This window comes from Ochlerotatus camptorhynchus, unplaced genomic scaffold (assembly GCF_037179485.1).
Source record: "Ochlerotatus camptorhynchus isolate MF236.1 unplaced genomic scaffold, CSIRO-AGI_Acam_v1.1 ptg000267l, whole genome shotgun sequence".
NCBI classification, from domain to species: Eukaryota; Metazoa; Arthropoda; class Insecta; order Diptera; family Culicidae; genus Ochlerotatus; species Ochlerotatus camptorhynchus.
In genome coordinates this window covers 1,167,350-1,239,438 of record NW_027040757.1, presented here as the reverse complement: position 1 = coordinate 1,239,438, position 72,089 = coordinate 1,167,350, and the positions used below count along the sequence as shown (strand labels likewise).

Below are 72,089 nucleotides of genomic sequence, written 5' to 3'. Positions count from 1 at the left end.
TTGTGCAGATAGCATGGGGTCAGCTTTGAGCATCTCTGCTGATATGCGATCGACCCCGGGAGCCTTGTTGGATTTCATGGTTCGGATAGCAGCTTCGATCTCCGGTAGGGATGGCGCCTCAGAATTGACGCGAGTGATGCGTCGCACTCTTGGCGGTTCATGCCGAGATGTTGATGGCTGGTTGACCGACGAAACTTGTAGAAGCTGTTCGAAGTGTTCAAACCAGCGTTTCAGCTGATCAGTGGGGTCGGTGAGCAACTGACCAGTCGCGTCCTTCACTGGCATCCTAGGATTCATCCTTGCTCCACTCAGGCGTCGTGAGATATCGTAGAGGAGACGGATATCGCCTGTTGCTGCGGCTTTCTCACCTTCATCGGCTAGGGAGTCCACCCACGCTCGCTTATCCCGCCTACACGAGCGCTTCACTTCCTTCTCGAGAGCCGAATACAGTTGGCGGGCCTGGTTCTTCGCTCCTCTGGTTCTCGCCCGCTCTATCGCGGCTTTTGCATTTCTCCGCTCCTCTATCTTCCTCCAGGTGTCATCCGTGATCCACTCCTTTCTCTGAGCGCGCAGCTCGCCCAGGTTGTTTTCACTCGTTTCAGTAAAGGCATCCTTGATCGCCGTCCATTGCTCTTCTACGCTGCCACCATCAGGAATATCCGCAGCTCTGGTCTCCAGTTCCTCGACGAATGACCTTTTTACTGCTGGATCTTCCAATCGGCGTGTGTTGAATCGCCGTCCGAGCCGCTCCTCCCGCCGCTGGACCCGCGCCATGCGTAGGCGGATCTCTCCAACGAGGAGATGGTGGTCAGACGCGATGTCGGCACTGCGTTTGTTCCGAACGTCAAGAAGGCTCCTTCTCCATTTTCGGCTGATGCAGATGTGGTCGATTTGATTTTCGGTATGTCCATCACGGGAAACCCACGTGACTTTGTGCACTGGTCGATGGGGGAAGAGCGAACCCCCGATCACCATGTCGTTATTGCCACAAAACTCTGCCAACAGCTCACCGTTTTCGCTCATTTCGCCAAGACCATGGCGCCCCATGACACGCTCATAATCCGTGTTGTCGGAGCCGATCTTCGCATTGAAGTCGCCGATGTAGATCTTGATGTCACCTCTCGGAATTTTATCCACGACTGCATTCAGTTGACTGTAAAAGTTCTCTTTGTCCTGTAACTCGGCAGCATCGGTTGGCGCATAACATTGGATTATGGTTAGGTTACGAACCCGCGTTCTGAATCTGGCAACGATTATCCTCTCATTGATAGGTTCCCACTTGATGAGCGCCGCATTTGCTTGGGCGCTAAGCAGGAAACCAACTCCACGGTGGCGGGGAGCGTTTTCACCTCGAATACCAGAATAGAGTAGTACCTGTCCCGACGGCAGCTTGTGTTCTCCAAAGTTTGGCCAACGGACTTCGCTTAGTCCCAGGATTTCGAGCTTCATGCGTCGAGCCTCGCTGGCGAGTTGTGCCAGCTTCCCCTGTTGGGCTAGCGTTAGTACATTCCATGTTCCAATTCTTGTCCGTTGTTTTGCGCTAAAAGTCGTTGCCGTAATATCAGTCCGTGATCTTTCTCTATTGGTTTCTGTAACAGTTGTAAAGTTTCGGGGACAGTAGGTAGTTAGCCTAAGGTCTCCTATCCGCCGTGATGGGGCTGCCATCTTGGGTATAGCTTTCGGGGATAAGCATTTCTTGTTTCAGCCGCTGGATGCCAGGCAGACGCTGTTTGAGCCGCACCTCCATGGTGGACAGACGCTCAGTTATTGTGTAGATGGGGCTGCCATCTTAGATTTAGCTGACACAATACAGCATTTCTTATTCAGCCGCTGGATGCCAGTCAGACGCTGTTTGAGCCGCACCTCCATGGTGAACAGACGCTCAGGCCGTGTAGGCCGAACCCGCTAGGGGCCCCCTTCCCTGTCAGCATATGACCAAAGCTCCCACCGGGGTTGGTTACCCGATCTTTGCTAAGGTTGCTCATATCCCAGGAGACACCACGAGGAGGTAGGGATAGGAGTTACTGGGTAAGAGGCTAATGGACCACTAATGGGGTCTATTTTATCCTTCAAGTACTCGCGGTACTGGTGGTACGCATTACCCAGTCGTTTGCCCCGCTGGCCAATGGCCAGCGGTGATGAAAAGAATATGATACTTTTACATCATCCCGATCACGTTTATTCCCAGATTTAAAAAAAAAAAAAAAATCACGTTTATTCCCAGATTTTTAAAAAAATGTTCCAGATTTTCCCAGATTTTTAAAATGTGTTGCTTTATAAATATCACTGCAATTAATGGACCCTCTAATAAAAAAATAAAAAAAAGCCAAACTTACTACTTTAATTACTAAAGGCCATCAACGTTGGACATTATTACCGAGATTATTACAACATCATACATGGAATTGTTACAACATGCTCGACAACATGTTTGCAATGGGTTGCAGAATCATGAAAATTGAGACATTTTCTAAACATTGTTGGCTGTCAAAAATCTTAAAATTTTTAAAAACTGCGTTCCAAGAATTTTTTTATTTGGGGTTTTGAATTAGATTTTGATTATACTTATTGTTCTTGGAATCTTGGATTTATAAAAATCAATACTTCAATATGGAGGAATTTTCCTAATTTTTGAATTCAGAGATTTCGAAACTGTTCAGAATTGAAAACAATAAATTGAGCTTTGGAAAATTAGCAAGACTTTTGAATTTAGACAACCACCAGGACTTTGAGGTATGTTCGTGATATTTTTGAGGATAATTAATTAGATTTTTAAATAGAGTTTTGAAGTACCTGTGAATATTGAGTTACCTTAGCAGTCTGAAATACTTTAAAATTCTGAATTGCCCTAGATTTCAGTATTTTAAGGTAATTCTGAAAATAGTTTACAGTGAAGTGTAAGTATGCAGTCTGTGCAACCTTTGATTGAAGTGAAGATGGTATAAATTGTCTTTTACAAACTCTGATAACAATTGCATGGAGATTTGTGAAGAAAGGAAATAGTTAGAATTCGGAATATAAATCATAGAAAATTCTTAACATGAAACTTAAGGAGAATGCTGATATGAATCGTGAGAATAATTTCAGTGGAATTCTGCCCAATGTTCCTATGGAGATTAGGTTTTATCAAGTTTTAAGAAATCTGGTAATTTCTGGGAGACTTTCAAGGCTATTTTGGCAAAGAACTTGAGTACTTAGAGTATACTGAAGCGGATATGTCTGAGAAGAATGTCAATCTGAAGAGCGTACCAATGAAATTATTGAGAATATACTAAGGGGTATTCCTAGAGAAAAATTGAGACAAAATTATGCCAATTCATGGAAATTATTACCAGTTTGAGGGAATTGTGGAATCAGAGAGTGTTTTATAAGAGATTACAAGAGATAATGCTAAGCACTCTTAGAATGTTACTGAAAAAGTTTGGATATTATCAAGATTAGTTTATGGGAATCCAGAATAGAAGTATGATGAAATTCTAGGATGATTCAATAATATGAAGTACATTCAGACTAACAAAAAAATTCATGATCCGGGACCCAGAAAAAATATGAATTCCAGAATTTAGAATCATTTCAAGATCCTGAGACTTCAAAAATGACACGCTTTCAGACTTTCATTTTAGTTATATAATAATATTATTCTTTGGCATAAATGGTCATGTGGAGTTACCCGTAGTTTAGGTAAACTGTGAGTGAGTACCACCATAGAGGTAACTCTAAGACTAGAAGGTCCAGAAATAACGTGCTCAACTTTTTGGCTCAGCTCTGGTACTCTCTTCGGTCCCAAGCTAATCGATTCACCCCTCGAAACATAGGAAAAACCAATAACCTTTCATTTTATCTGTCAAACTTTCATAGCGAATCAAAACAAACATTGCGTAGTACTAGAATTTCGACTAGAATGGGATACGTTAATCGTTTGCTTGGGACCAATAGGCTAGTCAAGTAGGGAGCCAATTTAAAATCGTTAGTTTCGTATTGATTGTTGGTACCACGATGTTATGCTTTGATTCTCACTTCAGCCAGGAGAATTTTAGCTTGAAATAAAATTGCCTACTGGTCTACCGAGTGTTGTGAGTTGAATGATGTCAAGTCTGATCAATAACAGGGTAATATTAGAATTATTTAGAACTAATAAAATCGTTAAGATATATTCTGGTACTGCATCAAATAGTACGGATTAAATCGACTATTAGTAAAAAAAATCATCCTATCAAAGTTGCTTGAATCTTTGCTGCTATATTTTATATGTACCAAAAATTTAAATCAATTTTGAAATGCTGCGTAATGGATATTTGAACTTTTTGGGAACACTGTGTTAATACTTTTCTTACTTTTTGAATGAGATTAGCAATGCTAACATGTTTGCTTTATATATTTTTTTTAAACATGGAATTTATAAGCATTCTGGTATAGTTTGAATAAATTCCAGATGATCAACCTGGCCGATTTTTACGGGAGATTGGCACAACACTTTGATTTCAATAGCATTATGTTAAAAACAGGATTTTTAGGAGCATTCCAGATTATGCCAGATTTTTCTGAAAATGACCTGGCAACCCTGACTGCGGCGGAGCGCCGGCTCAATTTCATCGGCGGGGGCGGCGTATGAAAATCGACGACGACTGCGGCGGCGTGGCTAGCCACAACAAAACAGGATATTTGCTGCATCGTAGATAGAGAAGTCCCCTCGCGAATATTGGCGTTGACGGTGACTCTGTAGCTCTTTACTCCAATGGTAAAATCCATAAGCAAACGTCAGACTGTGCGTGAAACATGGCGGACTTCGTACTATCCTTTCACTCCACTGAAAATTCCCATAAGAAACTGTCAAGCTTTGCTATAAGAGAGAATTTTTCGGCGGTGGCGTCAACGCCAATACTACTCAGTCTAGGAGTATGCTTACCTCTCTCGACCTATGTTTTTTGCGTATTTGAGTGAACGAAACTCAAATTTAAGTTGTTTTAATTCGCAGTGTAGGAATCGTTTGATTTCAACTGTTTTAAAATCTTTCTACAATCATTAATTATTCATATTAAATCATTTTCACAAATATGCCGGTTACTTTTTTTTATCTAGTTCGGAAGGCTCAATTGCGATAGCTTGTTCATTGTTTATAGTGTGTAACAAAATTCACTTTTTCTATGTCTAGTAGGAGTTGGGTCGAATACTCGCGGCCTACTCGAAGTTAGAGGGGTACATTCCCCCTTATCCTGCGAGTCACGTGGCTCTCTGTAAGATTTAAGATATTTTCTTCCCACAGACGTTTTGAAGACATCTCATGATTTGTGGACATGTTTGAAGACATGTTCCGAAGGATTTTTTGAATTTTTGGCAGATATGTGAAGAATGTGTTGTAGAAAATAAATATTTTGACTTCATGGCTCCTTCTTGAAATTGTTGATTATGAATAATGTTATCAAAATCCTTTTTTTCTTCATAATAATACTTGATCGTCCTAACAATGCACTGGAGTGATATTTTCAAATAGCTGGATATCTTTTGAATACTACCAAATCATTTGGGAGAATATCTGAGCACCGTAATTTGAATTGTTGGAAAGCTGGAGATACACGATTTTTTTTTTTTTTTTTTTATATCTTTATTAAGGAGACTTTCAGCCCTGGGCTGGTTCGTCTCCGGCTAGGAGATACACGATCAATCCGAAGTGCTTAAAAAAAAAATATCCAGAAGAGTTTACTGAAACCTTCGGTCAATTGAACAGCTTTTCAGTACTCCTTCCTTGGTCAACTTGCCGACTACGGAGAATATTTAAGATACCACATTTCAATATTTGAGCTAGAGATCTAGCCTGATAACCTGAAGTCTTGAAAAAATATACTGAAATCTTCGATCAAAATTGAATCATAACGCATAAGAAGAAAAATAGGAAAACAGACACTGCTTCATTCTTAGTTAAGACCATTTGTACTTTTTTCTTATTTTATATATATTTTTCTTGCCAAGTTAATAGTGAAATCGAATACTTATTTGTTAAGTTAACATAGGCTAACTTAGTGTGTGGAATTGTTTACAAACCACCCGATGTAAACCTGAACAAAATGAAAACGGTTTTTGAATTCATCTCAGAAACACTGGCTACTGAGCCTAATGTTGTGTTAATGGGTGATTTTAACGTAAATATTTTAGATGTAAATTCTTCCGTCACCCACACGCCATCTACCCGGAAGCACCCCGTCTCTTATTGATTTTATTGCAGGAAATTGTACATCCAATGTGAATAATACCTACCAGTCTTCTGTTGGCGGTATTAGCATAGAGGTAACTCTAAGACCAGAAGGTCCCTAAGAAACGAGCTCAACTTTTTGGCTCAGCTCTGGTACTATCTTCGGTCCAAAGCTTATCGATTCAACCCTCGAAACATAGGAACATCCAATAACCCATCATTTTATCTGTCAAACTTTCATAGCGAATCAAAACAAACATAGTGTAGTACTAGAATTTCGACTAGAATGGGATACGTTAATCGTATTAGTGACCACGATTTAATATGTATTGACTATAAATTCAAAAACTCAAAAACTACACCTGAAACCAATTTCCATCGCGATTACAATAACATTAACCACGATTCCTTTATACGGGATTAACAAGAATTAAATATGGATACTATTTATTCTTATTGTGATGTAAATGACAAATTGAATTAGCTGAATAATACACTATTGTCACGCATAAACCGTTATGCGCCTTTAACCAGAAAACTGGTAAGAGACCCTTCAACTCCATGGCTTTACCAACATGTCTACAGGATGTTCAAAAATCGTTTAGAAGCATATGACTGTTAGAAACGTGAAAAAAAATAATGCTAAAAAATGGCACAATTTTGTTAAGCTACGCAACATAACCAACCGTACGGTTAAAAACACTAAACGTGAATACTTCACTTCCCAACTTAGTGTATTTCTTCCTGCTAAAAAAACTTTGGAATAATATTAAGCGACTCGGGTTAAAAGGTTCAAATTTGGTGGTGATATCACTGCTGATTCATTGAATTATTATTTTGTTTCACATTTTGCCCCATCATCGTTTATTGAAACTGGGGGAGTTGATGAACTTTCTGCTAATTTTTTATTCAGAGGTTTTACTAGAAACGATATTTTGGAAGAGTTTGCGTCTGCTTCATGTGATTCTGTGAGTACTGATCTCATTCCTCTAAATATTTTGAAAGTGTCTTTACGTGTCACTTTACCTTACATCACAGACTTATTTAATTTTTGTATAACCACTTCAGAATTTCCATGTTCATGGAAAGTGGCTAAGATTGTTCCTATTGGTAAGATTGACAATCCAGCTACAGACAAGGATTATCGACCTATTAGCATACTTTGTGCTCTGTAGAAATTTTTTGAATCAATTCTATCCAAACAACCCAACAAATATCTTAATAAACATAATCTGCTATGTTCTTTACAATCTGGTTATCGTAAGAACTGCAGCACGATTACAGCTCTTATAAGCTTAGCCGATTTGATTTACAAAAGCTCACTGGAAGCACAAAAAAGAAAAGTTCCAAGTGCACCCTTGAAAGGAGACCAGCCACACCTGGTTGGGATGAAGAATGCACAAAATTGTATGTAGAAAAATCTGATGCTTTCAAAGCTTTTCGTAGACACAAAACCTCCACTTACTTCGAGGAATATTCAAAGCTTGAGAAAAAGCTGAAACAATTAATCAAAGCAAAAAAACGCGGTTATTGGCGTAATTTCGTCGAGGGACTCTCACGAGAAACCTCAATGAACACCTTGTGGAGGGTGGCTCGCAACATGCGTAACCGCTCATCTTTCAATGAGAGTGAAGAATACTCCAACCGATGGATATTCGATTTCGCTAAAAAGGTCTATCCGGACTCAGTTCCAGCACAAAATATTCTTCGAGAAGCGTCTCCTAGCGGCGGCTCTCTGGATAGACCATTCTCAATGCTGGATTTCTCTATGGCTCTTCTTTCATCGAACAATTCCTCATCGGGAAGCGATATGATTAAATTCAATCTTCTGAAAAATCTCCCAGATATCGCTAAAAGACGCTTGCTAGATTTATTCAATTCCTTGCTAGAAAACAACATTATACCGCCTGAATGGAGACAGGTCAAAGTAATAGCCATTAAAAAACCTGGCAAATCAGCGTCTGACCATAACTCATACCGTCCGATTGCTATGCTTTCGTGCATTAGGAAATTGTTGGAGAAAATGATCCTTCGGAGACTCGATCACTGGGTCGAATCAAATAACTTGCTATCAAATACACAGTTTGGGTTCCGCAAGAGCAAAGGAACAAACGATTGTCTAGCGCTGCTTTCCACAGATATTCAACTGGCCTTTGCACACAAGGACCAATTGGCTTCAGTATTCTTGGACATTAAGGGGGCTTTTGATTCAGTTTCCATTGAAATTCTGTCACACAATCTGCACAGATGTGGACTTTCTGGAATTTTAAATAATTTCTTGTACAATTTGTTGTCAGAAAAGCAAATGAACTTTTCTCTTGGAAAACTGACAACTTCCAGAATTAGTTACATGGGCCTGCCCCAAGGCTCATGTCTCAGCCCTCTTCTTTATAACTTTTATGTCAAAGATATCGACAACTGTTTGGCAGAACAATGCACGCTAAGACAACTTGCAGATGACGGTGTGGTTTCCGTAAGAGGTCCACATGCCGTGGACTTGCAAGGACCATTGCAAAATTCCTTAGATAACTTGTCTTCTTGGGCTATGAATCTAGAGATCGAATTCTCGCCGCAGAAAACTGAACTGGTAGTGTTTACTCGAAAGCGGTACCCAGCCCAAATGCATCTTAATCTTTTGGGCAGAAACATTACTCAATCATTGTCTTTCAAGTACCTTGGGGTCTGGTTTGATTCAAAGTGCACTTGGAATGCCCATATTACGTATTTGAAGCAAAAATGTCAGCAGAGGATCAACTTTCTCCGTTCAATTTGCGGCACATGGTGGGGTGCTCATCCGGGAGACCTCATAACGCTTTATAAAACAACTATTCTCTCTGTTCTAGAATACGGCTCTTTCTGCTTTCTCTCGGCAAGAAAAAGTCACCTAATAAAATTGGAACGAATTCAATATCGTTGTCTGCGTATTGCTCTAGGCTGTATGCACTCAACGCATAACATGAGTCTCGAGGTTCTGGCAGGAGTAACACGCCTCCAGAACCGTTTCTGGGAGCTCTCTCTCAGAATACTAATCAAATGCGGAGTGACGAACACACTTATAATTGCTAATTTTGAACAAATTCTTGGGCTAAACACACAATCTCGATTTATGAGAATCTACCACCACTACATATCACCAGATATGTGTCTTCCTTGTTATACTCCAGACCGTGTTCACTTCACCAATCGCAGTTCCTCAATTGAATATGATCTGACCATGAAACAAGCAACTCATGGGATTCCCGATCAACTTCGACCTATTATTATTCCGCGTATTTTTACTGAAAAGTACCAACAAGTCAATTGCATGAAAAGATATTTTACAGACGGGTCCCGTCTCAATGGATCCACTGGCTTCGGTGTCTTCAATGAAAACTCTAGCGCCTTCCGCAAACTTCAGGAACCTTGTTCCGTTTTTGTTGCTGAGCTGGCAGCAATCAACTTCGCATTGGGGATGATTTCCAACATGCCCGCAGACCATTACTTCATCTTCACGGATAGTCTCAGTTCGATTGAGGCCATTCGGTCGATGAAACAAGGTAGGCACTCATCTTATTTCCTTTCAAAGGTAAGGGAGCAGATGTGTGTGCTGGTCGAAAGATCATATATGATTACCTTTGTATGGGTCCCCTCACATTGCTCAATCCCAGGCAATGAGAAGGCGGACTCTCTCGCAAAGGTGGGCGCGCAGGAAGGCGAATTTTATGACAGGCAAATTTCACACGATGAATTTTACTATTTAGTGCGTCAGAGTACCCTTTCGAGTTGGCAAACCGATTGGGACAATGGAAATCTTGGACGGTGGTTACATTCAATTATTCCTAATGTTTCTTCGAGAGCGTGGTTTAAAGGCTTGGACTTAAGTCGTGACTTCATTCGCGTGATGAGTAGACTTATGTCCAACCACTACTCGCTAGATGCTCATCTCAATAGAATAAACCTCGTGGACAGCAACATCTGTCGGTGTGGAAACGGTTACGATGACATCGAACACGCAGTTTGGCAATGTACGGATAATGACGCCGCCAGAGAGCGACTTTTGAATACCCTCGAGGCCCAAGGAAGACAACCCTATGTTCCTATCAGAGACGTGTTGGCAACCCGTGATCTCTGCTATATGCAGTCCGTTTATGTTTTTCTTCAAATGTCTAGTATAAGAATTTAATTCCTTTTGTCTTTTGTCTCTCTTTATTAGTTTTTGTTTGTCTTGTCCCCCCGTCTCGATGAGTCTCATCGTCGCCCACTGGTCACCCACCATAGCCGGTCGAACTCCGGACGAAGCTAGAACAGCACTACCGTTCATACTGGCGACAACGCTCTGATGAGACAACGAAACCCTATCCCAAGCTCCTCCCCTGATCCTATCCTTCGAAAATGTACCCTTCTAACCTCGAGTAAGCCGCGAGTAATCGGCCCAACTCCTACTAGACATAGAATTAAGTGAATTTTGTTACACACAGTGAACAATGAATTATCGGCTCCGTAAAGCTAACGCGATCGAGCCTTCCAAATAAACGAACTAGATAAAAAAAAACAGCTCTTATAAAAATTGAAGACAATTTAAGAAATGCTCTTGATAAGAAAATGTTAACCGTAATGGCGCTCTAGGATTTCAGCCAAACTTTTGATGCAATTGATCATCGGAAACACTGCAATAAACTTGCTAGTTGTTTTAAAATTGGTCATTCCTCAGTGAATTTAATCGAATAATATTTTACTGGTCGATCACAGTATGTTGAATTTAATAACATGCAATCCAATTACGTGCATATTCTGAGTGGGGTTCCTCAAGGATCCTGGGACTCCTACTTTTTTTCTATGTTCATCAATGATATGCCCAACGTTTTATTAAATTGTAAATTTCACTTATATGCAGATGACTGTCAACTATACATCTTTGGCAATATGAATAATATTTCTGATACTACATCATTATTAAATAGTGATATAGAAAATATCTTAAAATAGTAAGAAACAAATGGTCTTATTTTGAACAGGTTAAAAACACAAACTATTATTTTTAGATCAAAACGAACTGGTATTCAGGATATCCCATTAGTTAAAGTGCGTGCTGATATCTTTATGTATTCTGACACAAATAAAAATCTTGGTATTGTAATTGATTGCAACCTCAACTGGAATGCTCAAGTCAATGCTGTGTGCAGCAAAGTTTATTGTACGCTTCACTCCCTAGTTTTGTTACGTCACTCCACGCCTCAACATATCAGACTTCAGCTGGCTAGATCCTTGATTGTTCCGTTATTTTTGTACGGGGATATTATCTTTAGCTTAACTTCTAAGACAAATACAAAGAAATTAAACTTGGTATTTAATGCCGTATAAGACCTGCGGAAATACGATCACATTTCTAACTTTTCTAATTTATTACTCGGGTACAATTTCGTAAACTACATGAAACTTAGGATGTGTATTCAAACTTTTAAAATTTTTAACGAAAGTCCGATATATCTTCGAAACTTCTTTATTAACTCACAATCTTCTAGGTCAAGCGTTTTAATTATTCCAAAATGCTCTACACATTTTTAAGTGAATCGTTGCGCTATCGTTCGATTTGATTATGGAATGAACTACCGAGGGAATGCAAGACAGCCAGAAGTTTAACAACATTCAACCAATTATGCAGCAACTACTTCAGTTGGGTTAATAGGTACATCGGTAGTGCAATAGAAGCATATACTCTGAAAATCATTAGTAGATTACTTGTTCTATTATTCTTGTATTGTATAAATAAATAAATAAATAAAAACTGCCCATGTATTTTTACTAGACTGCATGGGTTGACGAAATAAATAAAATCAAATTATTAAATTATATGCACCCGTTTTAAAATCGTACCTACTTCCAATTCTTGGGAAGTGATCAAAAATACAAACAGCATACGAAACTCAGATCATTAGTGTAGAAAACTTGTTTGACCATGAGCTTTTCATTAAATTATCTCTCTTTCTCAGTTTCCATAAAAAGCAGTTTACTAAGAACAAGCAAGACAATTATCGTGAGCCCCATTAAACCACAAGGGAAATCTCGTTACGTGATTTGACATTCGACTTCTTCCGCTGGGTGAGTATCATTTCCCCTTGCCTCAATGAGCACTTGGAGAGTCACTCTTTCCCATTTTAACAAGCTCCATTCGCACGTGAGCCTAAGTTTTCCGGTTTGCTCAACTTATTCGCATCACTTTATACCGCGATCCGCCGAGACGTACTCTTCAAGATACCTATCAATACTTTCGCTGAATCCGGATCTACCAGTCTCAGTAACCGCGACCTATAGAGATGATGCCGTTTTGCAAATCTTGTTTGCTCAACTTCGCCGAGTGCTTCTTCTTTCTGTGAGCGATCGTGCATTCGCTACATTACGACAACCTATCGAAAAAAAAACTCTCAAAATTATGCAGTTTTGCCTTTCTTTTGCTGCTTTAAAAAAAAAATCTTCCTTCTCTTGGCATCTGAATATAGTTTTCGATACAGCTGCTGGGGGTGGGAAGCATCATCGTCGTACTTAGAAGCTGTGGAAAAATTCAACTTTTCACTTTCTTGTTACCCAATTCCCAGCTCTCTGGGTAGGGCACGATCAAAATTGGTGGAGGTGGATCGTGGTGGCAGTTGTTCTCACGCCGCAGCGTAACTCTGATGCGCTTTTTCATTTACCAGAGAGACCATGATGACCGGGAACGATCGTGCGGTGGCGAATTGCTAGTTGAATAGAAGGTGGAAAAGGTGGATGGGCTTCGTTGCTTCGGTATTTATCATTTCATTATTTCACATTTTCTGCATAGTGCAATTCCACTGCCAACAGCTGACTGCAATTTGTCTCCGTGTGTACGCTTGCTGCGTCTAGGGGATTCAACCGGTAATTTCACTACTATTCGTAGTTTTATTTTAAAATAAAATTTAAAAAGCCTTCAATATCCAATGTGTGGTTTGGAGTGAGTGGGAGTGGTAGATAAAGTTAGCTGTGTAGAGCATCAGTTTTTCAACTAATTCAGGAGTTCACGAACTCCATCACCAACACCAATCAGCCCTTCTGCCAATCTCGATTAGACGACCATCGACAACAACAATAGAATTACAGGAATAAGGGCTAGTGATTCACTTTGTGAACAGTAACTGGAGAACTTGGGGAAGTCGAAAAAGAATCGAGCTCACCATCACCATCATGGTATGCTGCACCCCAGTAAATTTTCATTCCAATAACTGATGACTCTCTTAAAATTTGAACTGATTTGGTTATTTTACACAAACCATTCGAATGGCAATTACTACGAAAAAAAAAACAAACAATCTTTTTGTTCTTGTCCTACTAGCCTTTTTCCCTTCTGGTCTACTGGGTTGAATACGGTTTCAATTACCTTTTATGATTCGCAGGTAAAATGCGTACCCAACGCCCCCTGTCAACAACCTGCGAACGGTACCGAGCTCCCACCCACTTCAACCGCATTCAAAAAGGAGGTGGACTTTCTTCTCACGTGACTATTGCTATTAGCGGTTCGTGTAGTCTATAAATTTCAGTCACCGTTAATGCCGGTCGCGTTTCTTGAGTGGTTCATTTTCGTTTCGTGCGACTTTGTCGCTGGATGGCAACATTCAGCTTGTGGATGGCAAGCTTGACGCGGCTAGACGAAAGGGGCTTTGCGTTCAAGTACCCGGTTAAGCCCATCCAATTGGATGCATAGTCTCATCCGCTATATTATTAGGCTTGGAAACTCTAGCCCCTTGCGGTGAGATATGGAGATCGCCAACAAAAGATACAGCAAAAGACAACGTTGATTATAAGTACACCGTTTGTTGCAGTTACATAAACTCTGCCCGTACCATTCGCAAGTGACTTAATGTTTCATGTAAGCGGGCGCAAAGTGGTGACAACTATTTTCCTCTTTGTCATCATCGCTGTTTAACGGGCGAAGCATGTTACCTTCGGTGTAAAGTGATGTCATTTCTATTTTTCACTCTTATCGATAGTAGATGTTAATCATTTTTAAAAATGAATGCCTGTATATTTTTTGCAATCTAATTATGGATTGTGCCATTAAATAGCTATTGAACTTGGCTTGAAGCAACTTATGCCCGTGATTTTACTTAGAAGTTTGAAAATTTCCAAGATTCGAAATAGGGGGGACAAAATTTCAAATGAAATGGTTATAAGAAGGAGAAAACTGCTTTTAAAAATCATTGACAAATTCCATATTCTATGAAAAGTTCTTCTTGTTAGGGATTTAGGATTTTCACTTAGGTGAATTTGCCTTAAGGGGATATAAAATTTGTCTTTTTATGCAAAATGTGAGTCAACTTTTTTAATTTTACAGTAGTTCATTTTAATAGAAATGTTCGGAATGCACAGGGTCAACCGTGATTACTGTTCGTCATGTTACTTTGAATTTCTGTGCAAATTTTTAGCAAAATCGGTGGTTATTTAAAGGAGCTTCAAGTCAATTTAATGTTTTTAAGGTAATTTACGGCTTATAATATTTGTATCTCGAGACTGAATCAACGAAAACTGTTGTAGCAACTTTCATAACAAAGCTTAATGTGTTATCTACCAACTTTGTGTCCAAAGATATCTTAAAAAGTGAAGAATTTTAAAGTATTTGTTTTACGATTTTTCCACCCATGATATAAAAATGTGTAGTCTACGGTCTAATGTTTCTAAACCTGTTCTAGAAATTTCGTTCAAAGATAGTTTTCGTGTAGATTCCATAGATTGAGAGATAAAAATCAGAAAAGAGGCCGTTATAGCTTAAATTCACAAAACAACAGAGCCAATAAAAGTTTCAATTAGATTGACAGAACATAGTTGCATTGCTTTTCAATGACGACCGATGACTGTTTCATTGATAGATGATTTTTTAGAAATATTAATCCTCAGTAGACGTGTTTTTTTTATCAAAGGCAAGTGTCATTCGAGCCATCCAAAATGCTCGTTATTTTATAAATTACTGTTTTGGCTCGTATCTTTGAAAGATTTTTTAAAAGTCCCCGGAAGTATCTTCCAACTTTTCCTGGAAGTTTGTTATGATTCCTTCTGGAAGATCCTTCCAACGTTCCTAAGATATGCTGCTGACTTTCCCCGGAAGTTTCAGCCAACTTCCTCTGGAATCCCTTTGATTTGCTCTGAATGCTCGTTAACACTCCAAACACGAAGCCTCAGGCAAAATGTGTAACGACAATCTTGCAATGTTTGGAAAATCATAACTAAGCCATTTATTGGCGAATTTAAAATCTATCTGGGCCATTTGAAACTACATACTATTGAAATTTATTCGGTATCAATAGATTTAAAATGATTAGATAAGTTGCTGAGCAATGAATTTTCAAACATTGCCAATTTGCCGTTACACATTTTTAATGGAAGCATCGTGTTCAAAATGTTAAGACTATTACCGAATTTTCCTGGATGCTTGTCTTTCAATTATGTTAGCTTCTTACAGAAGATTCTAACAACTTTCTCCGGAAGTTATATCCAACCTTTCTACAAAGTTTCCATAAGTCTCCAATTGAAATTTCCTTTTTTCTAGCCGACATTTCTATTTTTAGTAAACTGCGCCTGATTTTCAAGAATCCTGAAATTTAAGGAACATTTTTTAGATTCTTTAGGATTCTTAAAAATGTGTCCCAAAAACAATATCTTAAGGGCCACCCACAATAGTCCGTCACCGTCACCGTCAGCGTCATCTGACAGCTTGGTTTGAGCCAACGCTATTCAAAGATGCGTTGCGCTCACTGCGCGCCAGTACTAAAACGCTGACGCTGTGCTAAACTTTGAAAATTTTGGAAATTGACGCAGCGTCATGTTGCTGTTTTGTCACATCAGCGTAATCAGAAGCGTATTTTGTGCCGTATTGCTTTGAAAACATTGTTAGTAGGAATTTGCATTTGTAAGAAGGGCCAACCCCAATTTTCAAACAAAATTTTTCAATAAAATACAACTAGTGAAATAGCTTTGTAGACAATTTAAACTGTTGCAATGTTTTTTTTTTATATTCTTTAACAATATTGTGTGAATACATGTTTGGCCAACACATTTCGGTTAACGTATGCAGATCGTGTCGAATTGTTGCCTCTCTGAAGGGCCGCAGAGTTAATACATCTCAGAGGATCAACTAATGTACGCCATTCACCAAGTTCACTGACGTTCCCATCACCATCCCTCCTGACTCTGGACAGCCGTTGATATAATTTGTCTTGAATTGGAGGTAGGTCAACATCTGGATATGGCCGGAGCAAGTTATTCTTAAAAGGAAATGCAGTCCCCCCAACAATGAAATACGGCATCACTTCATTTGAGCCTGGCAACTTGCCCGGTGCTTGCAAATCCAACTCGCCATCCACCAATCGCCTTTCAAATTCAGAATGTTCGGACTTATTTTTTAAATATGAAATCTTCTACCAAAACAAATGATTAAAACGAGATTATGCTACTGTCAAAACGCAATGCGTGACGCATGATTGTGCGCAAGCGCTGCGTCAATGCGTCCGTCAGCCTTTTTAGTACATGACGGATGCGTTGACGGTGACGGTGACGGTGACGGTGACGGTGACGGACTATTGTGGGTGGCCCTTTAGTCTCTATCGTTTCAAAATTCGGTCTAATTACTTATTCAACTCAGTAGCGTTCCTGGCCTTCGAACAAAGTTTGTGAATCAGAATTATTTAATATATGTGAGACTTCAAAAACCTTTGGAGTTTTTTTATTTCCCTAATTTGTTTTCCGTCTATCTTGTTTTCCTAGCTGAGCACCAATGCTCACATCTGGACCCTACCTATCGACCCATCAACTCATGAACCGGGGACCAACGGTTTTACTTCCCTTCCGAAGGAAGGCGTGATCAGAGATGTTATGCCTCAGAACATCCCGGCGGCGCCAACTGGAATTGAACCCAGGCCTGCTGGGGCGAGGGACGCTTACCACTAAACCACCGGTGCCGCTGACTTTGGAGTTCTCGGACATCATAAAATATCTAATAATCAATTTTGGCTTGGCAGTCTGGCCAATCACTTATCAGAACAAATTAATTTTTATCATTTGTCCCTACGTTTTGGCTCTGATTAGAACCTTCTTCAGGGAAAACTGGGGGGAATTTTATTTTAAGGATTAATTGTTTCGGATTTTATAAATTTATGTACTCACAATTGTTGGATTTGTTCTCTGAAGAAGGCTTTAATCAGAGCCGAAACGTAGCGATAAATTATAACAAATTAATGTATGTTGATTAGTGATTTCCAAACTACCAAGCCGAAACTTATTATTGTAGAAACTCACAGTCGAACACTCCAACACAATAAAATATCAAAATTCAAAATTGAAACTTACAAAAAAAATTCAAAATCCTTTCCCTTGCAAAATTTTTCAAAATTCTGAAAATTTTATTAAGTAACTGACTTAGGGGGGATGTTTCCGTCCGTTGACCCAATCTTGTTACGCCCATGTGCTTCAATCCTGTTTTGAGTTACAGAGTCATATTCCCTCTACTTAAGTCATCAAGAATCCTACAAAAATCAAACATTTGATCGTAGTTTGAAGCATTTTTCAAAAATCTTCAAACACAGTTAAATGATTAATGATTAATGATTAATAATTCTATTCTAATGATATCTCATTCAAGTACAGTTCACAACTATGGATCACTTCCATTTGATTAACACGCTAGACTGACTGATCCATAATTGTTTTAGCTGATCCATAATTGTGGGGTCAGTGTAATTGTTTTACATGGTTACAATATCACGTCAACAAGATGCAATTTCTAATTTCTCCCAAAACAATCTCATAGATCTATGACATCATACCGTCGAGTGGATGCAGTTTTACGAGAATGCCTACGGTTCATTGGTCGCGCACGTTGCAGAGAGGTACCTATATTAAAGCCAGTTGCCTGACATGATGGGTATACGACGCAGCCGATTATCTTTATGGTCCACTCAAACTGTGATGATATAACATCTCCTCTCACCAATAATGCAATCTAAAGTTGAACAACACGTTGCTAGTTTAGCAGCACTTGTGCCAAGTTTGCAAGTCAGCCGCAGAGAGAAAGAGAATAAACATAAATTTGACCTTTTGACCAGCTGAAAGAAACGAGTGGAGTCAAATGTGTGAACTTGTCATCGACGTTTGCGATCTCATGTAATTCGTTTGATGTTTATAGACTTTTAAAGCATTAATTTCTGACGGGTATTGCTACCAGATGTATTAAGATTGATCGTTTTGCAAAGGTAGTTGGCAACTTGTTCAAAAGTCACGCCTGAAGTCAAGGCTCCTGAACCTTCTCGCGTGGCACTGAGTGGCTCTAATGTGCAGTTGCAAAGACATAATTTACTGGCAAAAATGCTACCTTTCAGTATTTGAAGATCGAACCTAAGACAAGACGGGACATCTGGCTTCTTTTTCTGGCTCATGCAGTCCGTGTTGAAGATTATCCGTGTAAAATCAATACAAACAGTTCTGACAGTAGTTTTGAAAATCAACCAATTAGTGACTGGTTCAAAAGCTGGATTCAAATCTATACCCCAGTTGTCTCCCCCTAGGATCGAACCTTCTATTAGGTGCACATTCCGCCACTTGTTTAATGAATCATTGTGTGCAGTCAATTTTGATCTCACAACTACAACATGGCACCACTTTCCAAGAGGCGAAAAGTTAACCGGAAAAATGTGATGTTGAGGGAGATGCTTAATTAATGTCATTATCAGACTTAAGGAGAACATTTGTATGGTAGATAAAGTGATGAAAGTATATAATTGATAGTTTCGTCAGAGCAGCCGGTGGAAACTAACGATTTTAAATTGGCTCACTACTTGACTAGCCTATTGGTCCCAAGCAAATCGATTAACGTACCCCATTCTAGTCGAAATTCTAGTACTACACTATGTTTGTTTTGATTTTCTATGAAAGTTCGACAAATAAAATGAGTGGTTCGTGAGTTTTCCTATCTTTCGAGAGGTGCATCGATTAGCTTGGGACCGAAGCTGTACCAAAAAGTTGAGCACCTTTCTTCGGGACCTACTAGCATAGAGGTAACATTTAGACAGATAAATTTCATAGTGAATCAAAACAAACATAGTGTAGTACTAGAATTTTGACTAGAATGGGGTACGTTGATTGTTTGCTTGGAACCAATACGCTAGTCAAGTAGTGAGCCAATTTAAAATCGTTAGTTTCCACCGGTTGCTACTAGTCTTAGCGTTACCTCTATGGTACGGCAGCACATAACATAATATATTGATCCCAAGCAAACGATTAACGTATCCCATTCTAGTCGAAATTCTAGTACTACACTATGTTTGTTTTGATTCGCCATGAAAGTTTGACAGATAAAATGAGGGGTTCGTGGATTTTCCTATGTTTCGAGGCGTGCATCGATTAGCTTTGGACCGAAGAGAGTACCAGCAACAATCAATACGAAACTAACGATTTTAAATTGGCTCACTACTTGACTAGCCTATTGGTTCCAAGCAAACGATTAACATACCCCATTCTAGTCGAAATTCTAGTACTATGCAATTTTTGTTTTGATTCACTATGAAAGTTTGACAGATAAAATGAGGGGTTATTGGTTTTTCCTATGTTATTTCGGGACCGTCTAGTCTTAGAGTTACCTCTATGGTACCAGAGCTGAGCCAAAAATTTGAGCACGTTTCTTCGGGACCTTCTGGTCTTAGAGTTACCTCTATGAAGGTACCAATGAGGCAGCGTCTCTTCTCACAAAGCATGTCAGTATGACAGTATCTTACGGGATTTTCATGGGAGTGAAAGAAAACGTCCCCAATGTTTCACGCACAAACTGACGTTTGTTGATGGGAATTTACCATACACTAAACCAAAACATCCGCAATACTTCGAATGATTATTGCATTGCTCGAGCCCTTTAACATATTTTTGTTTTAGAATTTCGGATGACTCTCTTAAGGCCGGCGCACAATAGATACGTTTTCGGGTTTTTTGACAGATAATGCATGGGCTAACTGTCAAAAAACCTGAAAACGTATCTATTGTGCGCCGGCCTTTATGGTTGAATTCGTCGTCAGATGATGAACATCCATTTGACTGTCATCCAAATACCTGATGATTTTCGTTTGAAAACTATACGGCACTCAGAGGACAAACATTTAAGAATAGTGTGACATGCATGTGTTTTTAATTAGATTTATAATTTGATTATCTACATTTCCATACTGAATAGCCATAATAAGCCATTCCATTAAGGATACATTTTTTTTTTCGAAACCAAATATTGGTTTTCACCCTTTACCTACACTGAACCAAAAAACCTACCGCCTACTGAATGATTTTTGCCTCACCCAAGCCTCAAGCTTTTAATCAGATGATTTTAAGAAGATCGTCATTCAATTCATATTTTGACAGAATCAAGTTAAATGTATGAATATAATTTAAAATCAGCGTTATAATCATACATCAATCAAATCAAAAAAATATAACTAGATGTGAATGATTTGCATGCATAAACTTTTCAACTCATCAGTCTTGCAATGGAAGAAAATCAGATCGTATTTAAATCTATGTAGTTGGCTTAATAGAGGTATTTGCTTTTCAGAAATATTATTGAAATAAATAATTATACAACCATTTCAATCAGTTATAAGCATTACTAAATAAAAATGATGTTAATTTGATAATAAGTACGAAAAGAGTAGGCCACTAATCAATAGATACGAGAAAAAATGCTTCTTTTCTACTGTTGAGATTGCATGAGTCATCTCTAATGAAATGGTTGTATAATTAAATGTTTCTATCTTCTTCTTCTATATATATAAAAATGAATTTCTGTCTGTCTGTCTGTCTGTCTGTCTGTCTGACCCTTATAGACTCGGAAACTACTGAACCGATTGGCGTGAAAATTTGTATACAGGGGTTTTTGGGGCCGTGGAAGGTTCTTATGATGGTTCGAGACCCCTCCCCCTTCTGTAAGGGGGGGATCCCATACAAATGAAACAGAAATTTCTGCATAACTCGAGAACTAATCAAGCAAATGGAACCAAATTAGGCATGTGGGGGCGAGTGTGGGGGTATAAGGAGATAATCATAGGGGGTAGCCCCTTAGATAATAGGGGGGGGGGGGCTACGTACAATATAGCATACTTTTTTTTTAAATCGGCGCATAAACTCAAGCTAATATTGAATCCCGAGCAAGACCGGGCACACTCAGCTAGTATTTAAATAAAAATAAGATAATTATTACTATTGACATGTACTTTATTAGATAAGTATCTGCATCTGTATCATTCTGCGGGGTAATGTTTATCTATAAAACATAAAGAAACTACTTTGACTATATGTTTTTAGTATTACTTCTACGTGAAGTCAACGATTTACATAGTTGAAGATGCTAATTTCAAATAGTTGCAATTTCCAAACCTACGACTGGATGCCTTCCTTCAAATAACAACTGAAGTGCGGTAAAAATCGGTAGAACTGTTTCAAACACACAGTTGGTACTTGAGCGGGTCGGTTTTCATCTCTTTTTGCCAGTGGTGGCGGGGGGGGGGGACACCCCTCACCATCCCTCTCCAAAGGGGGAGTTTGGTAAAGAGAGATGAAAAAACCGATTTGTACCTTCCTTAAAAGTTGTCCTAGCTCGCTTGTCTAATATCTATATACAATCTTCACACTGCCGTACTCTAACGGAACTATCAACTCTATGCTTTCATCTACTCCATCTATCGTATAAAAATTACCACTACAGTCTGTTATTTGAAATTAGCATCTTCAACTATAAAGAAACTAGTTAATAACAAATATGAGAAATATTGAAAGAAAGGACCAATCGAACAATGCAAGAACTATGGCTGCGGGTATACCAATTTGCGAGCAAAGGTGTAAATTTGGTAGAATTTCTCGTCTACCACTCAAGTTTTCTCGTCAACGGATGTCATATTATCGCCATAGTTACCACTGCTAGTCTATTTTTTCACAAATCACTACGAATGAAACTAAATTTCACTTTTTTTTTACAGAATAAACAAACTTGCCCAGTCACAATGCTGTTTGTTCGCCACCATTTGCTAACTGATATGATAAATAACAGAAAGGTGATGATAAACCTGAAGTAGAATGATTTTCATTAAGGGGCTATAAAGAAACATATTCATTTTGGTTCATGATGAAAAACATACGCTTAATGTGCCTGTTAATATGTGACTGATTATTGGATGACATAGAAAAAAAAAACATTATTTTGAAATGTAAACAAAAATAGCTTATTGCTGATAATAAAATCATTCGACTTGATTGTCATTCAATCTCAGGAATCATTAGTTTTGCTTGACGCCGAATGAGATTTCATTCAACGGGTGGCGGGTGTTTTGGTTCAGTGTATGTTGGTAACAGCTCTGATAGCGATGGCTATGGTTCCACCTCGTTTGTCAGCTCACATCAGCAAATAACGTTCGATAGAATTATTTACATCATCGTTATGGAGCTGAACCAATACCATATGTATTCCCATTTAGTATGACAGTCATTCTGCAGAGAGCATTACACATTTCAACTGAAGGTATCCCTTCTCATGACAATTTTCATCCTGTATTCGAGAGGAAAATCATCTGATTTCAAAACAACCGTCATTCGGTTGCAGCTATCATTCGAAAAAGCTGTTTCGGTGTTTCGTTTTGAATGGTCTGAGGTTTCTTCGATCAGAGGATAATAGGGTAGACGTACCAGTTATGGCTATACGTTCCCATTATGGTGTGTTCCAATTATGGCCTATGGAATTCCATAGGCCATAATTGGAACATACCATAATGGGAACGTATAGCCATAACTGGTACGTCTACCCTATTTGTGCACAGTGTAGGAGTAAAGAGCTACAGAGTGGCCGAAAAGGCGATTTTTGAATTGTCATGTTAATGCGGCCATTCATTTTTCGACTAGATTTATCAAAGGATTTTTTAACTAGTATTTTCAAGTCAGTCGGAAGCCAATCAAGACCAATTAACATTATGCACTTCCAAATTTAGAATGAAAAGTGTCCACTTTCCGGAATTCACCCATTTCCTGAAACATTCAGTTCACCATGTCCATGGCTATATGATAAGATGCCAATGAAAAATTGTTTGAAATGGACCACGTACAAAATATTCATTGCCTCAAGAAAAAAAAGCCCCAATGCAAAATTTGGGCTCTATCAGACATTATTTAGGGGTACCGCAAAGTGGTCAAAGTTTGAACTTCTTTCATCTGAAAAATATCCCAATGTAGGTACATAAAATTTCGGAAATCAAAAATTTTCTTGTTCCGTTTAAGTTGCTGAGCTGGAGCATTACTTCTTCTCGGGTAGTCTCAGTTCTATTGAGGCCCTCCGGTTGACGAAACCAGTGAGGCACTCATCTCACCTCCTTACAAAAACAAGGGAGCAGATGTGTGCGTTGGTCGATATATCATCACATAGTATTAGCTTTATATGGGTCCCCTCGCATTGCTCAATTCCAGACAATGAGAAAGCAGACTCTCATGCAAAGGTGGGCACTCAAGAAGGCGTAATTTGTAATAGAAGAATTTCACACGATGATTTTCCCATTAGTACGTCAGAGTTCGCTTCTAAGTTGGCAAAACGATTGGACAACTAATTCCATTATTCCAAATGTTTTTTCGAGAGCGTGATTCAAAGGTCTGGATGTAAGTCGGGGCTTCATTCGCGTGATGTAAATACTTATGCCTAACCACTAGTCGTTAGACGCACAGCTCTACAGAATAAACCTCGTGAACAAGATGTAAGTGCAGTGCCAGTTATGATGACATCGATTACGCAGTTTGGCATTGCCCGGGTAATGAAGCAGAGTACGACTGTTGGATACCCTAGTGGCCTGAAGTAGACAACCCTTCCATGAAAGAAGATGTATTTTGATCCCAAGATCTTCCCTACATGCAGGCGATGTACGAATTCCTTTGTTTGTCTGATGTGATCATCCGCTCCTTTCTAAACAATTTCCCGCCATTGTGGCCCAGTCTTACATTATTATTATTATGTTTCTGTGCTACTTGCCCCTGCCCAGCCAGCATTTGGTCAACCATCCGAGAGTAGTATCTGAAGGAGGCTTTGGAAATCAGTTCTCTACCTAGATCCTGCAAATCAAAATTGTTATCCATTATCCTCGAGCCCGCCACGAGGAATTGATACCCAATACTAACCTAGATTTACTACTATTTAAAATGTAAATTCAAACATTACTGATTTTCGGCTCCGTAAAGTGTCGCACATGACTGAGCCTAGTAAATAAACGAACTTGATAATAACATCTTTTTACACCAAATGTCTTAAAAATGCATGAAACGTCGAGTTTATTGTTGAAACAATTTTTTTGTTAAGAGACGAACCAGCTAAAGGCTGAAAGTCTCTATAATAAAGCAAAACAAAAAAAATTGTCGAAAATAAACTTTCTGAAACTAAGAAAAAAATCAGAAATTGAAATATTTGTTTGATGCCAAATGATATAAAAATGCATGAAACGTCAAAATAGAGCAGATCCACGTCAAATGACGAATCGAAAATACTAGACCGTCTTCGATTTGCATCAAACTTTGCACAATTGTTTTTTTTTTTATGAGCAATGATTCACATTGTTAACTGAAATTTGGCCATTTTTGATCTTGTAAACTTTTCAATATGGTGTCTTTGAAATTTTTCAAAAAAATGTAGCGCACTTCTGATCGAAACAAGGGGTGGTCACTCTACTCACTTGTTTTGCGCCAACTTTTTTCTCAGTGTACCTCAAAGTGCCGCAGTTGGAACGGCACACTCAAAAAATTCCACACGGCATCATCATGTGTCTCACACTTAATTTTGCGCTTATTGTGAAACACATCCATTTCATGTGTGAATCTTATGCTATGAACCATGCCTGAACACTATGGATTTGAATTGTGACACACTTGGATTCTATGTGCCTCATATGGTGATATCAATAGCTTTGCACATCATAGTTCAATATTCTACTTTATCGACTTCTACTTTATTGACTCTAAAAATGAATCGACAAATACATAAACAAAACTGCCAGAGGCCAGAGCTTTCACATATCTTTTTAATGGGTCTGATTTGGGATTCGATCATGGACTGTTGGGGTGTGCTGCTGTCGGAGTCTTCATTCGATCTCACTGTGCCACGGTTGTTCTCATATATGAGACGGGTTGATAGGATAAAGTCACAAGTCTTGTTTTCGATGTTTACCTTTCTGAGCAAGCAATTCACATCGTATTGAAATGCAAAACACTTTAAATCCATCTGTTTTGAACAGTAGTGTGATTTAATGTGCAATACACTTGAATAGATAGTGAAAGATTTTCAACATTTCAAAGTTTGAAACACTAGAAATTGAACCAAGGTGAAATACACTTAAAGTAAATGTGATTGTGCATTTAAAAAAATCAAGTGTTTAAACACTTCGATCAAACGTGTGGGATTTTTGAGTGCAGTGCAAATAAGTAATTGAACTGACTTTTATTTGCTTGTGAATAATGAATTGTTTGGCAACCCGGTATTTTGACAACTCGATTTTGTTTTGTTTTTCGAAACCTGAGAATTCAATTGGCAAATCAAAGTTGGCACTCGTGGAGAATAGAAGAACTATGAAAGTGATGATGGTTTCAAAATTTTCCACGGGGAAGTATACGAGTTCAATCTTAAAATGCTTTTATTTTGAAAATGGAGCATTTTATTTAAATCTGGTTACTGCTACAGTGGTAGAAAAGCGGAAGTCTATGTTTACACCTAAAAATCTGAAAAGAAAATATGTTTTCTGTATTATATGTCTATTGAGTAGTCCTGAAGTTTTCTACTAACGTAGCACTAACCAGATTTAAATAAAATGCTCCATTCACAAAATAAAAGCTTTTTAAGATTGCACTCGTATACTTCCCCGTGGAAAATTTTGAAACCATCATCACTTTCATAGTTCTTCTATTCTCCACGAGAGCCAACTTTGATTTGCCAATTGACAACGACGATTTTGGGCACCGGAACCGGAAAGCAACAGAGGTCAAGAAAGGCTAGTCACAACTGTCCGATCTTCGGAATCGAAAGGCGCTAAGCGCAAAGCCATTCAAAGCGATGAACAGACCAAGAACACCAACGGAAAATCAAAGCCATGAAGCAGCTGTACAAACCGCCGACGGTAGAGGAAATCAATCGGTTGAAGGAAACATAATATTTCTACCACTCGAATCTGTTCCGCCTGCAGGTGGAAGAGATGCTAATCGATGCGGACAATGAACGATCTCCGAAGGATGTGGATTATGAAAGGGTTGATTGCGAGACATCGTAACCGAGACTTGATGATTCAATTTGGTAGGGGTGGTGAGCTTCAATGTTCGGAAGCAAATGTACTGAATCTTCGAGATCAGTAGCGTGCCCATGTCTGTGGAGTGGAAGGTATTGTTGCTACTGAATTCCGCCAACGCTACAAAAAAATTAAAATTTACCGGAGCCAATTCCACCGCCGAGCGAGTGTGTAAGCTAAAAGCCCTGCAGGCAATCGCAACCCTCGAATTCCTTATGGACAACATCCAGCACAGAATCCACCAGTTCGGCACCCTTGGTGTAGTATCGTTTGACCCAGTTGTTACCAGCACCGGATTGTCCGAAAACGAAGTTAATCGGTCGGAACAGCTGCCCAAATGGTCCCGCTCGGACCGAATCCATAGTTTCCAGCTCAAGGTTGATCAGAACCGGTCGTGGGACGTACTTTCTTCCGGTCACGGGAGTCGATTTTGGAGAATCACTGGCGGGACTTGATGGAGATTCACGGTTGTGGTTTGTAAAAATTAGATTGTATTGTGACAACATCAATAACAAATTCTGACACATGCACACTGCGCAGGCGCAGAAAAATTACAGTGTTGCCAGTAACCTTAAAGATCATAAAGGTTGTAACCATGGGTGCCAAACAGCGCCAATGACTGTGCCCGGATGTGCCCAAGTTTGATTTTGGCCCACTGTGTAGAGTGACCAACCCCTTGGATCGAAATTACATCTGAGACAAAATTATTGGGAAAAATACACAAAACATTATATTTCTAGTAATTTAAAGTAAATATTTAAAAGCCTCAATATCTAAATATTTCCTTGCCTTATTTTTGATATTTTGTTCTCAAAAAAAAGCTCATGGAAAATTCAAACTTTTGGAATGTTTCAAATTATGAATACATACAAATTGAAAAAAGATCGCAAAACAACAACCTTTGTGCAAATTTTTGAACTCACCGTTAAAAAGATTTTTATGTAATTTATGCTCAGAAAACAATTTTTGAGACATAGGGTATACGTCCCTAACCTCGGTCTAATATGCAGCCATCGATTACGTTTTTAATCATAACTCATCAATGAATTTACCTGCAAACGATATTCTACTGCTAAATGGTATGCTTAGATATGCTTATCATGTCGTTTGCTATCAGAAACCACGAAAAGTTGAAAAACTTACTTTTTTTAAGACAATAACTCACGAGGGAAATGTATGTAATATGGGTCTATTGTCCCCAAATTGGGTCTATTTATGGATGCAACTTCGTCCTATCTTGTTTGATCCTCAAAAAAACGCTCTTGGTAACGTTTTCTGATGTATTTTTTTTTATCACTATCACTGTTAACTTAATGCTCTTCATTCCTCAAAACATTTCTTAGAGAAAATTTTACGAAAACTACATTAAATCACTCAATTTAAAAATTAAAAATTAAAAATTTCGCTTATCGTCTTTTGACCGCAGAATATCTAAATCAGAACATTGTGATGTTCATTATACAGGTTTGGCAGAAAAAATCTCCCTTCCTGTTCGTTCCTTATCATCCAAATGCAAAACAACATTGTTGACGTTACTCTTATTGCTATATGCTGTCAAATGAATTTCATGGGCCATAGTTAGGAACATAGAAAAGAAATGTGTCCCTAAAGTTGGGTCCATGTTTTACTTGTGAAAACGTTGTTAAACAATTAAAATAAACATAAAATATTCAAACAGCAACTGTAAGTTTTACGTCTAGTGTGTATTATCAGGTAATTCCAATCAATAAATGCCATAATCAGGCCATTTGATGATCGTCAGTCAACCTTCCCATCTTAACCTTATAAGTCATGGCGGCTAAAAACTCCGAACATTGTGATATTCTCAACCAGATTTATTACTTACGAGAGCTGAAAATGTATTGAAATGTTGTGATATAAATTGATTTGTGTGTGGTACACATTTATCAACCATCAGTGATCAATATTTTCCTTATTTTTTGTGTAATATTCCTTAATTAATTATTTATTTGCGTGATAGGCCGAATGAAAGGACTAGACCCACATTACATACCGTAACCCTATTAAATCATTTTCTGTGAAACAATACACAAAAATAAGTGCTAACGAAAAATTCAAAAATTTTACCGAAAATTCTGATTTTACAATTTTTGTCAGTTAGTCCATAGATTTAAGCATTCCAAAAGATTGCCTTTTTCAAAAGGTTTTTTTTTATATATTTTTTTTGCAAAAATCGGGCAAGGAAATTTTGAGTTCACGGATACGAATTTTGTTCATTTAAAACAAAAATATAAATGTTTATACTCTAAACATATGAATTATTCAAAGTAAATTCAAAGCATTTTTAAAACTACAATATTTATGTTTGAATTAAATTCAAAAGCATGTTTATTTCAACAATATAGGATTTGGACACGGTACGGGTTTTGACGTGTCATGCCTTTTTATTGAGGGGGGCGACACATCTAAATCTCAATTCTAGATGCTCAAAAAATCTCACACTAGCGAATCAATCTTCGAAAAATCATCTTTCATTTCTCGCATATACTTGTATCGCGCTTCATCTTTTTGCAGGAAATCTTCAAAATCGACATAAATCTTCCTTCTATCTACTCAGCGTGCGTGCAGCTACCCACAGCAAAACACAATCTTTTCTGCATCGTAGATAGAGTCGTCCCCCTCGCTTTTTATTTCCTTCTTGTTACATTCGGAAAAAGTTGCCCCAGCTTTGCTCAACCTCAACAGAAAACGGCCATCCATTCCGAATCCATTCCGGATCCTTCTCCGACACCGAACATAGAAAGAAACCGGTATGAGGACCAGTGGCAGAAACCGAGGCAGAAACGACAAAACGACGCTAATAACACAAATTTGCACTGGTTCCACTGAACTGGAACCCCCGGACACCCATCCCGACGGGTCCTCGCATCCCGGACCAGGACTCCAATACCCACAGGTCACCCTTAATCGCACCCAAAAAAGAGCAGGAATTAAGATGCCCTGCACGAAGATCTTTTTTTTTTTCATTTCTTTGCAAACCTTTTTATTTTGCTTTATCCTGCACTCAACTACTAAAATAATTTCAAAATACATATGTATGTTTATTTTAAACATGAGAAGCAAGTTTAAAATAAACATATTTATTATTGTTCGCATAGCTGTCAAAACAAACAAAAATAAATACGTTTATTTTCAACACGAATATTTTTGAAATAAACGTAATATTATTTTTATTTTAAACATTTATTTCACATGACTTCAAAAATGGAATATGTTTGAAATCAACCTAATTTATGTTTGTGGCCAGAACAAACTGAGTTTATGTTTAAATTTACCTCAAATATTTTTGTTTCGACGATAGTTTTTTCTTCGTGTTTTGGGGATTTTTTTTTTTTTTGCTTGAGATAATAAAAAAAAATGTTTATTTTTCCAAGAAATACATCATTTGTCCCTACAATTTTATCTTAGACGTCATTTCCATCATAAATGCCGTTTCCATGGAACAGTGCTTTAAAAATTTTCAAAGGTACAATTTTGAAAAATTTTCGAAATCTAAAACGGCTGAATTTTAGTAAAAATTTGAATCGCAATTACGCAAAGTTTCAAACAAATCGGAGAAGGTCGATTCATAAACTCATTTTTTCGCTATTTTGCCTGAAACTGATCAATAGTGAAATCAATAAATTGTAAAAGCTTTTCAGTGCCACAGTATCTTAAGAGGGACCTAGTGAGTAAATGCACCCATATTCTCGTTTTCGTTCAAACCGTATTTTCCATACAAAAAAGTTTTTTTTTTTTAAATGCGGATTGAACGAAAACACGGATATGGGTGAGTATTTCAAAAATGATTATCTCTAAGACATCACTTCACATTGAAAAAAAGCTCTCGTCATTTTGTGAAAAATAATAAAAGGAAAACCTTGGCGAGAACTGTTGGCAATCTGATGTGATTTCTCAGAGATAACCATTTTTGAAATTTTCATTTACTCACTTCCACCTTAAGACAGTTGAGGCTACCAAATAAATGATTGGCAAAATATTTGAGCCTGAAATGTGTCATTTGATGTAATCGTTTTTTTATACCATTTTGAATTTCGTTCACAAAAAAGAAAGATATTTCCTATAAGTTTGATATTGAAACCAAGAGCATGAAAGCTAATACTTGGTGATTCTTGATAAAAAATACATTCATCAAAAAATACATTGATACACTAAAAAGTAGGGACAAAATTTTAAAAAAATGTTTAGGGCTACTAAAACTTTTACCAATTTATGAAACCAAAGGGCAACCAAAATGCCCACATCAATCTTAAAAATGAGAATGGTTCAGCGTTATTTCCCAAACAATAAATTTACTTCAATACAAATATGGTATGCGCATGATTGAAAGTGGATGTTGTGATATTTTTGTAAAACTAAATATTGACAAACGATTTTTTTTTTAACGGTGACAAATTTTTCGATTTTTTTATTATTTTTTTAATTTTTTTGTTTTCTCGGTTACGAATTCACTTCCTCGGTACAAAAACAACTATAACAAAGTAACTAGATAAAAGAGAGATAAAAACGTGTTTTTTTTCAAGTATGTACAAAAACAAATGAATAACAAAAGTTGTTCCCGTCTGTTGTCTCTCTCGTCGAAACAATCGCTGCAGTAGCCATATAGTATTGCGTGTTGCTGAGATTCCGGTCGATGTTGTTCCGGGGTTCGTTACTGACTGAATGGGGATTTTAATCTCGTTCCACAGAAACATGGTGACTACAGCATCGGTTGCTGCTGTGACGGAACCGACCGACGTTTGTCCAACTCCCGATAATGGAGAGGAACCTATAATGGTGGTCCCAGAGGGGAGAAGGACACTCGGCGGAAAGCTCCGCTCGCTCAGACCCGTTTGAAAGTATAGGTGAAAGTATGTTGAATGTGCGTGTTTTTGTTCTTTGTAATGGTGGTGGCATGTTCTAAGTCTTGTTTCTGACATTTTTTTCGCTACGCTCGTTGGATTTTATCGGATGATCCGTGGTACGTTGGCCAGTTCTGATCCCCAATTGATTTTGTGGGGGATTTTGGTGCTTTGTTGGCGGGCTGAAGATTTGCTACTTCAGGATCCCTGTGTGGGATTCGTTTGTTTGCTATCAGTCCTTAGAATGGAGCACCATAGCTGCCTGATGGGCGAGATGGAGCACCATACGAACCGGATGGAGCCGAAGGATATCCACCGGATGGACCCGAAGGGTATCCGCCGGATGATCCACCAGTGGCAGTCTGCAGGTATTGAGCGACCTGGATGGCTTGCCTTACTCCTTCCAGATCGATTCCTACGACGCGAGAAGATCCACCTCCCGGTGCTCCGTAGACTGGAGCTGGAGCACCGTAGGATCCACTTGGTGCGCCATACGATCCGCTTGGTGCGCTTCCTCCGAATCCACCCGAGGACGAGCTCTGGCCTTCCTCACGGAGCAAGATCTGACGGATTTCGTTCAACAGCTGTGGGTCCACGTTCAGACCCTCGGAGGTTTGTCCACCGACTGGAACATTTTGTAGACTACCACCGCCGCTGGAGAAGCTTCCGCCACTGCTGAAGCTGCTAACATAGCCGGATCCTCCGCTGGGGTAGCCACCGCCTCCGCCGCCACCACCACCGCCGCCATGGGAATATCCACCCCGGTTTCCACCCGACGATGGTCGGTTGTAGTTGTAACCGGATGGTGGTTCAGCCACGGCAACCGTGGCCAGTGCAAAGGCCAAAAACTGGAAGAAGAAAGCGAGGGTGAGGGTGAGTAACCATGCATCTCTACGGCACTTTGAATTGATTCGACGAGTTGGATGCTCTGAGGTATTTCACCTATGCATTCGAGCTCAGTTGAGCTACACGATTTCGTTTGATGCAAAGCAGATCTTGTGACAGACAGTGAGAGCATTCATTTGCGTAAGTTGTGCAGATTGTGTGGAAAGTGTGAGCACAATTTCAATTCACACCCTGGAATTGCCTTTGTTCTGTTGATTCGATGGATAATTATGTTAGCTTAAGCCAGTACCGGAGCACTAACTGCGCGCGAAGTGTGCAGTCAATTGAGCTTATGATAATTTCATCATATGTTATTTACGAATTGTATAATTAGTATAGTTAAATAGTTTCAATTGCTGTATTGTAACTGTTTAACAATTAACGTTATTTTAGTAAAAGTTATTTAATTTAATACAAATTAAACACTGAATATAAGATCTTAGCTTTTCAGTATCAACATGACTTTGTTTGTAAATTGATCATTTTTATCGGATTGAAGATATTTTAAGGTAAATGAAAACCAATGAAATGAAGTCAATTAAATTCAAAGAGTGAAGATAAATCTAAACGAGGAATTAATCAAATTTGTCTGGGACCCTTCAATGTGATGTGATGTTTGCAATTATCAGCACTTTTCAATGTTCGAAATCCCTGTAAATTCAATAATATTACCCCTAGTATTTGTTGACCTGTTACTATGGGCTTTGCTATACAATCAATGCAGTGTGCTGTATTCACTAGATTCTACCCAAGCAAAGTCCAGCATCAAAATGGCAGCAAATCGAAATCAAATTATGATATCAACATTACTAATTTGCTTTAATTTTGCTGTGCATTTGCTCTTCAAAAATATGTTGTTGCAGTTTTGTTTTCATTGCCTTATCAGAACATTTCAGAAAAAATTCCATCAAGTTGAGTTTTCAGTTTGCTCTCACCGATATTAGCACATTTCAAGCGTTAAAGCGACCAAAACGACATCAACCTGAGTAATCATTATCAGCGACATCATAACATTAAATTTAGTTTTCATTTGATCTTAGACTTTGCCATGCCGAAAATGATATTTGAACCCGTGATCCTCAGTGAAAACGGCACTACAACAATCTCAAATCCAATGTCTAATGTGCCAAAGATACTTTTTGATATTTGTATGAATAAGTTTAAAAACGCAACCCCCGCTGCCTGTAAGTTAGCAATAGAAATCCGTATGGCAACTGTATGATACAATTACAGGGTTCAATTGATAAGTATGACTATACAGTGGGACCTCTGAAAGCATAGTCAAGTAAGGCGGCGGGTTTGATTCCCGGTCCAGTTTTGAAAATCTGTCAGTTTGGAAATTTTCTTGATTTCCCTAGGCATAGAATATCATGGCATTGTAAGCTCTCAATTAATATCTGTAAAAGTGCTTAAAAGAACACTAAGCGGAGAGTAGGGACAAGCTCATGTAAGTGCATTAAATCCAGTAAGATGAACAGAAGACTGATGCAAAGTTTAAAATTTTCACTCCTCGGTGCTCAAGCGTTTTCAAATTGGGTACTGATTAGCCTCCAAAAATTTTTATCTAATTTATTGAGAAAGTAACTTGACACAAACCTTTAAGTTTATATGGAATTTATTATGGGAAAACCAATATTTTTTTCATATCTCTAGATTTGTAGAATTATCTCAGCTACAACTTTGTAGCAGACCACTTTTCAATCAAATGTAAGGAACAAAAGATATTCATGATTCTAGTCACTGATGTCTTATGATTATGCTCAATGAACTGTTCATCAGCCAATAATGACGTTTCTGGCGCGTAGAATAGAGCACAAAAATCATGGCTACTATGTCTCATTACACAACACAGTGTTGCCACAAAACAGCTGCTTGATCGGCTTGATCATGCCATAAGATTATCAATCTATTAAACAATTAATAGCTATTTAATTTGACGTTTGGCTGAAAAACGATCTTTTGCAAAATTGTAGCTGATTTCCCATTAGAATAGTTATAGAACTTTTTAACAGTGTAATATGGAAAAGGTTAAGAGACAACGAACACAAATTTTGGTTTTCCAATAGTAATCTCCATCTAAATTTCAAATGGTCAGTTTCTTACCAAATGAGTTTAAATTTTGAAAAGTTATTCAGGACTCGATTTGAACCCGATTGAGCACTGTGGAGTGAAAATTTCAATACAGTACAGTATGTACAGTATCCGTTGAACTTTTCATCAGATGGTATTTATAGTTGAAACAAAACTCCAACTTGGACTTTCCACCGTACACGCATCATTTTCCAGAAGAACATCGATAAAACATCTCATTAGTTTTACAAAACCAATCGCACAATTTTAAAATTTATATTGTATGTTCCTTCAATCAACGGTCACATCTGATAGTTATACAATATTAATACAACTTATTCCTCTCAAAACCATCTGAGTTTGGAATCATCACTTTCACTTGTAAGCCTTCTGCAAATATTTTGTTTACTGAAGAGTGCTCATCGTCGTCCTATCGTGCTAGACGCTTCTCATAGAGCCAAGTCCATATTGTTCACTGCTATTTGCAAACACTTTCGCTTCCAATCTTCAAGATACTTCAGAGCATCTTCACTTCACAAGGAAACGAATCCTTCCAACCGAACCAATCCTTCACACCGTTCTTCTTCCTTCGTAGTATCCTTGCTTGAACTTACCACGGCAAATGTGTTCATTATACTTAGGGGAAAGAAAATTTAGATGTTTACTGAGACGAGTGTTGTGACCGAGTGTGCCTTCCGTCGGCCAAATTGCGGTCTTTATACCAACCAACCAGGCGGCCACGAAATGATAGTTTTATTTTTTGTACCACGCCGTCCCGAACCCACAGCGACGAGACCTAGGGTACTCTCCCGAACAACCTTACCACGGTTTTTCTTCTTTCTTCGCGCCACATATAATACAACAAACTACAATCCGTCTTGTACCTACCACCTCCGACCCCCACAGCAGCGGCGGCGACGCCGAAAACCCATTCCTACCACAGCAAGCAGAGAGACCGACAGCGACGGTACCTTCGACTTAGTATCTCGCGCGCATCTTTCTCTCTTGCCTACCAACACTATCTTTGGGGTGGCGCTTTGTGGGGATCCGACAAAGTGAACGTACCTACACGGCACTGCTTCTGCTGCTGGTTGGGTTCTTCAGAAACGCTTGTGGGATCTTGAGAGGCACCGATCGTCGTCATCATTGGCAAATTGGCGGGGGCTGTATTTCGACAGCAACAACCGTACACCATCCGTCCAAGGAGGTTTTGGATATTTGGGAGCCCCGTTCACCCTGAGGGAACAAGTGCCCAATACCCATATCAGCTTGACATTCCCGTCGAGTGTTCGATCCGTGCAGCAATCATCAAAGGTAATAAATCGAGATGAGTATGGAAAAATACGGACAGCCTCGCGGCAATCACCCACGCGGGTCTTCGCAATTGCCATCCCCTCGTGTCGGAACGCCAAAGATGGCCAAGAGGTCACAATACGCAAGTTGACAAAAAAAGACGAAGAGATTCAAGTGCCCAAAAAAGAATGCCATATCCCATCAAAACATGGAGCAATAATAGTAATAAGCCATGCGTTATGCAAGGCCGTCTATCACGGAGAGCGGCTGATCAAACTTGATGTCGCGGTGGCTGCTCATCAGCAATGTGATTTGCAGTTTGACAAGTGTTTAAGTGATTAAGGTTTTATTGTTGTTGAACGATTGACCGAACCGAAGCCATGCCGACCAACAGTTCGTTATGTTTGTATTTTTGTGCGCATCGCATCGTCTTGAGTGGTTTAATCGATTTCCACATATGTAAGACAAAGTGGAATGTGGTTCTATCATAGGGTGAACGCTCCTATAGTTGCGGTACGTTAGAAGCGTTAGGTTCCTGTAGTTGCTTGTGGAGACTCCATAAACAACTTTAGGAACCTAACGAACCACAACTATCGGAACGTTTACCCTACTTGGCATTCGCTAGTTTACGGATTGAATGCAATAATGTAGCCAAGTAAGATCTCCTAATAGTTCACATGTGTGATTAGAAAGCTGGTTGGCGAAATGAAGATGCATGCTGTCGTTATGCTTTAGACATAATCATAATTATAAACCGCAGGTCATCTGTGAGCCACTATGAAGTGATCCGTGCCCTCAACTTTGTGTGATATGTACGTTGAGGCCTTCCGACAGTTGCTAATTAAATGACGGTATAGGTCGAACTCGATTATCCGCAAGTTCGATTATGCGGGGCTCGATTATCCGGAAAAAATGGCTCAATTATCCGGAGCCATAATTTTGTTTTCTGTAGATGCATTGATGGATTTTCATAGTTCATAGTTCCTGTCATAGTTCCTTTCACCAAAAGGAGAAAAAAATATGCTCACACAGCCTACTCTAGATGGAGTTCGAATTCAGTTCACGGATGAAGTTAAATACCTAGGTGTTACTTTGGATAGGAAACTGAACTGGAACTCTCATCTTGACAAGGTTATCACTAAGGCTACAAATGCGCTATGGGTCTGTAGTAAAGCTGTGGGGAAAACGTGGCGACTTCAACCGAATATGGTACACTGGATATATTCGGCCATAGTTCGACCAAAAATAAACTATGCTTCACTGATATGGTGGAACAAAACAAATGAAATTATATCAATGACAGAAGCAATGAGAAGCACATCATCAGATGCTTTGGATGTCGTTCTCAATATGTTGCGCTTGCACCAATTTGTTAAACTACAGGCAGCAAAAAGTGCATTACAGTTTGATCGTCAAAATAAACTTTTAGATTGTACCTTGGTAGGACATCTAAAGATCCTTCAGGATTTCAAGTTAAATTCAGCTGTAAAAACAAAAGAAGATTGGTTGGTAACAAAGACAAACTACGATGTTCCCTTCAAAATGGTTAAACCAAGCCGCCATACATGAGAGTCTGGTGGGCCAAACATACGTCCAGGATCTATATTTTACACCGACGGCTCGAAGATGGGTGAAGATACTGGGAACTGGGGTCTTTGGCCCTGGAGTCAGTAAAATTATACCAATGGGACATAGTCCCACAGTACTTCAAGCAGAAATTCAAGCATTCATCGAATGTGCAAACATCTGTCTAACAAGAAAATATAGGTTTGCCAAGATCTGTATATTCTCGGATAGCCAAGCTCACAGCAAAAAAATAATTTTGATATCACATCAAAGTGGATGCACTACAATCATGTCGAAAATTTCATGTAATTTTTATGACCACATAAATAAACAAATGCAGTAAAAGCAGCGTAATGTCAGTTCATGGATTGTATTAATGATAATTTTGTCCTTTTTAGCAAGAAATATTACACCATATTTTCGACATGATTGTAGTGCATCCACTTTATACTGGGTGCCCGGCCATTGTGGCATTAAAGGAAATGAAAATGCCGACAGTCTAGCAAGACGAGCTTCGGCATAGAACTTCATCGGTCCGGAACCATTTTGTGGAGTCCCTGAGTGTACTATAAGGATGGAACTAAAAAGTTGGAAACTCCTCCATTTTCTCATACAAACGCTATGAGACAGGTACAATCGCGTCATCTGCCGCTCAAAGGTAAATGCTTCGAACGAATTTGATAGCAAAGACTACATTCTCAGAAAAATGGTTTGTGTATTTGCTCATTTTTCTATGCGTTGCGTCCACCTTCGCTCAAGTGCAGCGCTATTGTATCTTTCGCTTGGGTTGTGACAAAGTTTACAGTCTTCTTGATATGATGTCTTCGCTTCAGGTGAAGTATTCCGCACATATAGGGTAAACGCACCAATAGTGGAGGTACGTTAGTCCAATGTGTTCATATAGTGGGATATGGAGTAAAATAATAATACATTTTTGCCTAGAAGTCGGATCGATTTACAGTTTTCTCCAAAAGATGTCACCCGCCGCCGGATTGATCAGTTTCGCAGTAGAGATAATTTTTTTAAAGTTCGTGTGCTGTATTTAGCTCGGACTCGATTATCCGCAGTTGACTTTTTCACTTGCACCGTCTCACAAACAGCAACTCAATCGTACTGGGGTACGTGCGAACGTTAATAATATCGTAGTAGAATAAATTCCCGGCAATTAAAATGTGGGCAATTAGGTTGTACCTGTTTTGGCCAGGTGATTTCTAAGTGACTTTTCAGATATCTTTGCGGGCAAGGACTTCCATTCCACGGGCGGCTGTGAAGCTCAAGCATCGATGGCTGTTGTTGTTCGATACGCATGCAGGAATATATTACCAAATGTTTTTTAGTATTTTTTTTCTATCGAGCATTAATTTTCAAAGTTGTGGATGAGAAAAAAAGTATGCCGTTAAAATAAGCTATTCATTTTTATTTAATTTCTTTAAACATTAAACAATCAATGCTGGGTTCAAAATATAGAATATTTCGATGAATTTCTATCTTCAACGCTATGTAAAGAATTAAATTTCTGTCAGATTATCCAGAAACATTTCGATCCAATCTTTCATTTTCATTTTCATTTTGCAGCGTTTGGTGGGGCAATGGGAGTGCAAGTCAATCCAAAGCCGAGGATTAAGGAAGGGTAATGGCTGAATAGTCTATGCGGACCACTTGAACGCCATGGGAAAAGGAAGGGATTGAAGAGGTCGGTAATTGGGGGGTTTGGAGGAAATGACACCTAGTACTAGATTTGTGCTGCAAAATGTAAAGAAACCGAAAATCCATCTCCCACTGATTCATCCTTTCACATATATACCAAATTGATATTTTAAAGCAACCATCAAAATAAACAGACAATATATGAAAAGGCTAGTTGCCTCCCTAAGCGGACCCCGCATCCTAACTCCTTTTTCAATCTACTTAATGTCATTAGGCTGTCTAAATTTTCGTTTGATGATTATGATATCTCATTAGCCTAATTTAATAAATAATTGAAATCTCTAATCCACCCAATCAACCATAACTCATGCTTTATTAAGTACCTGCACTTGTGCATGCTATCCAAAATTTAACGTGTTTCAAGTTGTTTTCGACTTTGACCTATACTTATTATATATCAGTTTGTCCCAAGTGACACCTTCAAGTGACTAAAATGCTTCACTTTGAAGTTAGTTTCCTAGCTGATTTTTAAATTACATAAGGTATATGCTCCAAATACACTCACACGTTTCCACTATGTCGCACCACACAAAAATACGTATGGGTATGTCACAATAGAAGCACAGTGGAAATCCCGAGCCACAGTTCAAACACTTATCCCAAATCAAAATGAAGCACATATAATAATCTTACCATGTACAAAAATGGTGCTTAACATTGTTCACTTCACACTTCAATGAAAACAACAATGAAAGCCCGTCACGCAAGTAGAAGGAGCACCGTTGGGCACCCTCTAAAATACCTCAACAGTACAACTCCCGTACAAACCCTAGGCGAGTGACACAGTCGGAAGAAGTGTTAGTTTGTTTACTAAAATGAACCGCCCATTTTGTTATGGCAAGTTTTGCTATAAGAAATGCTCCTCGTGTTTATTAGCGAAATTCACATCAAAGATTGATTAATTGCGTAGGAAATCAATTTGGCATAGCATTTGTGACCAGCATACACCTTCCGGTCGTATGAAACAGGTCAAAAACTGTCCAAATCCGCAGATATATATTTTTTTTTTGTTTTGAATTTCTGTATGGCAAAATAGTGAACTTTTCGTGAACATTAACGGCAAAGAACTCACCAAAACTGGGAGACCGTGAGTTCCTGCCCACCTGTCATTTCCCATCTCGGTACAAACCCATCTGTATAACAATAAATAAAATAAGAGTGATTTGCGGAAAAAACCAGCCGTATCTCACCCAACGTCAGTGCCTATGCGTAAGCGTACCACGACGCGGCTCTTAGAAAAAGGAGGTGTGATAATATCGCTTCAGACTAGAACTTTGGTTCTCTCATGCAATGGTTCATCAGAGACGGGAAACTCAGTAATCCTCATCGCATGCTCATGACGCCACTCCGCCACGGCATGAGCCAACGATGCCGGACCTAAACCAACCGTCTCCAACGCTCCACTATGAAGCATTATATTAGGCCCACCCACCAACGTCCAGATTAAAAACTAGCCAAGGGGAGGGCTTCATAATAACCCGGAGCGGTTCAATTTAATATCCTACTACACAAAAATAAGATTAAATAATTAGATTGGTCTCACCCGATATTCTTGAAATACTTGACGTTTTGAATGAAACATTGCCATTTCCAGACTTCGTGTTGTTAGTTTTCTTGAAGGTCTTGTGCTTAATGCTTGATTTGTCTTTCGCTTCGTATTTCTAAGAATTGACTCTATAAATAGATAAAAAAAAACAAAAACAAACACAACGCTTCCCGCCCACAAGCTGTAGACCTAGTGCAGAATCTTTGTGATGGTACTTTCCAAACGTGCATATCCATAGAAATAAATCCAATTCAATAAAGGATTGATTTCCACTGCGACTAAATCCAGCATTCCTACTAAAATATCAAATGCTGTGCTTAATAATTTATTATTAGTACAGAGCAATAAACAATGTACGGTGATGATTAATCTGTTAATATGCTTTTATAAGCGGGTTCAAATGCACTTTTGGTAAGCATCAACACTGATCTGGCAACACTAGTGTGCATCTTTCCAATGTGGTAAAGATCCAGATCAGCCCTGGGACCTGGTAGCCTAATTAAACTACCTCAAGGTTTTGCCAAATCCCAGGGGAAACATTTCGATCCAATCTTTGAGATTTAATTACTATCGGCATCACCCCACTGTGCGCCATCTACATCAACATTTGTGACCGCGCAACAAACATGGCGAAACGGAAATTATTTGTAAATTAAATTAAAAATATAAATATTCCATTTCGACAAAAAATTAGAAGTCATCTTTGATAGAAACCCGTTCGAAAAAGAAAGGTAATTGCGGGTTTTTCCTAGTATGACAGAAATTAGTAAATTAGGTCTAAACCCTATATATTTTTGTTATTTTTTTGTTTGCATTATAGTCACTTTAACACATGTTAGGTCATCTTTGGATAAGATGAGATATGAACTCGTGATCATAAGCGTGAAAGGCATGGATGCTAACCACAACACCGGGCTAATATTTATTTCATTTCATTTCATTTCACTAAAAAACTAACCGATGCTCAGTGGTTAAAAATGTTATTTTCGTGCGCTTAATAGATAGTCATTTTCGAGGAACAATGTCATTGGAGGAATTTTTTGGTATGCTAATGGACGAGTGCACCGATGGATTTGAGTTCACTCACTCGAGAAAAAGTGACACAAGCTGCGGGCAATATTTACTAATCATGTACACTAAATATTCATGAATAATGAATAATGAACATTTAGTGTTCATGATTAGTAATCATTGCCCGCAGGTTGTGTCACTTTTTCCGAAGTGAATGGACTCAAATTCAATGGCACTCGTCCATGCGCTTCTTTTACAGTATTCATTCCGATGATTAATCCCCCTATTAAAGAAGTTCTTCATGCAACCGATATAACAAATGGTTGAATCAAATTCCACATGATTGAGACGATAACCAGAAAAGGTTTTTTCTTCTTCACTTATTTCTTTTCCGGCGTGGTCTCTATTTGGATATTAGCAAAGACATATCAAGAAGACTGGCAACATTGCCAGAATCCAAGCGATCCAACGGCCTCTTATTCATGATTTATTATTTCGTATCTCATATGTAACTGTATACTGTTAGCTTTAAAGAAAAGTATAAGGATTGTTGTTAAAAATAAGTTCAAGACTAGATACACACGAATAATATTCCAAAAGGGCGAAAATTGCCCAAATTATACGATAAGGAAATTTTAACCTACGAATATCTCGAAAATATTTTTTGTCTTTATTAAAGAGACTTTTAGCCGTTGGCTAGTTCATCTATATAAAATAGGAAGCCTGCACATTTGGTTACGGAGTTGGCTTACAGGTACATGTACTCAAATAGAAGCAATTAAAACAGATTCCAGTAAAAGACTAATAATACAAGCAACTAAAAAAAAAGCAATCCGATGCATCAAAGTTATGAACGGTTCTGAAAGAGATCGGAGCTCCACCGTAGCAGAGATGTCCCGTCAGCCAAAAGAAAGTTAAAAGGACCTAAATGTTGTTGTATAGCCCAGCGTCCTTGAGCAAATAAATAACTGTCGCTAAAGTGGAAGGTTCGTCGCCCAGTATGTCCCTAATGCTGTTGGGAAGTGCGTACTGCTCCCTTAGTTGTTGGTATTGCGGACACAGGCATAGGATGTGTTCCACCAATGCAGTGGTTCCGCAAACGTAGCACATTCTGTGGAACTGCGTCCCACCAAAACTATGTGAGATCTTTGTTTGGTCTGTCCTAAGACGAGAAACCACCTTCTGGTCCTGTAGTTTCGACATATTCGTCCACTTGCTCGTTGTTCCTTTGATTCTTCGGATGAAGAGGGATTATGATTAGGCACCACTGCTTCCCAGGCTTCCCACATTTTGCTGACTATGTCCTGTAGTGGCACTTCGTCGGTGTAACGGGGGCCAGCTGGTCCAGACACTGCCAGACTGTCGGCTTAGCTATTTCCTGGGATACCGCATTGCCCATGGATCCAACAAAACACCGTGTTCGGAGGTATGGCCTCCACGATACCCTGTATCCAGGGGTGATACGGGGTCTCAGATGTAAGGGCTTGTATCACGCTGTATGAATCGGCTAGCACCAGTATGGGCCGGTCCGAGGGTGTTGTAACGGCAACAAAGATGGCCGCAGCTTCGGCGGAGAAAACCGAGCATTGCGGCGGTAGGCTGCTGCTCATCGTTGCTGAAATTCCGGCTACTCCAATAGGATGCTACACGATGAACCCGCATTCATCAGTTTTACATCCTGTGGTGGTTTGTTTACTTTTGCTTGTTAGTCGATTCAAGTGGATTTGAGGTTTTAAATAAAAAGAACTAAAATATGTGATATCCGACTATGTTCGTTTTAAAAATATTCCTCTCCAAAAAATCTAAAAAAAAAACCATTTAATAATTTAAAAAATAATAATTTCTAAGTCCATGTACGTACACAAACCATTGCCAGATGTCAAAAAAGTGAGATTAACCCGACGGTGTCGGAACTCCCTATTCTGACTCCGACTCGGGATCTCGAAAATAACAACACTGGAAAATTTGAGCATTATCCACTTTTTCGTTGCAAATTTGATGCATTTTATTATTAACATTATTTCGAAGATACTTGATTTCTTTGGGTAATATTTTGGAAATGTGAAAGAGATTGCACGAAATTACAATTGTTATTACCAAATGAATCTTTGTCATTGACGAAAAAAAAAACTCATTGAGATCGATAGATGCGCCTTTATTCCGCTGCTCTGATTTCATTAATATACTTATTAAAAGCTATACAAACGATTACTGTCTTCCTGATTCAACACCAGAAGTTTGATCTAATAACATACTGAATAAGTGTAATTTGCACATACATTGACGCTTTAATTCGACTGTTTTCAATTGATTTAATAACATGCTTTATTGTAGTCTAATAATTGTTTTCTAGCTCCATTATTAGATTCCATTGCATTGCTTAACATTATTGCTGAATAAAGGTGAATACAGTCAGTATAATAGCTCTTATACCACTATGCGTCCATGTTTTAATTGCATTCTTTGTAAATGCTTTACAAACGGCGTATGCATTCATTATTCCACAACACTATTTCAGGCTAACAACAAAACGAAATTGGTAGCATAGTGGTTACCGTTTCCGCTTGCCAAGTAGAAGGTCGCGAGTTCAATCCCAGCCTCATCTTTTTTTTTTTATTTATTTTCTACGGCTAATTAATTTAAATCGTAAACATAGATCGTATCACTCTCAACAACCAATTCATCAATCTATCGAAAAGAATAGCCCAGAATCCTTTCCATCGAAATTAGAGAGATGGAGAGGTAACATTGGTCTCATAATGAGAGAGAGAAGGATTAGTATTTTCCATTTAATTCCACTACTTTATTTGCTTATCCTTGACAGATACGCGTATTTCGTCTACAATGTGCAGACTTCTTCAGTGTCTTGTACTAGTACTCGACTGATGTTGGTCTCATGTAAAACAACTATGAATGAAGTAATCATCTCCTTGAATTAGCTAGAGTTTCCTGCTGGGAGTGCTGATAGGTATTCAGATTCAAGGATTTATTGCTTATTTAGCTACCGGTACAGGCTGGGGGGAACTGTATGATGACAACCGTTCTACTTTGATATATGACCTCTGTGATAACTTCAATATGACAATTCTTAACAATGGAGAAGTAACACGTTTGGCTGGACCATCTTCGAATGGAAGTAAATTAGACCTCACACTTTGCTCTAACTCATTATCGTTGGATTGCACGTGGAATGTGATCCAGGATCCCCACGGTAGTGATCACTTGCCGATCAAAATTTCGATTGCCAGTGGGTTCAATCCGTCGGAATCCGTTAATGTCGCGTACGACCTCACCCGTAATATCGATTGGACAACGTTCAAGACCGCGATAGAGGAAGCCGTGTCGTCGGTAGAAGGGCTTCCACCGTTGGAGGAATATAACTTCCTCTCCAATCTGATCTTGGACAGCGCGCTTCGAGCTCAAACTCGGCCGGTTCCAGGAACGTCTTTTCGTAGGAAACCTCCTACCCCTTGGTGGGACCAGCAATGCACTGAGGTTTATCGTAGAAAGTCCGACGCGTTTAAGCTTTTCCGGAAACGCGGAACACCCGAGTATTTCGAAGCGTACTCGACTCTTGAACACGAACTCAAGAGCCTCATCAAAGCCAAGAAACGTGGATACTGGCGGCAATTCGTGGACGGTTTATCGCGCGAAACGTCGATGCATACGCTTTGGAACACGGCGCGAAGGATGCGTAACCGGTCTTCAAACAACGAGAGCGAGGAGTACTCGGACCGGTGGATTCTCAAGTTCGCGCGAAAAGTATGTCCTGATTCCGTGCCGGCACAGATGATTCCTCGCGAAACGACGAATTCGGTAGACGAGATCAGCCAGCCTTTTTCAATGCTGGAGCTCTCACTCGCGCTCCTTTCGTGTCGCAATTCGGCTCCGGGGGCTGATAGGATCAAGTTCGACTTGTTGAAGAACCTCCCAGACGTCGCTAAGAGGCGCATGTTGAACTTGTTTTGTCAGTTCCTCGAGTTCAATTTTGTTCCAGATGATTGGAGGCGAGTGAGAGTTATAGCCATTAAAAAGCCTGGAAAACCCGCGTCAGATCATAACTCGTATCGTCCCATCGCGATGTTATCGTGCATTCGAAAATTGTTGGAGAAAATCGAGGGGGACGACTCTATCTACGATGCAAAAAAGATTGTGTTTTGCTGTGGCTAGCTGCGCGCACGCTGAGTAGATAGAAAGAAGATTGATGACGATTCTGAAGATTTCCTGCAAAAGGATGATGAGCGATGCAAGTAGATGCGACAAATGAAAGAAGATTTTTCGAAGATTGATTCGCTAGTGTGAGATTTGTTAAGCATCTAAACTTGAGATTTAGATGTGTCGCCCCCCTCGGAGAAAATGATCCTTTTTCGCCTCGACAAATGGGTTGAGACGAACCACCTACTCTCAGATACTCAATTTGGTTTCCGTAGGGGTAAGGGAACGAACGACTGTCTCGCGTTGCTTTCCACAGAAATCCAGTTGGCTTTTGCTAAAAAAGAGCAAATGGCTTCTGTGTTCTTGGATATTAAGGGGGCTTTTGATTCAGTATCGGTTGAAGTCCTTTCAGACAAACTCCACGCTTGTGGCCTTTCCCCATTAATTAATAACTTTTTGTACAATTTGCTGTCAGAGAAACATATGAGCTTTTCTCATGGAAACTCTACAGCTTCTCGATTTAGTTACATGGGTCTCCCCCAGGGCTCATGTTTAAGCCCCCTTTTGTACAATTTCTATGTCAGAGAAATTGACAATTGTCTAAGTGACAACTGCACGTTGAGACAACTTGCAGATGATGGCGTAGTGTCTATGACAGGGCCCAAAGGGGTCAACCTGCAAGGACCCTTACAGGATACCTTAGACAATTTGTCTACTTGGGCTATCCAGCTAGGTATCGAATTCTCCACGGAGAAAACTGAGTTGGTCGTTTTTTCTAGGAAGCATAGCCCAGCACAACCGAAGCTTCAACTTTTGGGTAAGCCGATCACTCATTCCATGTCTTTCAAATATCTTGGGGTCTGGTTCGATTCCAAATGCACCTTGAGATCCCACATTGAGTATCTGAGACGAAAATGCCAACAAAGGATCAATTTTCTCCGAACAATTACCGGAACGTGGTGGGGAGCCCATCCACAAGATCTTCTGACGTTGTACCGGACAACGATTTTATCGGTTTTAGAGTACGGTAGTTTTTGCTTCCAGTCGGCAGCTAAAACGCACATCATCAAGCTGGAACGGATCCAGTATCGTTGTCTTCGTATCGCGTTAGGATGCATGCACTCGACTCATACGATGAGTCTCGAAGTGTTGGCGGGCATGTTGCCACTATCGGATCGGTTTTCGGAATTGTCCCTCAGGCTCCTCACCCGTTGTAAAGTTATGAATCCACTGGTAATCGAAAACTTTGAGAAGCTTCTTGAGCTAAACCCTCAAACTCGTTTTATGTCATTGTACTACGTGTACATAACTCAGGATGTCAGCCCTTCACAGCATAATCCCCATCGTGTATGCTTCTCCGACTTCGGCAATTCAGTTAGTTTTGATTTATCTATGACGCGGGAGATTCGTGGAATCCCAGAACATCATCGTTCCATGATTGTTCCGTCAATTTACGCTGCAAAGTTTGGCCAAGTTGATTCCGCAAGATCGTTCTTCACAGATGGATCACTAATAGAGTCGTCCGCTGGTTTTGGTATTTTTAACGAATTTCATAGCGCCTCTCGAATGCTTCAAGCTCCTTGTTCCGTATATGTTGCTGAACTGGCGGCAATACACTATACGCTAGAAACGATCGCCTCACTCGCACCAGATCACTATTTTATTTTTACGGATAGTCTCAGTTCTGTCGAGGCTATTCGATCCATGAGGCCGGTAAAGCACTCCTCGTATTTTCTCATGAAAATACGAGAGCTTCTGAGTGCTTTATCTATAAGATCTTTTGTCATCACCTTTGCATGGGTCCCATCTCATTGCTCGATTCCGGGCAATGAGAAGGCGGACTCGCTTGCAAAGGTGGGCGCTATGGAAGGCGATATTTACGATCGACAAATCGCCTACAATGAATTTTTCTTCATTTATCGTCAACAGTCGCTCGCCAGCTGGCAAAAGGAGCTGGAGTGAAGGAAGTTTGGGACGATGGCTATTCTCGATCATCCCTAAGGTGTCGAAGAGTCCTTGGTTCAAGGGGTTGGATGTGGGTCGAGACTTCATTCGTCTGATATCTCGCCTCATGTCCAATCACTATTCGTTAAACGCTCACTTGTTTCGTGTTGGGCTGGGAGACAGCAATCTCTGTGAATGTGGACAAGGTTACCAAGACGCCGATCACATCCTTTGGTCTTGTGCTGAGCATCGTGGAGTCAGATCTGAGCTGTGCGATTCCCTTTGGGCTCGAGGTAGACAACCTAATGTTCCAGTTCGGGATATTTTGGCTAGACGTGATCTGGAGTTTATGAAACTCATATATGTTTACTTTAAGAATACTAACCTTAGATTGTAAGTTTGATTAACCTTGTGTTTAGTTTGTGTATTGTGCGTGTAGTTTGTTTTTTAATGTTTGTGTTCAAGATGAATAGAAATAAGTTCATGTTTTAGGATTAATTAAATATTTGTATAATAAATCATATTTCAATCCTCCTTCTCCCTTTCCCCATCCAAAAAATTGTAAATCTCTACTAACCTCGAGACGACCGCGAGTAATCGGTTCAATTCCTTTAACTCTAGATTTAAGACATTAATCATGTATAATGCAAATGATAACTCGGCTCTGTAAAGTTTATTCGATTTGTTTAATAATTTATTTGATAAGGCTCAACCGAATTAACTTTACAGAGCCGAGGATTCTTGGTCACTATACAATATATCTTAAAACTATAGTCAAAAGGTACAACACAATAAACACTTTATCTTCCGCTATCCAAAAAGCCTCCTCCATCAGAACTGGAGCCGCTTCCAGTGGTTTCATTGTATGGCAAATTGTTGTACGCCAACGAGGGTCAGAGCGCGTCCATTGCAGCAATGGACGCAAAACGTGGTCAGCACTCACACACTCATCACGAAACGGTTGCTTTTCAAAGTCGACGACGCATCGACCGAAAGAACTGCTGATGAAGAACAATGAGGAGGACCACACAATGGTTGCTGCCGAGAAAACAGACGATCGCGTAGCACACATTGAGATTGGCCTGCTTTTGTCGACAGCCGAGTGAACACTGAGTTTATTCGATTGAGCCTGTACAAATAAATTAATATAAAAAAAAAAAAAAAAACTCTTGCAAGTCGAACAAAAGCTTCTCGACATACCTTATTCAACTCCTTATTTCGATGTTGTGTGATTGAATAAATTCTCCAGATTTGTGTGAACAAAGCCTGAACAGAAGTTATTATTAAAAAACGTAGTATTATTAAGCATGCAGTTGAATAAAATCGTCAAGAAGTCGTTTCTTCAATAGGTAATTGTTTATTGGGTCATTTCATCTAAGGGGGGGGGGGGGGGGTAGGTGACTGTCAAATACGAACAATCGTCGTCTAGCTCGCATAACTGGTTCCAAACGGCAACGGTTTCTTTCGTTCTCCGTCTGTTGAAATGGGTGAAAGAGTTTGACGTCACACTTTTTCAACAATTTAAACAGTGGTAGAACGAAAGAGAGACAAATTCAGTGAGCCTTACCAATATGATGGATGATCAGTAGGCCGATTTGACAGCATATCCCGGCCCTGATTTCTTCATTTCATTCGTACGTGACAGCGAAGAATTCCAAAACAAACGCAATACTTCTATACTGGGTTGAAGCGCTACTCCTTGCCTAAGAGGAAGAGGTGACAATTGGCTTCTTCCTCTTTTATTTCTATCTCTATATCTATCTTTATCAATCTCTATCTCTATCTTACGCACATGAAATCGGCCAATCAGTAGCTGGTTCACGTTTGACAGAAAAGTGGTTAATTTTCGCCCCCGTATTGTCACCTCTTCTCTTAGCTCCTTGCGTGCGATGGTAAATGATAAAAACAGACACTGATTAGCGTTCCCAATCAACATTGAAATTGTTATCAAGGTTTTAAAGTGTTCTTCAAGATCAAATCATGGTCTACAAGACTATGATAAAACCAAAATTGTACTTGGGTTGTCTCTCTCTCTGCCTCGTCATATGGTGTAGGTGGCTTCAATGATGACTTTCAGCTTGTTTGGGCACATTTCGGAAGGTGTCGTTGGCCTTCGATTTTCGCCATTGTAACTCGGTATGCGTCGCCCCAGGGGTTAGCATCTTGCACTTCCGCTCGCTTGCTCTGGTCCTCTGGATTGCCACAGGAAAATTTTACCTAGCCTATGAGTAACCGTGATTTTAATGAATTAAAGTGAACGCAACTCTAATTTCCAGGAAATTTATTTATACTCGATATTGCCGAAGGGTTGATTATCTTCTTTCAACTGGAACATGAAAATAGTTTCAAAGAAGCTTTAAATAAACCATATACAAAAAGTTTTTAAATGAAAGAAGTTAGTAAAAGACACTTTCGAGTTTTTACGAGTATCTAGCTTGCTCCGCTTGCTGTCTCCTACGCTCATTCTGCCAACAAAAAACACTGGCAGGAAAATAAAGCTTTGTAGCTACGCAGCCAGATACCAATCCCTTGTCAAGAAGGAGGGTTGCAGAAGCCACCACCATTGGTGGTGTCAGCACTGTAGTCTACAGTTTTTATGCTGTATTTATACGTGCTTGAACAACACGTTAGCGTCCAAAAATCATATATGAATAATGATTCATAAAACTTTATTTAAAAAATAATACATTAAATATAAAATTCCTTCTTGTACGCATTTGTTGAACATTTATCATGATTACCTTGTCGCACAACAAATCGAACATTTATGCGAATGAATATTGACTTCAAGCAAAATGTTGGTGGATAACGTTTCTGCCACCGGAGTGTCAGGTACAGGGTGGTATAAAATAAATTGGTGAAAAAAATAAATGGATGGAATTGAGCTTAGAAGACATTTTTAAAAAAGCAGTAAGGAAATATTTCATATCTCGTGAAAGTGGCCATTATGATACTCTTTGTGAAAGAAAGGAACATTTAAACCTTGATATTTCTATTCAATGTGGCTCTAAGATTTAATTTAATTTACTTTAATCACCAAAATTCGACTTAAAGATCCAGGGCTTACCTTTACAAATTTTAAACAGTGCCCTGATACACTTCAGGAGTGAATATGAACAATAAACATAGAACCAAATTAGAACAGAGAGACGAATCCGATAACAGCGCATGAATCCACCTGTGGGTAATTTTCCCCTGCCCACAACAAAATCAACCTAGCACAAGTCATTACTAAGAAAAACAAAAAATCAAGTGTCTTTCTTGAATTCACCGTTGAAGCCACGCTGATTCAACTAGCAATTGTCAGTTCCATTCAACTCCACCTTGCGCCTCACATTTCAATGAAACCAGATAAATCAGCAGCTGCGGTGCACGTTATTCAAATATCTGCAAGGCCCCTCCAAAAGAGAGAGGCCGAGTGCGAAATGCGTCAAGGAATTGTACATTCTGCAGTCAGTCAATGGAGGCAACATAATAATGACGCCATTTGCGATAAGTAATGAAGATGAAACATTAGCCAACCGAACCAGGCAGCGATCGGTGGGCCATCGCGCGTCCATTCACCATTCCATCGTTCGAATGCAATTCATGCCCGCACTGTCAGGTGAAGGGGAGGGAGCTCTGAAATCGAAACACTGAAACGCTTTACGGTGACAAATTTATTTTTTTTTTCTGAACTAACATTACTTACGCGGTACACATCAATAAATTAAACAATTTACTTCCTACCTAGGGGAGCGCCATACGAATCACTTGGGGCACCATAAGATCCACTTGGGGCTTGAGCTTGACCTGGAGCACCGTATTGTCCACTAGGGGCACCCTGTTCTTCGCCACCCTGCCAGAATTCGGCGACCTGCATGCTCTGCTTGGGGTTTTCTAATTCAATTCCGGTCACACGACCTCCCTGGGAGCTGCTACCAGCTGGTGGTCCATACGAACCATATGGACCTCCACTTCCACCACCGTTGGAGGAAGGATATGGGCCCCCGCTGCCACCACCGCCGCCACCAGCACCGTTAGAGGATTCACTTTCGTGCTGCAGCAACAGCATCTTCACCATATCGAGCAACTGAGGATCTACGGATTGGCCTTCCGACGTCTGCTGTCCACTAGAGACCTGTTGGTAGCCACCGCCACCTCCACCGTTTCCGTTACCATTCCGACGATCTGGATATCCACCGGATGCCGGAGGTTCAGCGAATGACACTCCTACGAGCACCAGCACCACGCACTACACAGAACAAAAATAAAACAGAACAAAATATTCAATTGAGCACACTTTCAGTCCTTCCAAAAGTTAGAAAACACTTTTCGATCCTTTTTGACTTCAAACTCACCACAGCACTTAGCCTAAACATTGTATTCACTTTGTTCCTATTCTAGACACCGTTCTAATGCTCTGTTCTGCAAATGTTGCGCTTACCAAAGAACACTACCGAATGCTTAGGCATAACACTTGACCAACGAACTTTATATCAAAGCTGAGAAAATTGTTTCTTGTAAGACCCCGCGGAACACCAGCAGTAGCATCATCGGTGCGTTGCCGTCTCGCCTCGACTTCGCCACCGCCATCGTCGTTGGCGGCGGCGCCTTCGTCTTCGTCTCCGCATTACCATCCGACGAAGATCGGCGGTAAGAACGTACGAGTTTTAATTGTCCAATTGTCGGCTGCGCTTGCTGCACAATGGGTTGAAATCGTGAATGAAAATGTATCATTATTCCGCCGGTGATGTTTTGAGTAAAGGTGTTTGAAAAATGGTTTCTAGTTTTTAGCTTCCGGAATTTACTTGCATTTATCAAGAGAAAATGATTGCATCCAGTCGTCGGAGATTAAATTTCTGTTCGAATATCGGAGCCAATTGATGATGCATTTAAAAAAAATTCTTTGAAGAATAATTAACAAAACCCATGAAAGAATTTTCAGAAAATATCACGATGAATGCCAGAACTAAATATAAGAAGCACCGGAATAATTCCATGAAATTTTGTATGACAAAATCATACAATTTGTAAAGAACTCCATTAAGTAATCTGAGTAAACTATATTAGACATCTTCTTCGTGTTCGTGGATATTAGAAATTCCTTGGTTGGACCAGATATTCCGCGACTTCACTAACTACACTGTTACTTTCCTCAGGAAAGTCTCGCATTTCCTAGCACTCCACTAACCCAGTTTTTATTTATTAGCCACATTGCGGATTGACGACCAATCCTTTATGCTTTCAAGGCCATAAGCACGCTACTAGAAATCATCCGTGAAGAACCAGATTCCATGATGGAGACTCTTTTCGACTTTGAAGTCTACCTGTAGACCGAAGACCCTTCTCACCACTTTACCACTATTCATAGCCTTGGAATCCTCCTTGTAGATCTTCGGATAGCTTCTGAGTCTTGTTGAAACTTTACGCACTAGAATCCTTTCTTAAAGATATTCTATAATGTCCACATAATACGCGAAAAACTGGCGTCCTATCCCAAGTAACAATGTTGATTCTATGTAGACTATGATTTAGACTTGTAGAATGCTTTAAAACCTCGATAAAATTTGCAATGCTACTTGGAATCCTTAACACTGATACGGTAGGAAGTTCCTTGTGGGTCACGATAAGCAGGAGTTTGTGACCTCCTCCTAGAGGAACAGTCATCCTTCGCCTTCAACTGTCCTCTCCATGAACTCCAGTCACCTTCCAATGCAAGTCGTAGCTGCTGAAGAACACGGAAGAAACCTTGAGACCGTTCAACGCCGTGCTGTTCATCATGGTCAACTGTTGATGGATTTGAGATATATAAGGATAATCCTGTTATAATTTTTAGAGACCTCCTAGAAGAGTTCCTAGGGAATTCTGAGGAGAATTTAAAGGAATGTATGGGATAACTGAGGAATTTAGAGGGAATTCCAAAGATAACTTTAGAAAAATAATTAGTAAATACCAGTGTTCGGAAAATCTTTCTCAAATCTCATTCATTGAGCACTCCTGAGAGAATACTGCGAACACAGCCGTTTTTGTTTTGCAAGTCAGCAGGAAACAACTTGAAAATTTTCCGATATCACATTTTTTTTATATCTTTATTAAGGAGACTTTCAGCCGTTGGCTGGCTCGTCTCCGAAAATATCACAAATTGTTTTGCTAATGCACTGCTCACAATTTGCATATACATGCTGTCGAAAGTTCACTCTTTGCTCCATAAATAACGTGTACATGGTGTTGGGAGTGCACCTACCCACATGACTCTTATAAAGTTTGTTTGCATTCTTCCTTCAGCAGTTCGTGCAGGTTCGTTCGTTCGTTACATTGTTTACATCCGAGTATTTGAGCAAGTTTTTTGTTGAAGAATATTAGTAAAAAAATGCCGAAATGACAATATTTTCAACATTGACCACAATACTTTCTCTGCCGACGGGGATTGTATGAGAAAAGTATCACTTTTAGCAGCTCTAGATCGTTGGATTCTTTTTGACAGCACCAGTTGGATTCTTTTTGACAACCATTTCGTGTTTCTCCGCACCACTCAGCTGAGGAGAATTTTACTTCAGGAGAATTCTTAAGGGAATTCGTAGTAACAGCGAACAAAGGACTTTTAAAATAATTGAAGTAGGTTATTATCAACCGGTGGGAACTAACGATTTTAAAATAGCTCCCTACTTGACTAGCCTATTGGTCCCAAGCAAATCGATTAACGTACCCCATTCTAGTCAAAATTCTAGTACTACATTATGTTTGTTTTGATTCGCTATGAAAGTTTGACAGATAAAATGAGGGGTTCGTGGATTTTCATATGTTTCGTCGTCGCTTTGTCGTCGTCGCTTTGTCGTCGTCGCTTTGAAAAAGTTATCGAGATTAGTAGTTGTAAAATTCTTCTTTATTTGTGATTTGTTACGTAGTTTACAATTGCTAATACAAGGCAAGAGGTTAGCCAGAAGGGCTCTTCATCTTTGGTGAAATTTTTGATTTTGTGTTTGTACATGTCGTGTTTTACTGTTGTAATGTTTTACAATTCTCTTATTGTGAAGAATGTTTGATTTAAATGTATTAATTTGTTATTATACCTACTTAACCTAACTTAGCTTAACCTAACCTAACGCACCAGATCCCTGATGATCTGTTGATCGGATCGTCTACAGCAATCTCTGAACCTAGCGATGGAGTCAGCTCTCCGTAATTTCAGTATCTGAAGACCAGCCAGGCGATGGACCTCAGAGTTTCTAGTCCGCGATGGACTATTGACGATCATCCTCAGGATCTTATTCTGGATCCTTTGTAATTTGAGATGGTGGCTTTTTGCGCAACTCTCCCAGATTGGCATCCCAAGGTCGCACAGTAGGTCGCAATGATGGTGATAGGGCTGACAGGAGTGGAGACTTCCACCCCTAAAGCTTCGATGATTTTCAGCTGAAAGCTCGGCAGAAGCCGACAGCAGATGTTTCTCCTTACAGCAATGGCCAGTCCTCCTCCCCCGGAGCTGGTTCGATCAAGTCTTAGTAGCCGAAAGTCAGGAAGATAGACGTTTACCTCCGGTTTCAGGTGGGTTTCAGTGATGACGGCAATGTCGATGTTACGTTCGTTGAGGAAGGAACGAACTCGATGGTCTTGCTCTTGAGCGAGCAAGCGTTCCAGTTGGCGATCTTGATGGCTTCACGGTCCATAATTGTCGATGAAACGTGATGCACCAAGAATCTGCTCGGTTCTGGTTCTGCAAGCGCACTTGATGATGATTGCTTCTGCCATGATGGTTATGAGTTCCTCTGTTGTGAGCAGCTCTTTGTTTTCGTTTGATTGTGGGGCGTCATCTCGACGTTGAGGCAGTTTGAGCATTGGGTGACGTTGCGAGGGCGAGGTTGGTAGCGTTCCCACTTCACCACGGTGTGGAAAAGCGCCCGAATACGCTGCAGGTCCTTCAAACACGTTGTGTTTCGCTCGAGGTGGACCAAATAGAACTGGTCACGGTACTTACGGGAGACGTCGTGCCAATTCATCTTGAAAACTTGCAACGGCTGTAGGCCGTTCTTCTTCAGCTCATCCGACAGCCCGACGATTTCCATGTCGGGTAGACCACGCAGGACCATTTTTCCCGCTTCAGCACCTCTTCGATGGCGTTGTAGTACTTCCTTGCTGGTACCATCAGCATGATGCCTTCAGTGCACATGCGCATGGTGCACTTCAAGCCTTGCTCGATGTAGAATTTGATGCTCTCCTGAAGTCCGGGCGGAAATTCCTTGACGAAGTCCTCGATGGACTATTAACGATCATCCTCAGGATCTTATTCTGGATCCGTTGTAATTTGAGATGGTGGCTTTTTGCGCAACTCTCCCAGATTGGCATCCCGTATTCTATTACGGGAAGGAGCTTATTTTTCAGGGAAAGGGTAGACCTCCTGTTGATGAGTGGATACAATGATCTTATCAAGATGTTGCACTTGGTTTTAGTTTTGTCAACGTGCTCCCTGAAAATAAGCTTGCTGTCTAATGTTAGGCCTAGGTAGACTACCTCTTTCGACCATTCCACCACTGTGCCGTTCAGGCAGATCTTATTATTCACCGACGGAACAAGTCTGGGAGATTTAGAGTGTGGAAATATGATGACCTGGGTCTTTACCGCGTTGATACGGATCTTCAAGCTGTTGAAATATCCAGACAGGACCTCCAGGCCTCTCTGAAGTTTCGCAGTCAGAGCTCCGATGACCCTACCCTTGAAGACGATGGATGTGTCATCTGCGAACAGAGACAACGATCCACCATCAGGGAGAGCCGGCATATCGGAGGTGAACAGGTTGAATAGAATGGGGCCAAGAATGCTTCTTTGTGGAACCCCGGCACCGATGATGAAAGCATCCCATGTGATGGTATTCAGAGAGACTCGGAACATCCTGTCCGATAGATAGTTGTTTATTAGAAGAAGATTGGAAGACCGTACTTCTGCAATTTGAACACCAGGCCATCATGTCAGACATTGTCGAACGCTTTTTCAACGTCCAACAACGGCATGGCAGATGTTTTTGACATAGACTTGTTCCGTCTGAGATTTGTTACTCGAGTCAGCTGGTGGACGGTCGAACGACCTTTCCGAAAACCAAACTGTTCATCGAGTAACAAATTGTTTTCATCTGCAGATGTTAGGAGCCGATGGTATACTGCTCTTTCGAACAGTTTTGATAACCCTGAGAGAAGGCTGATTGGTCGATAACTTGAAGGAGAGGACGGATCCTTCCCAGTTTTCCGGATGGGTATGACTTTAGCTGACTTCCAACACGAGGGGAGGTAGCCAAGTCTGAGGCACAGATTAAAAATCAGTGCCAGATGGTTGTAGAATCTGGAACTCAAGTGTTTAAGTTCCAGATTCAGGATGTTGTCGAAACCTGGGGCCTTCATGTTTTTAGATGATTTGATATAGGCCAACAGTTCGTCATCCGTAATCTCGGATTCCTCGGGTAAAGTGTTGGGAATCTGATGAAGATTGGTTGCATTTTCAGCAAACTCAGCTTTGTGAGGGCTGACGATGTTTTGTCCGAGATTATGGGAGCTGACGAAGTGTTGACCTATCGCGGCAGCCTTCTCTTCAGGAGTTATCAAATGAAGCACTGGGTCGCCGGGACGGTCCAGTGGGGTCAGTGGTGGAATGGGTCTTGGCTTGTTTTTAAGGATTTTCGTTAGTTTCCAGAAGGGCTTTGCACAACCTGGGAGAGAGCGAATCTTGATAGCGAAATCCTGATATCTAAGGTTCACCATCCTGGCTTGGATGGTTTTTGTAAGATGGTTGCAATGGGTCTTCAAGACACGCAAACCAGAACGCTGATATTGCCTTCGGATGGAGTTAAGGAGTCTGATGAGATTTTTGGTAATTCTATCAAGATTCAGAGTATTGCTCACCTGTTTGAATACTGGCACGAGTATGGCCTCCTCGATGGAACTTCAGACACCGGTCAACGTCGTCGGGCGTCTCCGGAAGGACACCGTAGTCGGCAGTGGAGTCGACACAGTGTTGGAACTGATCCCAGCTGACACGATGGTAGTTGCGTCGGGAAGCTTGGAATCGGTTGACGGATGAGCCTACATCGGTCACCACTAAATAGTGGTCCGAACTCAGCTCTTGGTGGGTCACAGGTAGCGAGATGTTGTCTCCCATGTTGCTGATGAATATGTCGATGGTAGAGTGTACGCCAAACCGGCTCAACCGGATGGGAGAGTCCGGCGCTAGTATGGTGTAGCGAGCCTCTTGCAGGTCGTTGTTTAGGATTGTGCTGTTTTGGTTGCGTCGACTGTTGCCCCAAGCCTGGTGTTTGGCGTTCAGGTCGCCCGCGATGATGTACTTTTCACGCCGTCGAGTTAGTCTGATGATATCCCTCCGTAGGTCTGCTGCCGACCCGTCCTTGATGGTGGCTTGCTTGGGGCAGTCAGTAGGTCGCAATGAATTCCACCCCTAAAGCTTCGATGATTTTCAGCTGAAAGCTCGGCAGAAGCTGACAGCAGATGTTTCTCCTTACAGCAATGGCCAGTCCTCCTCCTCCGGAGCTGGTTCGTTCAAGTCTTAGTAGCCGAAAGTCAAGAAGGTAGACGTTTACCTCCGGTTTCAGGTGGGTTTCAGTGATGACGGCAATGTCGATGTTACGTTCGTTGAGGAAGTGAACGAACTCGATGTTCTTGCTCTTGAGCGAGCAAGCGTTCCAGTTGGCGATCTTGCTGGCTTCACGGTCCATAATCTTCTCGGTTCTGGTGCTGCAGGCGCGCTTGATGATGATTGCTTCTGCCATGATGGTTATGAGTTCCTCTGTTGTGAGCAGCTCTTCGTTTTCGTTTGATGGTGGGGCGTCATCTCGACTCCATGATAGTCCCGGGGAGGGGACGAAACCGTAGCCGCATAGGGTTTGGCACCTCAGCAGATGGCGGGACCGATGCAGCAGCAGCAGCCAAACGGATGTTGAGCGGAAGTGGCGGAAGAACCGGAATCGGACCCCGTAACTAATGGCGGGAAAATTCTACTCATTGCGTGCCGGAACCTTTTTCCGACCCGGCTGGTTCTGCCTTTTTGCGGATTTCCATGAATTCCGCACGCTTCGGACAAGACTTGCTAGTAGCTCGAGGTGCTGCACCACAGTTGACGCATTGTGGATCGGCGTTCTCCATCCTGTCGCATGCTTCAAGTGCGTGCTGTTTGCCACATTCGTTGCAGGGATGAGCCATGTGGCAATTGTTCGTCCCGTCCCCAAACATGAGGCAGTTTGAGCATTGGGTGACGTTGCTGGGGCGAGGTGTGTAGCGTTCGCACATAACCACGATGTGGAAAAGCGCCCGAATACACTGCAGGTCCTTCAAACACGTTGTGTTTCGCTCGAGGTGGAACAAATAGAACTGGTCACGGTACTTACGGGAGACGTCGTGCCAAATTATCTTGAAAACTTGCCGTTCTTCTTCAGCTCATCCGACAGCGCGGCGATTTCCATGTCGAGTAGACCACGCAGGACCACCTTGAACGGCTTGTCTTCCTCGACATCGAGAGAGAAATATTCCCTTTTGTCCCGCTTCAGCAGCTCTTCGATGGCGTTCCAGTACTTCCTTACTGGTACTATCAGCATGATGCCTTCAGTGCACATGCGCATGGTGCACTTCAAGCCTTGCTCGATATAGAATTTGATGCTCTCCTGAAGTCCGGGCGGGAATCCCTTTTCTTTATTTCCGGTTTATCACCATTTTGGAGAATGGCGTACCGGTTGGCGGTTTCCTGTCGGGGACGCTTCCCGGACGAGCTTGCAATCGCATGACCACGCAACGGTTTTTCCATGCTGGGATCAATCGATGTTTCGCTTAACACCGCGAAAGAGAGACGCGAACACTATCGAACGAAAATGAATACTCTACAGAGAGAGAGAGCGGACGAAACCGGACTGGACTGCTTGACGATCAAGCAGAGAATGAGTTATCGAGATTTCCAGAAATCTTCTATAAATGGTGCCTATATCTAGGGGTTAATCTTTCATACGAATCGAATATATTGAACATAATTTATTTCTTCTAATCGCTTGTTTGTTGCACTATACCTACTCCATAAAATTTCAGCCATAATCGAATCAAATAGTGATAGAATTGCTTTGGTTGACCTTCTAAATATAGTTATATGTTATTGACAAATGTTTCAATGGATTATTAATGCAAATCTCACTGACTTTTAACTTTAGTACTCTACTCTTAAACTTTATTTTCAAAAGCATTATAATTGTGACACGAAATCTTCCATTTATACTATGAGACGTATTGAGCGGTGATTGTGATATGACTTCCACTCGTTAGAGGGGAGAGGGTCCTAGAAATGGCTTCAGTACGTGTAATTGATGAGTTTACGTTACGGTCGACCAGCAGATGGAAATGATGTGAAAATGATAATGACGTTTTGCTTCCTGTCAAATCGTATGGGATATTTTTTGGTACATCATCACTTTTGTGGTTTTGAATTTCAAACCTAGGCGTCGCATGCACTGGTGCAGTTTCGCGTAAATTCATCAATAGGTATTGGAAAAAGCGTGACACAAGTGTTGGAAGCGGGGGGGGGGGGGGAATTGAAAAAAAAATTGAATGTCAATTTGAATCGTCCCTGGTCAAACCAGTATGTACAATAATTCACACAATTAATAAAGAATCCCTTAACTATACATACAGCTAGATAGAGCTGGAATTAGGGCTCTCCCTGGCAAATCGACACCACCATCGAATGGAGGAAGACTTCTCCTACCCGATGGATATGTTGGTTTGTGTAGGCGTGCCGTGAATTCCGAGAAATCAACGAGAGAAGTCATTGTTTACAAAGGCTGTTACGCCCTAATTCCAGCTCTATCTAGACATTATCTACTCGTTTGTAAGCAAACTCCCATCAATTTCTTCAATTTCACATAAGTTCAATGAGATTTTCCTGAAAAATCGATTAAACAACTTCTACTAAGGATCTTCTTAAAATACATATGCAAGCAATTCCACGAAGATGACTTCAATTGTTGACCAAAACCCAAACCCCTGCAGCACTGTGCACAGCTGTGCCATGGAGCATACGCGGTTAAAGTCGGTCAGTTTACTACGGATCCCCATCAAGCAGCGACCCGTAATTTACGGGTCGGGTCGTCACCGTCACCGTCGCCGTTGTCATCGTCGTCGATTCCGAGAGCGATAGACGCAAGGTGGTCAAGGCAAAAATTGGACAGTAATTCCTTCCAATTTTTCTTTCCGTTCGCGAATCAACATTGAGATGTGATTTTTTTTTTGTCTTGTCTGTTATGCTGTGTGCCGTATTTCTTACATCCATTCGATTTTTTTTCCTACCCCCATACCGATCTCTTTCGGTTTCATTTGTATAAAGTGTACTTCATTATTCCTATTTTAAGCTACGCGTCCATCGAATTAGCACTATTCGCAACGAGGACAATGCTATCAAAAATGTTTTAATAGCGTGATTGTTTTCAAGAAGCGCCGCGCGGCACTGTAATACGCTCACCGATCGCATCATCTGCTCGTTTTTTGTGTGTTCATCTTGTTCGATTCAGATCATCGGAGTCCGATTCCGGCTTCGGCAAGGGTACCCCTCGGTACAGGTGGTATGGGCTCCGGAGTAGGAGGGAAAGCAATCGACGGGCATTTGCGCGCGGTGGCGATCATCTTCATTACCTCCACGAGAGGATCACTTGAATCACTTCCATATTTGGACAATGTAAGAAGTCACGATCCGTCTACCGGAAGGGTATTGGAATTACATTACAGCGAATGTTGTTGTGCACAGAATGTATGAGCCTGCATGTGCATATGTGCAACTCAGAGCTTATGGAAGATGCTGGCAGTATCATAAATTGAAGGAGTGAACTGAGTATGCGATATTGCACATTATTGCTGGGTACCACTTTGATTTCACTTTCAATTTTAGATTTTTGTTGTGGTGTTTTCATACTAGTTCCGAACAGCTCAAATCGACGGAATGGGGCAGAGAACGTTGAAGGTGTAAGGTAACTAATAACGAATTTGTTTTTGATTCAGTTTCTACCTGTGTCGGGTATCTAGATTGGGTCAGCCTGTTTTCTGACAAACGTCATTTTGATCGTTTGTTTGAGATCGGTTTCGCACTGGGTTGGATCTGGTTTCAATCCGGATAAAAAATAAACTCGCTATTAATTGATTGAGAAGGTCGATTGTCTGAAGTCTGAAACGCAATGATTGCAATAACGCTAGTAGAGTAGAGTCAAATATGTTCACCCAACTAGATAATGTGCACTAAACGTCCGCTAACTGAAAGGGGCTGTTTTGATTTGTATAAAAATCGCATGTTTGCATTCCCTTCCGTAAAAACTGAAAAAAAAAATAGTTGCTGACTGGTCAATTTATGACAGGGGTAAACATTTGTCTATTATATGCTGGTATTTTTAAATTATTAAAAAGTCCTTTTCAGTCAACGAACGTTTAGTGCTGTGATGGCATGATCATTAGCAAATTAATATTTGTCTGCTCTCGTACGCTCTCAATATGACGCGTGACATTGAAGCAAAATATAATACCTGATAGGGTAGAGAACTACTTCGGCCTAATCGCCCATTTTGGGCCTATCGAGCAGAAAACTTCAAATAAATCCATGATTTCAGAGTTAACAAGTCAATTATGCGTTTGGTACGACACTTTAGTTATTAAGCTACCGAACAAAGTCAATTAGAACGCATGATATGAAGGTTTGCACCCATTATTTATAAAAACAAAAGAAGTGCTCCGAACGAATCAGATTTTAACTTCATCCGATAGGCCGAAGTGAATTCTTTGGCGTTTCAATGCGTTAGGCCGAGTTTAGAATCCGTACGCCGAGTTTGGCGTCAAGAAGCAGTATTAGACTTTCGACAATATATCAACGATTGATTTATCTTTATCAAATATTACGGTACAAACGGAAAGCTAAATAAATTTGTAAGCCATCAGTAATAATAACATTCCGTTTAGTGCTAAACTGCGCTAGATTAAGAAATACTTAGTACGGGTTGTGCTTAATAGGCCGGAAATGGGGTAGTTAATTGATTTCACAAGCTCCTTTGATATTGCGAGACTATTCACAACGTGTAAAGTTGAAAGCTCGCCGCAAAAATGATTCCGTTGCACCTCGTTTTCCTAGAAAGAGAAGGTATAATAATGCTATCTCTTTTTTATCTTCACCCATGGTAGACACGAAGCGACTGCTGCTAGTCGCTATTGAAGTTTCGGTTGCATTCGGGTTTAAAGCAAAAATCATGAAACTCCATCTCACCACAGTTTGGAGAGACTTGCAAGCGTGATCTGTGATTTTTTTTGATATTTTTCCAACACTAGTTTAGTGTATCAGTTTTGAATAAAAGATATACAGAATAAATCAACATACATATATGCCAATTTTGCAATGTAGCCGTGGTAATACTTTCCAATTAATTGTATAACATAAATAAAAACAAAGTATCTGGATTGTGACGATTTGTACTCGGATTTCCACCAATGTGTTGATGCAAATAAAAAATCACCGCGTGAATATTAAAAAAGGAAAAAGTTTTATTTTGCAACAGTCCGCTTTAAAATGGTCCAGACGATTAAAAAAAAGGCGTTATTTTTCAAGAAAATTCAAATGCTTATATTAGTCATATCATTCATAATTCGCAATCTTTTAATCTTTAGTCAAAAGGAATCTTTGATCAATGATATAAACTTAAAATATAGCATAATAAAAAAAAAACCATATGCAAATGAAGTAAAGCTTTTTTTAAATGCCACTGAACTGAAAAACAGCATTGTGTAAACAGAAATTGACAGATAAATGGAAAATGTTCGCTTAGTTGAATATAAAATCTTGATGCGTTAATTTAAAATTTTCTATAGTTTGCTAACATGAAATCCAACGAGATAAACAAGATAATTTTTGTTGAACCAGCTGCATAATTTACTGGGGTAACTGATCAATCAAGTGCTTGCTTGCAAAAGCTAACGAACATGCCACCGATGATCGCCAGAAGAAACGCATAATATGAACAAACAACCCAAATAAGAGATTCGGGCAAATCAAAAGGATACAGACTTTAATTAATTTGTTTTTATATCTGGATAAATTACTTATATCTAGTTCCCAGATTGATAAAAGGATGTGTTTAACATTTATCAAAATGTAAAAGCAATGCCTAAGATGTTCTAGGACCTACACTCAAAGATAAATTAAATCAAAAAAGCTTAAAAAGTATGCAGTTTCCCGCTTCACCTTATTGAGTCCGAGCCATGATTATTTCGGCAGAAGTCATGCATGATTAAATTCGAAATAATCTTTCCAGTATTCAATTTTATTCTTTTTCAATACTGATATATAATCAAAAAAGATTAAAATTCAATAAAAAAATTGTTAAAATAGAATCAAAATTGATTAAAATTTATTCAAAAAAAGATAATCTACAATCTAATTAACCAAGATTAAACTGGGATTAATATCAGATGCTTATTTTTTAGAAAGAGAGGATTAATTTTTAATCATTCAATATGATTAAACTGAGTTTAATGTCAAATTGATTAAATTTCAAGCAAAATGGGAATAGTTCAATTTATCAGTGTACGGTAGTAAAAACCAGAGGCCATTTTTGGATTCTTAAGGCTGACTAAAATTAAATTGGTACGCCCCTCGCGCGCCGCTAGCACGCCTCTAGCCTAAGAGCAAAATTCGAAAGCGAAATATTGTGCATCTTTTAATATTATTAGAGAATGACGACCACCATAACGCACAGGCACGGTAACCGCGAGATAGCCGCCACGTCAAACGCATCAACCATATTTATTCTATTGTCACTCAGATGGCTTCTATTGTCACTCAGAACAGACGTTAAGGCTCGAACAAAATGTCTCTAAAAACTAATGTAAAGATTGCTATTTAACTTAAGCACCACCAACGTCGACTTCCCCACTTTAAAAACCTATTTGACAACCTGATGGCGCTGGCGTTGCACAATTTACACTAGACACTAAGTGCTGGTAGCGCCAAGTGGCAATTGTCAACAGAATTTTTTTCGATACTAGCGCCCAATTGGTCGAAAGTGGAAAATTTATAGAGGAAATCAGGAGATGCTAACGCCATGTAACGACGATGTTCCCACTTATCTTTACAAAAGTTTCGGACCGAAGTATCGAATCAAAACAAACATAGTGTAGTATTACAATTTCTTCTAGAATGGGTAGATGTGTTACTAATTAATTATATGATTTGAGTAGTAGCTATACTGAAGATCCGAGAGATGTCACCCCTTCAGTGGTAGGAAAATCATTTTTGCAGTATGGAGAATATCAGAAAATCCACGATTTGTGACTAAACATGCTTTTACAGAAGGAAACAAATAAACAAGTGTTTACCTTATCACCATAGTAATGTACTCGTGCAATGTTTATGCATCTAAATCTGCTCATAAAGACTATAATGAATAAAAACTGATAATTTTCATGCATTTCCAAATGGTTTCCTACCATTCCCATACATCCGAAAGTGACTGGCCCTCTGGATGTGGATGATGTCAAAACAACAAAACATGATTAATTAGTTAACATTATTATTAAATGATCTAAGGCCCATCTAACCAATTTCGTATCTCATTATTACTAGTTTAAGATATGTTGAGAAGTGTGTTTAGTTCTTATTTTGAATTTTTATGCTAAATAAGAATCACCAGTAATGGAATTGTATTTTTGATACGCTAAGACTTGCTTTAAATTTGGGATAAAAATTAATTAGCTCTCTATTTATTATAATCATACACGCAAACCAAAAATCTATTACAATGAATGTTAGTTCCGTTTGCTATCATCCTCTGTTCATGAACATCGCAACGAATGTTAGAAATTGACCACCCTAATAAAAATTGTATGGTTAATTTGCTTAACGACGTGTTCTGGGTATCATCCAAACCATTTGTGTAATAGTTCAAAGATTTGGGTTATCATTCGTTTATGGTTATTTTTTATTAGGGCATGCAGGCGATGTAATGGTTTTTTGTCTTATTTATTTCGTGTTCTATCTACGCTTTCGACTATACCAGTAAGCTTGTAGAACGACGCACATTGTAGAACATTGTAGAACGACGCACACACTTGCTTCGAATCTCTCCAGCAGAAAAAGCAAACGAAGTCGAGTATGCAAGAAAATGAGCGCTTCATGTTTGCTTTTAGGCAACCATATCCAGAAGCATGGAGAGAGCAGTGGAGAGAGCACAGATCTGATAATCGTAACGTTCGTGGTTCGAATCCAGTCCCGGCAATCTGTTTCCTATTTTTGTCGACATAACTAATTTACCTCACTAATACCAACAATCAATACGACTCACTTCTTGACTAGCCTATTGGTCCCAAGCAAATCGATTAACGAACCCTATTCTAGTCAAAATTCTAGTACTACACAATGTTTGTTTTGATTCGCTATGAAAGTTTGACAGATAAAATGAGGGGTTATTGGATTTTCCTTTGTTTCGAGGGGTGAATCGATTAGCTTGGAACCGAAAAGAGTACCAGAGCTGGGCCAAAAAGTTGAGCACGTTTCTTTGAAACCTACTAGTCTTAGAGTTACCTCTATGCTAATACCAACAATCAATACGAAACTAACGATTTTAAATTGGCTCACCACTTTAGTAGCCTATTGGTCCCAAGCAAACGATTAACGTACCCTATTCTAGTTGAAATTCTATTACTACACAATGTTTGTTTTGATTCGCTATGAAAGTTTGACAGATAACATCAGGGGTGTGTGGATTCATGCAGAACATGCAGGGGTGAGTGAAATAGCTTGGGACTGCTTGGGACCGTTGTTCTGGTACTGAGTGAGCCAAAAATAATAATGATTTTCTTCGGGACCCAGTGGTCTTAGAGTTACCTCTATGCTAATACACTCTACATTTTTCAGTCTCCAATTTTCTTGCATTGGACCGCAAGCTAGGTATATCGCATCCTCGGTTCATGCGGTCTCCACTAACATCCTATGATGATGAATCCCACATAATTGTAAGCGAATCTTACATCCCCCGGTTGGGTGTAAGCTTAAAATGTTGCAAAGCAAAGATAAGTATACATTTCAATTACGTCTTGAACATTTGATCATTTATCATAGTACCATGTAGAAAAATAAATCTAATTGGATCACTACTTGACTAGCCTATTGGTCCCAAGCAAATCGATTAACGTATCCTATTCTAGTCGAAATTCTAGTACTACATAATGTTAGTTTTGATAGATAAAATGAGGGGTTCGTGGATTTTCCTATGTTTCGATGGGGGCATCGATTAGCTTGGGACCGAAGAGAGTACCAAAGCTGAGCCAAAAAGTTGAGCACGTTTCTTCGGGACCTATTAGTCTTAGAGTTACCTCTATGATTATACCTATTACCTAAGTAGATATTTAAGTTTAAGGTATATTAAAACTGTTTTAATTTAAAAACGGTTGGTGACGAGAAAACTTTCAAATAATTTTTCGGGAACTTTATTGTTATTGTAACGACACTAACGATTTTAAATTGGCTCACTACTTGACTAGCCTATTGGTCCCAAGCAAACGATTAACTTACCCCATTCTAGTCGAAATTCTAGTACTACGCAATGTTTGTTTTGATTCGCTATGAAAGTTTGACAGATAAAATGAGGGGTTATTGGTTTTTCCTATGTTTCGAGGGGTGAATCGATTAGCTTGGGACCGAAGAGAGTACCAGAGCTGAGCCAAAAAGTTGAGCACGTTATTTCGGGACCTTCTGGTCTTAGAGTTACCTCTATGGTTGTACCATAGAGATAACTCTAATACTAGTAGATCCCGCAGAAACGCGCTTAAATTTTTGGCTCAGCTCTGGTACTATATTCGGTCCCAAGCTAATCGATGCACCCCTGGTAACATAGGAAAATGCCCGAACCCCTCATTTTATCTGTCAAACTTTCATAGCGAATCAAAACAAACATGTGTAGTACTAGAATTTCGACTAGAATGGAGTACGTTAATCGATTTGCTTGGGACCAATAGGCTAGTCAAGTAGTGAGCCAATTTAAAATCGTTAGTTTCCACCGGTTGATTTTACTGCACTCTGCTAAAAATCAGCTATAAATCCAATTTAATTTTCTTATTGCTTGGCAGCAAACTACCATGAATTAGCTTTTCGCACTATTAGCAACAATCAATACGAAACTAACGATTTTAAATTGGCTCACCACTTTAGTAGCCTATTGGTCCCAAGCAAACGATTAACGTACCCTATTCTAGTTGAAATTCTATTACTACACTATGTTTGTGTTGATTCGCTATGAAAGTTTGACAGATAACATCAGGGGTGTGTGGATTCATGCAGAACATGCAGGGGTGAGTGAAATAGCTTGGGACTGCTTGGGACCGTTGTTCTGGTACTGAGTGAGCCAAAAATAATAATGATTTTCTTCGGGACCCAGTGGTCTTAGAGTTACCTCTATGCTATTAGCCTGTAATTTACAAACAACGCAATGCTCAAACCTGGGGGCAAGACAGCTGTACTCAGAGTAAATATATTTGCAGCGAGTGAATTTGAGTTACTCACATTTACTCTAAAATTAACAAAGTAGTCTTGATTTTCTAATCAAAGAAAATATCGTCTGACAGATTTGGTTTTCAACACGAGTTTAAAACGATAAACAAGAATGATATAATCGTTAGGGTTTGTTGTAATGATCCACAAGATTCCATATTTCACACAAATTAGACGCTGTTGATTGTGGTATATTATGTAGTTGCTCATTTCAAGCCAGATTAGGTCAGCTCTGGCCAGCTTCATATAGTTTGTTAACATTAAAAATCATGCCATGGCCAACAACTAAATCCAGTGCCGTCACCATCTGTTTGTTGCCCCAATTTTTCGCCCATGTTTTCTGTATAATATTTCATGAAATATCCAGCGTCTAATTCCTAATGAATGGTTGAGTAATATCATAAATCGAATAGAGCATTCTATGAATTTATAGATTGCATAATAGACAAAAATCATATGTTGCCAAAAATGGGAAGGCACTGTATTCTGATGTTGTTGAAAAAACATACAGGAATGTATTCTATTATGTTTATATATATGTATAAATTACGTTTTCACCGAGTTTCTGGATGTATAAAAAAATAAATGCGAACTACATTGCTCTAACGTTACACACAGAATGAATGTATATATTGCATTATTCTAGCTTAATTCAAACCTATCGAACCACACTATAAGCATAGAGGTAACTCTAAGACAAGTAGGTCCCGAAGAAACGAGCTCAACTTTTTGGCTCACCTCTGGTACTATCTTCGGTCCCAAGCTTGTCGAATCACCCCTCGAAACATAGGAAAAACCAATAACCCCTGATTTTATCTGTCGAACTTTCATAGCGAATCAAAACAAACATTGCGTAGTACTAGAATTTCGACTAGAATAGGGTACGTTAATCGTTTGCTTGGGACCAATAGGCTACTAAAGTGGTGAGCCAATTTAAAATCGTTAGTTTCGTATTGATTGTTGCTATAAGCATAGAGGTAACTCTAAGACTAGTAGGTTCCAAAGAAACGTGCTCAACTTTTTGGCTCAGCTCTGGTACTCTTTTCGGTCCCAAGCTAATCGATTCACCCCTCGAAACATAGGAAAATCCAATAACCCCTCATTTTATCTGTCAAACTTTCATAGCGAATCAAAACAAACATTGTGTAGTACTAGAATTTTGACTAGAATGGGGTTCGTTAATCGATTTGCTTGGGAGCAATAGGCTAGTCAAGAAGTGAGCCAATTTAAAATCGATAGTTTCGTATTGATTGTTGCTATAAGTTCCTACACAGAAATTCAAATTAAAGCCACTGCTGCTCTGCTGAGTCGTCCAGGACCGAGGTCCACGATGGTGGTTCTTCGTCGTTCGTGTTATATGCTGCATGCTGCATCGTCAACTTCGTGAATGTAGTTGCTACGCGTTATCGATGGTGGCGATCGGAGATGTTGAGCTTATCTTACTGTTTGGCATAATCGCCATAAAAATCTTCCATCGACTTTGAAGGGGCAGCTTGAATATCATTTCGTACACGTGCTATACGAAAGCGCCTTTGCAATTCCATAGCCGAAATGTCTTCCCGAGTGAGCATTGCTACCGTTTGCTGCTAGCCCCTCCAGTTTCAGAATGTGTTTTTAAGTGGAGGAAAACATTTCCAACGTCTCGTTGGATTTTTTCCCAAAATTAATCCTGCGTAAGTGGAACGACAAATTAATCTTCTGCACTTTTGGAATATAATTCGAGTAAATTATAAGCTTCCTTTTTAAATTATTACTTACTTCGAGGCTCATCGATCAAAACTTGGAAACACGTCAACTTACTTTGCTTGACAGCATCAGTTTTAACATTGTTTTCAATACAACATTCAGGTTGCTATGTGTATAATATATTGATCAACGCGAGTTGCTCAGAGTAACTCAAAATTAACTCCGATTTACCCCCAGGTTCAAACTTTCAAGCGATAGACAGAGACGGTTTGTAAATCGGTCAGGAGCCCCGAATGACTTTTCCGTCCAGGAACAAATGGCCAGTCACAAGCATGCCTGCTTCGGCTAGCTACATCCGCAGCCCATCGGCGTAGGTGAGAAAACGAACTTCCCCTTTCTATAATACGATTGTACCAAATCGTAGTACTCTGAGGTCCTTCTGACCTATTCAGGAGTTTTCATAGCAACCTCCGCGGTCTATGACGAGCGTAAAATCAAGCCTATGCAATCGTCCCGATTCATAAGGTTGTCTTCCTAACAAATCCTGTCTACAGACGAGGATGAAAACAAACTAGCTCATTTACCGTACGACGGTCTCAAATCGTAATGCTCTGGAGTCTTCCCGACCAATCCAGTAACTTTCTAAGTAACCTCCGCGGTACACAGAAATAGCCATCTCCCAAGGCAAACGATTAAACTTAATCGTAAAATAGTCGCTACTCTCATGCATTAGCCGTCTCATAGAGATTTTTACGTCCGGTTGTATTGGTGCGGAATGTGAGAGCGTGTTAGTGAATATCCGAGGAAAATACATAACAAATTGATGTCAAACTCATTTTGACAGATCTACTTTCATACATTTTTAGGTTAGTCAGAGGAAAATAATAAACAACTTTACACGGCGTTGCTCCCGCTAGTGTGCGTGCGTTAAACGTCACTAATCTCTATACCTGCAATCTGCGGTCTCCACATAATTCTTTATTCTTTGTCTACGATCGTTCCGACTCACATACCACGTGCTTTTCAGTAAGCCACATTTTCTCTTTTATTTTCTTATTTTTTCGTGCCAATTGATTCCCGTCAGTTGTTCGTCTGCATAAAAGTTCCTGACAGTCCAATTATTCAGAATTAGCCTTGACCTTCCCGGAACCGCCCGAAGGCATTACTTCGTGGGAGGGGCCGGTATAGCGCTATGGTGCTTCTCTAGCAATACTCTATCGATCTAGTCGGGCAGTAGGCAACTGCTGCTCGGCACGCCACTGTCGTTGTAGTTCCGAAACTATGTGGGTGACCGCAGTCACCACCACGCTCCAGTTCTCGGTGGTACCACACATCCTAGGGACGATGTTATCCAGACTGGTATCCGCTCCGCATATCGCTAGCATAACGCTCGATACTGGCTCGAAGCGTGAACAGGCGAACACCACGTGTTCGGCCGTCTCTTCGACGCCAGCACACGCGGGCAGGTGGGAGTACTTGCATGTCCGAACCTATGCAAGTAACTCCTAAAGCAGCCATGGCCTGACAGGAACTGTGTCAGGTGGAAGTTTACTTCCCCGTGGCGCCTGTTGACCCAGCTTGATACGCAAGGTATCAAGAGGTAGGTCCACCTCCCCTTTGTGGAGTTTTCCCACTCCGACTGCCGTCTCGCAATCGATACCGCTAGCGCGTTGTTGCGCACTCCTCGACCGGTCCTCGCATCATAGCACACCACGTCCTCCTTAATGATGAGGCCGATTGGCATCATCCCTGTTATGACACAGACGACCTCCCTCGAGATGGTGCGGTATGCACTGGCCACCCTCAAGTACATTAGCCTGTGTGTACTCTCTAATTTCCGCCTGTGACAGTCAATATCCAGTACCGCAGCCCACGCAGGCCCGCCGTATCTGAGGATGTTCAACACGGATGAAGTTGGCGAGCTGTATGTTGTTTGGAACGAGGGTGACGCACTTGGCATAGATGGCACACAGCGACTCACGAAGATGGATCCCGATCAGTAGTGGTGAGGCTTCTTCCTCCTTCTTCGGTGAATGGACGCTCATGTGGGCTGCAGTTCGCTGCTTGCGGGCAGCTACGCGCCGAAAGCACTGCCGCTACTGCTGCTGCTGATGACCGACCGGACTCCACTACATACGGTGATATAATATGCACCGGTTAGGGAGACAGGATCGAATTCGATTTTGAAATCTGTGTTAGGGAATGCGCTGTTTGCAGGCAATTGGTGATAATTTTGATCACTATTGCAACAGTTGAACATTTGTGTAATTTTTCAGCAGTGACCTATTGAAAATTAATAAAGTGTTCAAAATCCATCTGCTATTGACAGAGTTATAAGT

At 40.0% G+C, this 72,089-nt stretch overlaps 2 protein-coding genes across 2 annotated transcripts; both read right to left on the bottom strand.

The window, feature by feature from the left end:
- Window positions 1-31,239: 31,239 nt before the first annotated feature.
- On the bottom strand, window positions 31,240-35,032 carry LOC135705490 (loricrin-like). The gene is made up of 2 exons (XM_065227238.1): window positions 34,928-35,032; window positions 31,240-32,206 (listed from the first exon to the last, which is right to left on the bottom strand). The coding sequence occupies exons 1-2, from the start codon at window positions 34,943-34,945 to the stop codon at window positions 31,598-31,600; spliced, it is 627 nt and encodes a 208-aa protein (XP_065083310.1). The 5' UTR covers window positions 34,946-35,032; the 3' UTR covers window positions 31,240-31,597.
- A 16,147-nt stretch (window positions 35,033-51,179) lies between these two features.
- Window positions 51,180-52,048, bottom strand: LOC135705489 (pro-resilin-like). The gene is made up of 2 exons (XM_065227237.1): window positions 51,876-52,048; window positions 51,180-51,769 (listed from the first exon to the last, which is right to left on the bottom strand). The coding sequence occupies exons 1-2, from the start codon at window positions 51,894-51,896 to the stop codon at window positions 51,254-51,256; spliced, it is 537 nt and encodes a 178-aa protein (XP_065083309.1). The 5' UTR covers window positions 51,897-52,048; the 3' UTR covers window positions 51,180-51,253.
- Between the last annotated feature and the right edge of the window lie 20,041 nt (window positions 52,049-72,089).

What these genes read in the sequence shown, in the direction of transcription:
- LOC135705489 (XM_065227237.1), bottom strand. Translation starts at nt 51,896, where the DNA reads ATGTTTAGGCTAAGTGCTGTG. An exon ending in TGTTTAGGCTAAGTGCTGTG is followed by an intron (nt 51,770 to 51,875) that starts GTGAGTTTGAAG and finishes TGTTCTGTGTAG; the next exon opens with TGCGTGGTGCTGGTGCTCGT.